This window comes from Stegastes partitus, unplaced genomic scaffold (assembly GCF_000690725.1).
Source record: "Stegastes partitus isolate 25-593 unplaced genomic scaffold, Stegastes_partitus-1.0.2 Scaffold110, whole genome shotgun sequence".
NCBI lineage: Eukaryota > Metazoa > Chordata > Actinopteri > Pomacentridae > Stegastes > Stegastes partitus.
The window spans coordinates 661,298-733,386 of record NW_007577841.1 but is presented as its reverse complement, the minus strand read 5'-3'; the positions used below and the strand labels follow the sequence as shown (position 1 = coordinate 733,386).

The 72,089-nt window shown below is 41.1% G+C and overlaps 2 protein-coding genes across 2 annotated transcripts; both read right to left on the bottom strand.

Moving 5' to 3' along the window:
• Nucleotides 1-12,984: 12,984 nt before the first annotated feature.
• Nucleotides 12,985-27,163, bottom strand: LOC103354527 (neuronal acetylcholine receptor subunit beta-2-like). The gene is made up of 8 exons (XM_008277932.1): nt 27,118-27,163; nt 20,511-20,656; nt 19,365-19,409; nt 19,167-19,276; nt 17,965-18,491; nt 14,510-15,000; nt 13,624-13,769; nt 12,985-13,343 (listed from the first exon to the last, which is right to left on the bottom strand). Exons 1-8 carry the CDS (start codon nt 27,161-27,163, stop codon nt 13,328-13,330), a joined length of 1,527 nt encoding a protein of 508 aa, XP_008276154.1. The 3' UTR covers nt 12,985-13,327.
• A 15,310-nt stretch (nt 27,164-42,473) lies between these two features.
• On the bottom strand, nt 42,474-67,821 carry LOC103354526 (E3 ubiquitin-protein ligase RNF38-like). Its single transcript, XM_008277931.1, has 13 exons — nt 67,751-67,821; nt 66,023-66,717; nt 53,559-53,620; nt 48,231-48,433; nt 47,773-48,142; nt 47,518-47,682; nt 47,048-47,218; nt 46,287-46,472; nt 46,069-46,172; nt 45,887-45,971; nt 45,630-45,751; nt 45,427-45,526; nt 42,474-45,123 (listed from the first exon to the last, which is right to left on the bottom strand). Exons 2-13 carry the CDS (start codon nt 66,627-66,629, stop codon nt 45,061-45,063), a joined length of 2,238 nt encoding a protein of 745 aa, XP_008276153.1. The 5' UTR covers nt 66,630-66,717; nt 67,751-67,821; the 3' UTR covers nt 42,474-45,060.
• Between the last annotated feature and the right edge of the window lie 4,268 nt (nt 67,822-72,089).

Below are 72,089 nucleotides of genomic sequence, written 5' to 3'. Positions count from 1 at the left end.
CTGTTTGATAGATAACTGTAAAACCAGGTTAGTGCAGATTGCTCAAAACCATAGCAGGAAAATTTTTCTAGTAGTAAATGATGATCATTTATATCAAAAGCAGCTGAGGACTCTAAAAATATCACACCAACCATATTTTTCATTTCAATTCCTCTAAGCCAATCATCAGACATGCTAGTCAGCGCCATTGCCGTGGAGTGAGCTTTTCTGTATGCATGTTGAGAGTTACAAATTATGCTATTCATGGATAAACAGTTATTAATTTGTTTGTATACAATCGTTTCCATCATTTTTCCTAACACAGGTAATAAACGACTGTTTGAGCCGGAAAAAGGCAGTTTCTTGTTTTTTGGCAGTGGGATTATTTTCACTTGTTAATGCAGGAGCATTAACCCATATCAGTAGATTGGTAGTTCCAAAACAGTGATTATTGGAAACACACAACACACAGGTACATGCATGCAAACACAGAGGAATTTAACACTGAAGGATTGTATCTGGCACACAGCTTGTTCCATGTCTTAGTTATTTGGGCGTGTAGCGTGAAAAAGGACAGATAATTGGGTTTATCACCGGCATATTTTTAGTTCTCATTTCTCCACACACAATTTACAAAAGAATGTAAAGGGCGGGGGAGTGCAAGAGCAGAAATAAATAGAGAGAGAGAGAGAGACAGAGAGAGAGAGAAAGGATGGAGGAGGAGAAAAGGAAAAAAGAAACGGAATGGAGGTTAATAAATGGAAGAGGAAGAGACAGGAAGAAGGAGAAAGAAGGAGAAAGAAGGAATGGGCCACAAAGATGGAATCTGGCATGTGTCCAGGTCTGGTGGAGTGTGTGTAAAAGGAGTGGTGGTGTTTCCACCTTCAGGCACTAGTGCGAGGAGACGGAGCAGAACAAGCCCTCTGGATGACTCCAGGGGGTCCTGACAAACCCTGCTTATTTAAGAGAGCAACCTTAGGAAACTTTCACAAATGCAGGGAGCCAGATTTTCCACCAAGATGCAGATCTCGCTTAACACTGGCAAACATCACAAGGCATAAGAATGCAAATCTGCCGGTTGCTGTGTGGTTTGGGGCATCACATCAGAAGTTAGATGGAGAAATTGTTAAAAACTCAATGCGGGAGATTATTTCTAACAAGTGGGGCTCTGATTATGAAAAAGACAGAAAATATACAGTTACAAATAGAATTAAAGCTCTTATCTGACTGAACAGCTCTTCTTAAGATTTGTGTTCAAGTTAAAATGATTGTGAAGAAACATTTGACTTTTTGGGAAATACATATTTTCTTTCTTGCTGAGTTTGAGATGAGAAGATTGAACATTAAGCTGCAGCTGGAAGATGCATAGCTCAGCATAAAGAATGGAAATGTGGAAAACATGTAGCTTGGTTCTCACTAATTATTGAAGAAACCCGCTTATTATTATGTTTTATCTGTTTTGTTCAATCTCTAAACCCAAAAAATGACATGCTATCTTAATACAGGAGGACGTGTGTCTTTAGATTTAACTAAGACAGCTGTTTCCCTAATTGTTCTCAGACTTTAGCAAAGCTAAGCTAAGCATCATCTAACTGTAGCTTCATGTTTACCACATAGAGAGGAGAAAAGTAGTTTCTCATCTCAATTTGGCAAAAAAAAATAAAACAACAACAACAAAAGTACATTCCTTAAACCAAATGTTTAGAGAAAATTACATTTTTGCACAAGTTCACTGACCACAGTTATGTAAAGCTGCATACCACAAGCCATGTTTTTCACATGTCCAATTGTCTGCATTTCCAAACTCTGAGAGTTGTGGTGAAGTTTCACGACAGTTTGCTGGACACTGACAGTTGTGGCTGTCATGGCAAATGTACTTACTCGCCACATTTACTGTCCTTAACAAATGGACAAAAGGCTCAATGTGTGTGTGTGTGTGTGCGTATGTGCGTGTGTGTGTGTGTGTTGAACAAAAAAATGCTGATCTGAAAAGCTGGGCTCACTTAAATTAACTCTGCTGTTGGCCGGCTGAGGCGAGTTATGCTGGTCGAGGTGGGATGAGGTGAGAGTTAAGGGCAGCTGGTGGAGGGTAGCATGGACTGAAGAGATGGAATCAGTTCAGTTAAAAAGCATCGTTCTGGAAAATTGGTGCTCTGTTCAAACAGCGTTGCCATTCAGAAATCAGAGCCACAGTAAGAAGTGAAGTGACAGCAGTAATATAATACATGTGGTTCATGTTGTCTTAATATTGTTATACAATAATGCAAGATCAATAATAATTATAGTCAGACATAAATAAATTGCTAATACTCTTGGAGTTACTATCTTGTTCATTATCTCAAATGTGGTTAAAATCAACTGAAACATGTTCATTTCAATGTATTTTGAACTTTTGAATTTTAAAGATTTCTAGTTACTGTTAAGACATCATGATATAAAAGCAGATGTTGTTGAAATATAAGCTGTAGCTACTCTCACTATTTCATTCCTTTTAGCTAACAGTAAACTGTTTATTAATCGTTTTAGCTTTTCATTTAAACTATTGAACATCTTTTTAGCAGTTTTAATTGTTTATTCATAATCTCAGTTTCCCAGTGTGATCATTTATGCAATGCTCTCAGCTGTTTCAATAGTTTTTCTGTTATTCAAGCTAGCTAGCTTAAGTAATGGAACCAGTATGAAGAAATCACAATCACACTATCCCCACCGTGAAGCATGGTGGTGGCAGCATCATGATGTGGTGATGCTTCTCAGCAGTGGGTTTTGGAAGGCTTTTAAAGAAAAAGGATAAAATGAATCAAGCAAAATATAGACAAATCCCAGAAGACAACCAGATGTAGTCTGTAAGAGAACTGTGACTTGGGAGAAGATTTGTTTCCCAGCAAGACAATGACCTGAAGCATACAGCCCAAGTTACATGGTTTAAAAACGACAAGGTGAATGTTCTGGAGTGGCTGACTCAGAGCCCAGACCAAAATCCAATTGAGAATTTGTGGCTGCACTTGAAAAAAGCTGTTCACTCGTGATCCATGTGCAGCCTGACAGAGCTTGAGCAGTTCTGCAAAGAAGAATGGGATAAATTGCAATGTCTGGATGTGCAGGGCTGGTTGCTGTTATCCATACAGGCTCAATGCTGTGACTGTCACCAAAGGTGCATCTACTAATACTGACTTAAAGAGGGTGAATACTTTTGCAATCACTTATTTTAATGTTGGACTTCTAATAAACTGACTGTATTTTGTTGAAATTAATGTTCTTTTTGACATGAAAGAGTCTTTTTTGTAACTATAGAGACCATGATTCAACATTGAAACGCAACAAAGGGGGAGAATTTCCAATAGAGGTCAATACTTCTTTGAGGGACCATATACACATATATGCATGACAGTAGATCATGCATGTATGTGCAAGCCTGTATCTATGTATATGCATATACATGCAAGCCCTAGGCGGAATCTCATCTCTTTGGCCACAATGACTGAAGGAATGTCTGGAGAATAAAAGCAACATTACATGAAAAGAATGCATTGCACACGGGTGAAAATATTTTTGCATGCGGGTTGTGAGGCAGCCAGTGGCACAGGGAGCACTGCAGAGTTAGAGGGAAGATTGGATTCTGCAGAATATCACCAAAGCCTAGATTCAAATGTCATGCAAGAAAGTGAAACTGAAAGGACGCTGGCTTGTACGTCGAAGCCACTATGAACTAGATGTCTGTGTAGATTCTCAGTCATCCAGGTCATGGTAGTCCTAGGAGCTTCGGTAAAAAGCAACTGGACTGCCCTTTTAGGTCCTTGAAGGCTCACTCAAAAGGCTTCTTCTTCTGAAGTTGCTTTTTATTTAGATTTAGGCTCCAAGGACCACCATAAATTACTTCAAGAAACACAACCTGAAGCTTTCAAATGACCCTCAAAGTCCCATGAATTAGTGTCAGTTACTAAATACCAGCAGTTTTCTGCTGTTTAACTCTTAGCTTATTTTGTTAAATGCCATCCATCCATCCATCTTCTCCCGCTTATCCGGAGTCGGGTCGCGGAGGCAGCAGCCTGAGCAGAGCCGCCCAGACTTCCCGATCCTCACACACCTCCTCCAGCTCTTCCGGGGGGACCCCTAGGCATTCCCAGGCCAGTCGAGAGACATAATCTCCCCAACATGTCCTGGATCTTCCCCAGGGCCTCCTCCCAGTGGGATGCGCCTGGAACACCTTCCCAGGGAGGCGTCCAGGAGGCATCCGAAGCAGATGCCCGAGCCACCTCAGCTGGCTCCTTTCGACGTGGAGGAGCAGCAGCTCTACTCCGAGCTCCTCCTGCGTGACTGAGCTCCTCACCCTATCTCTAAGGGAGCGCCCAGCCAACCTGTGGAGGAAACTCCTTTCGGCTGCTTGTATCCGCGATCTCATTCTTTCATATTTCTTCGAGGCCGACCGATAGTCCTCCTCCATGGCCTCTTCGAACTCCTCCCAGACCCGGGTTTTTGCCTCTGTGACCGAATGAGCTGCCGTGCACTTGGCCTGCCGGTACCCGTCAGCTGCTTCAGGAGTCCCACAAGCCAAAAATGACCAATAGGACTCCTTCTTCAGCTTGATGGCATCTCTTACTTCCAGCTGCCACCACTGGATTCAGGGATCGCCGCTGCGACAGGCACCAGAGACCTTGCGACCATAGCTACGAGCGGCCACAGAGACAATGGAGGAGGAGAACATGGACCACTCAGCCTACATGTCTCCAGCCTCCCTCGGAATCTGGGCGAAACTCTCCCAGAGGTGGGAGTTGAAAACTCTGCTGACAGAGGGTTCCGCCAGACATTCCCAACAGACCCTCACGATACGCTTAGGTCTGCCTGGTCTGACCAGCTTCTTCCCCTGCCAGCGAATCCAACTCACCCCCAGGTGGTGATCGGTGGACAGCTCTGCCCCTCTCTTTACCCGAGTGTCCGAGACACACAGCCGGAGGTCTGATGATACAACTACAAAGTCGATCATCGACCGCCAGCCAAGGGTTTCCTGGTGCCATGTGCACTTGTGGACATCCTTGTGCTCGAACATGGTGTTCGTGATGGACAATCTGTGGCTAGCACAGAAGTCCAGCAACAGAACACCACTTGGGTTCAGATCGGGGAGGCCGTTTCTCCCAATCACCCCTCTCCAGGTCTCACTGTCATTGCCCACATGGGTGCTGAAGTCCCCCAGTAGAACAAAGGACTCCAAGAAGGCTGGGTACTCTGCACTGCTGTTGGGCCTGTAGGCCGAGACAACAGTGAGAGACCTGTCCCCAACCCGGAGGCATAGGGACGCGACCCTCTCGTTCACTGGGGTAAACTCCAACACGTGGCGGCTAAGCTGGGGGGGCAATAAGCTAACCCACTCCAGCCCGCCGCCTCTCCCCGCGGGCAACGCCAGAGAAATGGAGCGTCCAGCCTCTCTCTAGGAGTTGGGTTCCAGAGCCCAGGCTGTGCGTGGAGGAGAGACCGGCTATATCTAGTCGATATCGCTCAACCTCCCGCACAATCTCAGGCTCCCTCCCCCCCAGTGAGGTGACGTTCCATGTCCCAATAACCAGAGGCTGTGTGCGCGGACCAGGTCGCCGAGGCAGTCCCCCCCCCGACCGCCACCCAATCCTCTCTACATCCGACTCCTATGATTCCCTCTGCGGGTGGTGGGTCTGCAGGAGGGCGGGCCCACGTCGACCTTTCGGGCTGTGCCTGGCCGGGCCCCGGCAAAGGCCCGACCACCAGGTGCTTACATACGGGCCCCAACCCCAGGCCTGGCTCCAGGGTGGGGCGCCATGCCGGGCGAAGACTCTCTCCTTGATTGTATTTTCTTCATAGAAGTTTTTGAACTGCCCTTTGTCTGTCCCGTCACTTAGAACCTGTGTGCCATGGGTGACTCTACCAGGAGCATGAAGCCCCAGACAACATAGCTCGTAGGATCATTCGGGCACACAAACTCCCCCACCACGATAAGGTGGCAGTTCGAGGTTGTTGTTAAATGTTTTATTCTCATTATACTAAAGAGGTACCTAAAATACATTACATAGTTTGTTCAGTGTTTTTCTATTCATGAGCAAAATGCCATCTGCAAATCCTGGCACACTCCATGTTGTTGCAGTTACAGCGTTTTGGAGTTCTCTTTTATTAACTAACTAAACATTACATCGCGCAATCTGATACTAGAGTATGACAGCTGGCCTGCTCCGTTCTCATCTGTCTTTTCCCCCAGATACACCAACACACATCTGTCACATTCATGCTCTAGTCAACCTCATATTGATATCACACACACACACACACACAAACACACACACACACACACACCTACACACACACACAAACCAGAGGGGGCACAGTAAATATGTGTTTTGTCGATAACTGTCCACACCAGCAGAGGCTCATAGTATTTTTGCTGATATGCTGACTTCAGGAATCAGTGCTTCACTTTTGCTGAGATAAAGGATTTGGGTCAGTTAAATCTTATCATAGTCTATTAGGTGTGTGTGTGTTCATTCATGCAACAGAACATTAAATGTAACAGTGTGCTCTGTCTTCAGAGGCTGCTGACAGTTAGATGGTGGTGTTATTTTCACCTGAAATTACCTTTTTGTTGGCAGATGGAGTTCACAAATTTGGGCACATGCACTCACAAGCACAGACACGCACACACTCAGCTGAACAAAAGTGCATTAGTGCTGTCAAGCGCATTTCCTCTTTTGTCAGGCTGAGGAAGGAGATGCATGATGATGCACAACAACCAGAATGTCCATTAACAGAGTGTGACCCTGCATGTAGATTTAACCCTTTTCCACTTGAGATAGATCCACTGGCCAGATCTCACGCTTAAAAAGGGTTTTAACTCAAGTGCATGCAAGTGTGTGCGTGTGTGTGTGTGTACTTGCGCACTAAAGAAGCCTGCATGAGATGTCACTGTGATTCATTTTATCTCATCAGTAATGCAGTAGAACAATAATCAAATTTTAAACAGAATAAATGCATGCCGTCTGAATATGTATTTTTACGGCAGAGCAACACACACGACTGCTGTCCTCTGATGCCGTTTGATCAAAACATGAAGAAACCAGATTTGGGAAAAGTTCATCCAGATAAAACATATCTCAAGTGACACATTAGTGTCACTGAACCAACTTTTGAAAAGTATAAAAATACTTGGACCACTTTCTGCCAACCTTGTCTGCCCCCTTCTGAGTACTGAGCACCTTCTTTTATGCTACACTGTCAAGATTCAGCTTTGCAGAATGTCAGTTATCCCATCCACAAAAGCAATAAAATGCTCTCTCTGTCTTGCCTCCACTCTCCTGCTATGAGAGTCGTTCTATTACATTTACCCTCAAGTGCAGAACTCCTGCTGTCAGGGTTCAGCTCAGAGACAGTCTGGACAGACACCTGAAACTTGTACTATGAAGCACAGACTTAGATATGATATGAAAGGTCTAAAAAGAAAAACTTCTTCGGCTTGACATTTGGACATATATTCACAGCTTGTGGTTGTAAATCACCTTTTTTGGAGCCTGCAGGAAAGTGTATCAAATATTTAAGTTGTCTTGTAGTAGTAAGATCATTTTGAGAGTATGTAAATGAAATTTGTGGACAAATAAACTATGTTTGCAATTTTTACCCAAGCACCAAGAAAGACAAAAGCATATTTATAACAGATTTAAATGGATGATGTGGAAGGTGGGGTGAAAAGTTGGCTTTGACAGAGGCTGCACATTTTTAGATAGTCTCCTCTGAAAGGCTTTTATATCACTGCACTCTGCTGTACGAAATGCATGAAAAGGGACAGACATAGTTGTGGAAGGAATTTAAAAAAAAGAGAGTTTGAGAGAGAATTTCAAACTCAGCCGAAAGCCCCCAAAAGCTGGACACTCACAGGATAAAGCAGGTGTGGATGCCAGGTTGTAAATTCCCAAAAGTTACAGAAATAATTGGACACAGCTAAGTGTAATTCCACGCCAGAAATGTGTGAGAGGGAGAGGTTTCTGAAGCTATTTGGCAAACATTTTTGAAGGAGCATGCTGGCGCCTTAAACACAGCCTCTTTACTAAAGGGCTGTGAACATTTTCTTATTCTTAACCAAATGCACACAGACGCAGGTTGACAGTGACTAAGGGTAGTTCATTGTAAATACCGGGGAGGAGAGGGATGACTGGTAGGGAACAGAGCTGGCAGGAGGAGAGCTGAGGTTAGCAGATGGCAGGGAACGCCGCTGGCAGAGTGTGGCGTGGAGGGTTAATGGTGACACAGGCTGAGGGGGATTGTTAGCTTGAGGGGTTAAGGGGGGGAGGTGAGGTGTGCTGATGGCTGGAAGGCAGGAGGAAGGGTGGCTGGTTGTGGCAGAGCGTGAGGGGGAATCGAGGTTGTACCGAACACTGAGGGGGCAAGCAGAGGCAGCTGGTTGGGTAGTGAATTGAGACACAGAATAACAAGGCAGGTACAAGACAAAAACATGGAGAAACAAACCAGCAAATGAAGCACAGAGGCCGTAACATTAGTGCCCCCAGGCTGACTGAACGATCTGGCAAAGAGCAGCAGAGCTCCATTAAATATAGTGCAGGTAATGAGCTGATGAATCACCGGTGTGCAGACTGATTGGGGAGAAGCCAGAGTGGACTCCTAAAGCTCAGACACACAGCAAGACAAGCAGGGGATCACAAGGGACACAAGGGCTGCAGTCAAATTGTCTTTTTTGGTTAGAAGGAGTCCAAACTGAGTGACCTAAGTGGCCGCAAAGATAAGACTTAATTGAATTCTCTAAAGGCTCAGGAAAAGGGTTCTTCAGAGCTTCCTTTCTTATCTCCTTTACACTGGTCCATCCTTTGCAAAAGGCGCAGAGATAATAAATGCACCATCCATGACAGCATCCATCAGTGCATGAATATGTAGAGTGTTAGTCAGATTCTCTTAGCGCTGCGATTTTCCTTTGCTATTGTGGAAGGGCATCTCGAACATTCAAATTTGTCAAACGAAGTTGGGCACCAGACAGGAGAATAAAAAGGTTATTCTTCAGCTGTCACTTTAAAAGATATTTTTATGAACATAGAATATAAAACCACACAAGACAGAAGAGGACCACAGTCTGTGTTTTCATGATTTAAATCAGGTTAAAAAAAACAGTCAAAATCAAACGCAGAAATATCTCCTAGACAAAAGTCCATTCACTGAACACAATCCTAACTAAAATTCAGTATCTTGATAAACAAAATCATAAGCTCCTTAAATAATTATGAAAAACTTCCAAAAAAAAGTAAGTTCAAGAAAGGATCATTTCTGTATATTTCACAACATGCCAATTTATTTTCATTTACTTGCACATTTTAGGTCTTTCAGTTTGTTTCAGTGCATTTCAGTTCAGTTTTTAAGGCGTGGGTGAGAGTATATGAGGTATGAGAGTGTTGGTGAGAAGCCAACAAAGGTAGAGGAGGCTAGTGAGGGGGATAATGCAGCCTGAGCTGAGGCAAGAGAAATGGGGAGAAGCCTGGAGATTTGGCAAGAAAAAAAGGAGACTTATCTCAACCATGGTCCAACAAAGGCCCAGGCATCCGAGCAGCAGCAGCAGAAGGTGGAATGAGGTGGATCCAGTCCTGCTCCTGGTGGTCGCTCAGAGTCACAACCAGGAAACTTTATCACCTCCAGCTTGTTCATTTACTCCAGTAAGCATGACCACAAGCTGTGTTTATCTCCTTTTCTTAAGTCTCACTTCACTCTCTGCTCTCCTCCATGCTTAATTTGTTAGCCACAGCTCAGCTCACAGGTGTGTCTGCTTTAACACCTCATTTCCTCTCAACACTTCCTGTCAGGAGGAATAAAGGGCAGTTCTGTTTGTTTGTTTGTTTGTTTGTTTGTTTGTTTGTTTGTTTGTAACTGCCCACATTATGTGTTTTTTTCCACATCTTTCCTCAAACTCATGACATTTTCCATGAAAAGTTTTTGAAGAAAACATTAGATATAATTTTTTTAAACTGTTCAACCACACATAAGGGAACATAGGGAATGAAGAAGAGCAACTGTGTGCATCATAAACATGGAGACTTTTGGTTAACCCTTGTGTGGTGTTCATATTTTTGTTATTCAGCCAGTGTTCGTGGGTCTGGTGGACCCGTTGCATGTTCAGGTTTTTAATTCAACACCATAAAACCATTTTATGTTAAAATACTCAACAGATGATTACTTCATTCCAATTACAAGCAATATAAACAGCATATATGGTTTGCCCTATACCTTTGTCAGGTCACATTTAGGAATTAAAGTGCAACTTTTTTTTTGTTTGTTTTTTATTAAAACTAAGAATATCAATTATAGTCCTGATTTGAGAAGAAAAAAAATTTACAAATTTCAAATTTACAAATGAAGCAAGGTTTTTCATAACTATTAACTTTCATTTATTTGAACTTCATTAGAAATTTAACCCATTCAGATCAGTTTACGCAACACAAGCTGAACACAAACAGTAACCATGTTAGTCTAGACTCGAGAGAACACATCCGGCCCACTGAATTATGGCTGCAGAGGCTGGGATTCTTGGAACATGTTGTCTTCTCTGGATTTGAGGTCTCACCAGTACCTTTCCAAGTTCTTTGTGAAAGAAGTGTCTCCTCTGGAGCTTCCCTTTGTTCCACTCTGGGTTCAGTGCAATCCAGATGACAAATGGATGGCGTTGTACGAGATGAGATGTCCAGTATGTCAAAGAGTATCACCAGTGGCAGGCGTAGGGTCCTTTTGCAGCTGTCGGCAGTTACTAGCTTGTCCATATTGTCCACCCCTCCTTTTGTGGCATTCATGATGATCTTGGGTTTGTGAAGCTCCTGGCTACAGATTCTCCCATCCCTGGGCAGTGTACTCATGTGTACACATTCTTTCCTTTCTTTGGCAAATAGGACACCAGGAACATGTCAGCCATGTATACACACTTGGAAGAACAGGCCTCTTCTTTGTAGTCAGCAGTTGGGGTGGGAGCTCAGGCTTGTTTTTCCATCTTTTTCCTGCCATGGTCAGTTTCTGCTTTAGTAGCTCCTCTCCCAGCTTGTGTGAGGTAAAAAAAAAAAAAAAATGACGTTGTGTCCACTGAGTCCCTGAGTCATGTCCAGGACAACTCTCATTCCTTGATTTTTCACTGGGCTCCTCCATCAGGTTTTCCTGTGTAGACGTGTAAGTTCCAAGCATAAGTGGCATCACAGGCAGCCCAGATCTTTGTACCATGCCATGTTCCACCCCCATTTTGCAGTTTGGATAGAGTATGAGACACTAAAGATTGGTCTCCACAAAGACAGAGGGTAAAATGTGCAGGAATTGTGAGAGCAAACGTCTTGAATTTTGCAACCTTGTACAGGAACGGCAGGGGCAGAAACGCAAAGGTCACAGACAGACAGACAGACACACATACACACACACACACACACACACACGCACAGCCCCAGACAGGAGGAGGACAGAGTGAAGGTACATGGAACCTACATTTTCCACACTTTTATGAGCCCCGGACATCCTGTATGTAATATAAATGTGTAGGAGGGGTGTGTCGTGTGTGATCATTGAAAATGTTTTGTGATATATGTTCTTCACAGAAAATGAGCCAAGACCAATGAGTCCCAGTTTGAAAAAATAATTTATAGTATATTTTTCTTTTGATGAAAGACTGAAAATGGGTCCCACAGACCTGAACAATTCTGTATTCGTGTTTTTATCTTTTCTTTTCTCACTGGTTTAAAGTTGAAGGTGAAAGATTTATGTTACATACCTCTGTGCACAAATCAGAAAGCACTTAAGAGCTTGTTTTCTTATTTTGTAAAGCAAATTCTCTGTATTTATTTTTTTTTATTATGCTAATATGTGACAATAATCACAGCAATAAAGAATTTACAAACATTATTTATGGTGATAGTCTTAACTGAGATCAACATAAACTCTATTTTTTTGGTCATTTTTTCTTGTCGTTATAGGAAAAGAATTGATGTTGTTAATGGCATGTGCAGTACCTGAACACTGAAACCAAATCAGAATTCATTTATCATTTATTTTATTATTCATATCTGTATTCATATCTGTATTTTTCCTACTGTGACATGTCAAAACATTTACTATGAAAAGGACCAATCTGAGTAAACACATTAGGAAAATACATGAGCAAATGATTGAGGCAACAGAACTGGTTCACAACTTTTTATTCAACATATCGTATTAGAATACAGTCAGTGTAAAACCATTGTTAATATGTAATATGGTGCTGCTACAGTTCTGTCTTAATTAATCTTCTGTCATGATATTCAACAACAGTTTAAGGCAGTTGTAAAAGTGAGGGCTGGAAATGAGCTGTTGGGCAGAGAAGCACACACACAGGTGGAATTTTCTTTTTAAATAGTATAGCACAATAATAAAATATATATATGTGTGTGTGTTTGTGTGTATACTGCAAGGAATCAGTCTGTCAAAAGTATTTTAAATCTCATCTATATTTTCCAGGCTTCTGTCCATCTTGATATTTTCCAGACTTTGTGATGTGGCACAAAAAAAAAAAAATAACAGACAGCGAGAGAATAACTAAGCAAGTGAGGGAAACACAGCGACAAGAAGCAAGAGCCGAAGACACATTCTTCAAAATAAGACAACGCATTAATGGTTGCAGCACTGCTTGGGAGGTGGATGGTGGAAATGTAGCACAAAGCTTCTGAAGCAGAACAAGAAAAAAGACAGAGAGCGAGAGAGGCTGTGCATTAATATTTTTCATAAAGCGAGGAGGTAGATGGGACTAAATGTCCTCACTTTGTCGAAATAAAACTTGGTTTGAGAAGAGTGGAGACAGAGGAGAAATTATGGTCCATTGTGTCGTGCTGCCACCAATAATTGGGTTAAACGTTCATATAATTTTCATATCAACAATGCTGCAGAGAAGAACGAACCTCAGTGGAGCTGCGGAGAGGAAGGATCCTGTGTGTCTCCATTGAGTCCGTTAAAAGTTCCTTAAGCAGTCCAAAATTGAAAACACAAACTGCAGATTACTAGTTTTCATCAGTTTTGTAATTTTGAAAATGTATATTGTTTCCAGAACTGCACACAGACACTGTCTTCATCATCTTGATAGAAAGTTACTCAAATTTAGAGCATTTAAAAGTACATCAAGATTGTCTTGCCATTGATTAGGGTGGAGACCAGGCCTGGCAAAAAACAAACAGAAGCCATGCACGAGGAAACTGTTATGATTCTGTCTTCATTTGAAGTCCACCGTTGTCAACAGAACTGCAGCCGGCTGTATTGATTATGCTGGTTATGTATCAGATTCAAACACCAGAAACAATGTAAGAGACGCTTGTTTGACTGTTTCCTTTCTTGTGTCACAGAAATCCTAGAAATCGCCATACCTGTGGAGAGAAAAATGCAGAAATATAATTCAAGACATACTATATTCTGCAAAAATGGCCTGGTGCATGAATGCAGTTTAACACTGTGTTTGAAATGAGTGTTTAAGTAGTGAGCTTTAGCAGGAATAGCAACCCTCCTTGCAGAAGAATGGTTCATTTGTCACGTAAAGAGAAAACTGCGTTCCTTCTATATTTAGACGTTTCAAATAGCAGCCTTTGCCGAGCTAAAAGGTGTGTTGCTGTGTATATTAATGTGCGTTTCGGGGCGTGCATGACTCACTCTGTGTCATCAGCAGTGGGTGTGTTGTAGCTTTGGAACAGTGGCTGCATGAAGAGTCCCAGAGTTCCCACCACACACACCAAGATGAAGATCCACAGGAACAGACGGTCTATCACCATGGCTACGTACTTCCAGTCTTCTATGATCTGGAACCAAACCAACAGGTTCAGGCTGTTGCAGGTTGTTAAGACACATCAAATCATGATTATAAAGTGCGTGTGGGAAGAGGAAGACATTCAGAGTTTCCTTGTTTTACCTCCGCAGACCAGAAGAGCATAAGCTTGTTGATTTGTCTGCTCATAATCCATCCATTTTACAACTGATTGTTTGCTAAACCTCTGCCCCAAACAGTGATTTTGGAGGGAAATGAAGCAGGGCTTAGCGCACGGTTCAAGTGCACTCTATTCAGAGAGAGTGTTAGTAATCATAATCAGACTTTTATTAACTGCTGCTGAGGCTAGAAGGGTTTTTAGGCAACAGAGTGCATATCAGGGTATATTTTTAACCTTGCTGCAGATGGTTGGAAGCAAAAAGAAGAGAGGCAAGTTGATGAAAAATCTGCTACAAGTAACTACGGCTGCAAAGCATGTAATATTTATGAAGCGTGAGAGTTTTGTGGAAGTTTAGAAGTTTAAGGCCACAAATTTGGGGTGTTGAGTTAAGTCAGTTTGTGTTGATTTGAGACTGTGGGCAGGGTTTTCCAAAGGACAGATGACAGATTGGAATAGAGTCACAGCAGAACAAAATTAAATACTAGCGAGTTTAACATCTGATCTTGACCTGATCATTTTCTCATTCCTCCTTGTTGGATCTCTTCTATTCCTTTCATTTTCAGAGCCTATTTCTTACTCTTTATCTATTTTTTAAGACAGCTTTGTCTCTGTACCCCTTCATCGTCGTCTTCCGTCTTCATGTGTTCAGCGATGTATTTCACCCCCTCCACCGCCTCCTCCAGATCCGCATCCCCCTGAACGGCTAAAGGCCTCCGGAAGTCCGAGAACCCACCACCCGCATCTGGGATGTCGCCCATTTTCCAGCAAAACTTGTGCGCCAAGTCCTCGTTCACGTAAAAGGAGTCGGCATCCGTTCGGATCCCACCGAGCCTGATGTTGGAGTAGTTCCTCTTGTCTGTGCTGCCCTGGGAATTGTTTTTACAGAAGGTGCTCTGGCTGGCGTACTTTCGGCGCAGTTTGTCGCGAACGTTGGAAGAACCCGGACGCCTCATAAGGAGGAAGGTGGGCAGGCGGACCAGGAAGAGGCGTTTGACCCAGTCGGGCATGTAGTGGGTGGACGGGGATCGATGGTGCACGTTGAGGACGCAGACCGTGGTGACGATGGAGAATGTCACCAGCACCATGGTGAACATCAAGTATTTACCTACACAGAGAGAGAAGAGATGAGCTGCCATAATGCACAAACATTGATTCCTCCTTTAATCGCACTGCTTTCCGTTTTTAAGCATTTGTTACTCAGTGTGCAAATAATGGTTGAGTTTCAAATAACAGCGAACACTCACATGAACATACACAAGCCAGTCTTTAATACAAACCCTTTGTTGCTCACTTTTTCTTTTTTTCTTGCCTCCTACGCCTCAGCTTTGGTTTTGTCTGCATTTTTTAATTTCTCTGGGATTAGTAGGACCTGATGAATACAAAAACTAAGTATTGTATTTCAACAATAAGTAGCTGGGTTATTTAATGGGTTGTAGCTTGTGAATCACTTGTTGCTGGACGGCTTTCAGTTGCTGCGAACAGACAGGACGAAGGAGAGCGGAAAGAGGAAAGGAGGGGGACTGGCAGTGTTTGTGAACGATAGATGGTGTAAGCCTGGGCACATCACTATCAAGGAAAAACTCTGCAGTAAGGACATTGAACTGTTAGCTGTTAGCATGAGACCTTACTATCTGCCGAGGGAATTCTCGCCACGCTCACTCTGCTTGTGATGTTCTACACACAGTTACAAGCAGGCAGCAGACACAACACCCACAGGCCCTTTTCCTTATTGCTGGGGACTTCAACCATGCCTCTCCATCATCCATACTACCCACATTCACACAGTATGTCACCTGCCACACCAGAGACAATAAAATATTGGACCTTTTTATGGCAGTACCAAATAGGCATGCACATCATCTCCTCTCCCACCCCTTGGGAAATCAGAACACAACTTGGTTCACCTCCTTCCTATGTACAAACCTCTGGTACACAGACAGCCAGCTGTCACCCGCACAGTCAAGAGATGGTCCAAGAAAGTGGAGGAGGCTCTCAACGACAGTTTCGACACAACTATGTGGAAAGTGTTCTGTGAGGATCACAGGGAGGGAGGACATCGACAACCTCACACACTGCATCACTGACTATATCAATTTCTGTGTGGATTACACCATGCCCAACAGGACTGTTGGGCATGGTGCTTAGCTCGGTGCTTAGCTCTGGCCCAGCAAAGAGGTGGTGCTTGCTAAGCACCAGTTTTGAGAGCCAGGAGCTGGTGCTTAGGCGGTGGAAACACAAATAACTGGTGTCAAGTCAGGCACTAGCACGGAACTAGCACCGGAACTGGTTTGGTGGAAAAGGAGTACGTGTGTCCAACACTGTGGTCTGCAGTATGGGGGCCCTGCAGGGGACTGTCCTCACACCCTTCCTTTTCTCCCTCTACATTGCAGAGTTCTCTCATCACACCACGAACTACCATCTTCAGAAGTTCTCTGACAACTCCGCCATTGCCAGCCTCATCACTGATGGAGATGAGAAGGAGTACAGAGAACTCAACTGGGACTTTGTGGACTGGTGCCTGCTGAACTGCCTCCAGATCAGTGCAATGAAAACCAAGGAACTGGTCGTGGATTCTTCAAGAAGGGTCAGAACAGACTGCACCTGCTCAGGAAACTGAGGTCCTTCGGGGTTCATGGAGCACTTCTGAGAACCTTCTATGACTCTGTGGTGGCATCAGCCATCCTGTATGGAATGGTCTGCTGGAGCAGCAGCATCACGGCTGCAGACAGGAAGAGACTAAATAAACGGATTAAGAAAACCAGCTCTGTCCTGGGCTGCCCCCTTGATCCTGTGGAGGTGGTGGGAGAAAGAAGGATGATGACAAAGCTTTTGTCCATCATGGAGGACACTTCTCACCCCCTGCAGGACAGGAGCATCTCTGGGCATCTCCTTCAGTGACAGACTGCTTCACCCGCGGTGTGTAAAGGAGAAATACCGCAGGTCCGTCCTTCCTGCTGCAATAAGACTGTTCAATCAAGCCTGCTCCCAGTAGTTCAGTTCATCCACCGTGAACAACAGTAGTGTAAATAATGTAAATAAGGATTCTGTGCAATTTCACAGAAATTTTTCTGTAAACACTTCTAAAAGGAGAAAGTAATCTGTAGCAAAGCCGAAATGTACTGAAAGCAAGGTCACAGGAGGTTAAAATGCACTTTTTCAAATGTCTAAATCCATCAGTACAACAGAATCACCAACTTGCTGTTCTTGAACATAAATAGTTTTATTTTATGGTGCAATTCCAAACTCTTCTACTTTGATGTTCTTTTGATCTCTGTTCAGATGCTGTCAATAAGTCAGCACTTAATGTGCATGTTTCTCAATTAAAGCCTCAAAGATGATTTCATTCCTCAAGGTTTTTGAAGTGAAATTTGTGCATAAAGTGTTTAGTCTGATTGATAGCAGTTCAACACCGACTGAAAAAACAACGATTGACTCATACGAACTAGTGAAAACTGTATTTTTGAGTAAGGAGAAGCTTATTGCTTTATATTATGTGATTCTGTTGTTGAGCCAGTGGAACTGGTGCTGCAAATATGTGCATGAATTTATCAAGAACACAGGAAAACACTAAGGTTGTAAACTGCATCAATAGCAAATGAAATGGGAGTCATTTAGAAAATTGGGGAGAGTCTTCATCATTTATTATAAAATATATCATACCTGTCACTTAGACAGAAGTGTTTCAAATAAAGTCTGGCTTATCTGCAGAGGATTTAAATAAAACAGCAGACCATACTTGAAAATTGGTGTTGCTTATCATGTTTTACATTAAATATAATAGATGTTTTCTGTTTTCTAATTTAGCATAAGTTAATACACATAACTACAGTTGGAAAACCTTGCAACCCTTAGCAAAAACGACAAAAGGTTATTGTTCGCTGTTGTCTTAATCTTATGTGTTTTATCAGAGCTTTAAGGAGCATAACACATTTTTGGGTTCATTTCTATCAATTTAGTCCCTTAAAAAAGCAGAAATCACCTGCAGATATGCTCAACCCAAACTGTTCACATCCCTAATTTTCTCAAGTCTGCACCCAATTGCAAGCAGAGAAGTATAAACATGACTAACCTATGAGTGGCACCGCTAGAGAGGTGGGCGGCACTATCTTTGATATCAGCAGCAGGAACACAGTGAGCGCCAGCAGCACAGAGATGCACAGCGTCATCTTCTCCCCGCAGTCCGATGGCAGGTAGAACACCAGGATGGCCAGAGACGTGATCAGCACGCAGGGGATGATCAGGTTGATGGTGTAAAACAGAGGCTTCCTCTTGATGACGAAGTCATAGGTGATGTCCAGGTAGGTGATGTCGTTGGGGTCCTCGTTTTTACGCGCCGGCAGCGAGACAATGTCCCACTCCCCGCTCGGCGTGAAGTCGTCTCGGCTGGCGAAGTCACTGGTGAGGATGAGGTCCACCTCTGTGTGGTCGTAGGTCCAGGAGCGGAATTTGAGGGTGCAGTTCTGCTGGTCGAAGGGGAAGTTCTGCACCTCGATGGCGCAGGCCGACTTGTAGATGGCAGGGGGAAGCCAGAAGATGTCCCCCGTGTTGGATACCACGGCGTTGCAATAGAAGGAAACCTCGTACACACCGTCAGCACTGGGACAGGTTTGGAAATTATTAAAGAATGCAAGAAGTGGAGGAAATCACATAAAAAAAACTAAAATCTATTGAAATGACCCCCTCTGACCCCTCCTTGTTATTATTATTTTATTATTTTTTTATTACTACTATTGTTGTTGTTTCTGTTGTTGCTGATGTTGTGTTGGTGTTGTGTTGTTTTTCTAGTACAACAATTTCCCTGAGGTTTACACCAAAGGGATCAATAAAGTTTTATTCTATTCTATTCTATTCCCTTCTGCATCAACAATCAACACTTAAAGTATTGGTTCAACAATGCAGTGAACAAGACACATGGGTCTTGTAATCATGGAGACAGCACTGACCTTTACCCTTTTTTTACAATCATGATAGTAATCAGACTCCCTTATGGTCAGCTGATGTGATAATAAACTGAGTAATCACTAATGCGTTTCACCTCAGTGAAATCAGGAAAATGAAAAGACAGAATATAGCGACTGTTAAATATAAAATCCCCATAAAAAAACAGCATTCTAATTTTAGCAGCAGATTTTCTGCTTGTAAAGCCTGTAGAATGACGTACTGTAATCCATTAATATTAGGCTACTACATGCACAGATGGCAAAAGCTGTAATGTTTTCTTCATTACACTGACAAGCAGAGTTTCCTTTTTTGTCGGATGCTCATACTCACTTGTTGTACAGCACTATGTCAGGGAGCCAGATGTGCTTGGATGGTATTCGTAGTTTTTTGATGCCTCCATATTTGTCTGGGTCCCACCTCAGCCTGTAGTCGTTCCACTCCTGCAAAAACAGCATCATCATTCCATTACTGAAAAGCTCACCAACACACAGTACATTCAGAGGATGGTATGTTTTCACTGTACTGTACCTGAAACAGCCACAGGTTGGTCGTCATTATCTGCTCTCTCTCATTCTGCAAGAAAACACTGGTCAGCTTTCACACAACTGTAATAAATTCCTCAATATTTCATTTTATGTTGTCTGTTGGCAGTGGCTTTTCCTTAAATGCACTAAAGGTTAAATCCAAATACCACAGCACACCTTCAGGGAGTGGAAGCGATAAACATTTTGAGGCAAAATAACAAACTTTCGAACAACTTAAATGTCACAAAGGTGGAACTTACAGTCACTCTGACATTATGCTGATCAGTCTGCTTTTGGAACTGGGTGGCAAAGTTGGTTTTTGATCACATTTGTGTATTCAGCGGATGCAGTTGCTGGCTTGATGTAGGATGTTTTGGATTTAGTGAGTAATGAAATGTGCTAATATTATTATTGTTTGTGACGGTTTGTATTTTGATAGTATTAGTGTTGTGATAACGTTTATTATTGTGTTTGTGGTGATAATTGAGAGAGTGGGGTCACGTGGATAGGGGCCAAGTTGATATGAGCTGTATTTTTTGGTGACCACCACGCCAAGCTACTTTATCGATAATCACTGTTTTTTAAACAATACATATAATTCGTGCACATAAAAGTTACTTCAGGTATATTTTTGGAACTCTAACCAGAGACAAAACAATCCTGATCTCAGTCTCTTGCTGACTTTTTCTTTTGTTTCCTAAAGTCACTACACTTGTGCAAGTGAGGGGAGGTGGCTAGCTTTGTAAAGACTAAAGGCAATATTTCTGCCAGTAACTCCCAAGTCTCATTATTTAATAATGGCTGTAAACAGTGTCTTCCATTTCATTGTTAAATAGAGAGAATGAGACATTTCTGTTTGTGTATGCAACTCTGAAAGCGTTTTAAGGAACCATGAGCAGTGGTTCAGTTAAGGACAGTAATGTCATAAGAAATATGACTATATCTATATATCTACAGCATAGAAATTAAATCTCAATAGCAGCTTTATGCAGAGAACTCAAAACTGGATTCAGATTCCGTTTTTATATCTGTCTGAAATCATTTTACAGTTACATCAACTACAAAAGTTGATATTTTGTTTATCAGGAGTCCAAAACCCAGAGATTATGATGCACATGTATTTGCATTGAGAGTTTCTGTATATACTCACCACGCTGATGAGCTGAGACAGAGACACCTGGATGGAGATGGTGACCTGTTGGGTCTTATTGACAGCCGGTCTGATCAGTTTGTTGTAGCGCTCAGGACCCAACAGGTAGTTCACCAGCCGCTCCTCTGCATTCTCTGCCCTGCTGCCTACAGATGAAACACACAAAGTAGAAAAGTGCTTCAAACCCTAGAATGCATCTCAACGTAAAACCTTTATAAAACGGACACACTTGCATGTAGCTTTGCCTCTCTGCACGACAAGAACACTGTCAGTCAGCCAATTATTTATGTCATAAATAAATGCCATGTGTTTGTCCCGCAGCAAATCATAAATCTCTGGTAGGAGGGGTAGCGTGTCTCCTTTTCGTTTTAACACTAAAAAAGCACACACGGAAATGTCACCGTATCCTGTGTGTGTGTTTGTGTACAAACAACTTGGCCATAAATGAAGCAAATTTACCAAAGGGCATAAAGTCTGAATCACATGTTCCCAGTAAGTGTTCGGGTGTTCGCGTCTTGCAGTCTGATGCTTTACTGCAGGGTTTTAGAGCAAAAGAACAAACAAAAATCCAGTCATGCATCCATCCCTGTGCGACGATCCCTGAAGCATTGTGTCTCCTCAGCCCTAAATTATTGGTTATGTAAAAGTGATCGTATGAATAAGTCAGAAGCAAAATGCTTTTGACCCACTCTGCTGGCTCCTGCTGCCATTAAGTCTACATTGTCAAACAAACTGACAACGGCGCAGTGAATGTTTCATATCTGGAATGTTTCTTCCTCTGTGCCACATGAATTGTCTGTTGTTGTAAGATTACATGCAGCGAAGGCTCAGTGAGCGTGTATGGCCTTTTTCTTCAGCAGCGCCCTGCTGCTTCATGTTTTCATGTCAGCGTGAACGTCAGTGGTTCCAGCCGAAGAGAGGCAAGTGAATCTATTAGAGCAAAGTGAAACATCCTTAGTTGTCAGTTTATTTTAACTTGTTAAGGATAAATGGTTTGCCACCAAGCAAGGGCTGGAAGAATCTCTGCGTGAGAGAAACATACTGGTTAAACTGAAGGTTAATCTAATTAATCACATTTATTTTTCATCTAAAATAGGCTCAGTGCAGCCCAATGGGTTACTGAACAGGGGCGAGAGCAAAGGGAACTCGGTCCAGAGATTCTATTTGAAGTAATGGCTTATTTTTCTGGATGACAAGTGAATTAAACAACTAGAAAAAAAACACAAAACTACACAAAAAAGGCGGAATACAACTGTAAAACAGCAGAAAATGGTGACAGAATCCAAAAACAGATGTAAACCAATTAAAAAGAGATGCAAAATAATCACAAATAGATGCAAAACTACTGCAAAGACAATTACTATATGTTAAAACTGACTAAAAGAGACATACATTAAACAGACGCAAATCCATTGCGAACAGAGGCAAAACGAGACACAAAAGGACCACAAAGATTCAAAACATATCAGCTTCATTTAGATTAATTCTGTGTTTCCTTCAGTCTTTGGCTTTGTTTCAGGACAGCTCTATGTAACTCTTACAGTGGTGGGCCGTTAGGGCCAGCAAGCCTTCTCTGCTGGCCTAAACTCTATCAGAATCACTGACTTGCGTTGTAATATTTTCCCATTAATCTTTAGACATTATTCCCAATAGTCTGTTCGCTTCATTTAATAGCGTGTCTCTGGGATGTGGTGCTTCCAGCAGTGTATGTTTATATTAGAGCTTCTTTTTTTTTTATCCAATCATATTTCCACCATCATGTGTTGCCAGGGTCACAGAAATCTGCCCTGAGGCCTTCAGAATCAAAAGTGCAGGCACAGGTAGCTTAAAATGCATCGCAATGAAACTGTGGCTTTAACCAATCAGATTTAGAGTTGGGGATCCCAGGGCCAGCTAGCTGGCCTACGATGACATCATCATTTTCACTTCCTCTGATTGGATGGTCAGAGAGCTTAGCCAAAGCGTTTGGTATCTGTAGCGAATTGCACAAGCTAAAACTTTATTGTGAAAGTATTGAGTTTTTTTGTTTGTTTTTTATTTTTTAAGTTGAGCAAGCGGACATTCTCAGCCTTAAAGCGAATTAAAACTTATGCCAGAAACACAACTGGACAGACCTGACTTTCAGCATTAGCCTCCATGGAGATAAAACAGGACGAATGCTGAAAGTGAAACACAGGGATTAGCTGCTCAACAGAGTGATTGAACTGTTTATGATGAAAGAAAGGAGGATGGAGTTTGTGTTCAAATCATCACGTTATGGTGAGTAAAATATATATTTTTGTCAATTTATTGGGCTGAAATTGATGCTCCTGTTAGATGTGATGTATATGGTGCAGCTGTGGCTGCAGCGAAAGGAGACTTGTTGAATTGTTTTAACTGGGTTTCTAGCTTTAGTGATGGCATTCATTCACGCTACATGAGATACTTGTCTGCGATGCAACGTCCTGCTGTACTGCCTTCCTGCATAACACTGAAGGTTTCTGTAGCCGTGGCGTCATAACGACAGTGTTAGGAGATGGTTTGATTCAGGCAGGCTGACACTGAAGGCCTAGGAGTGAAATGCACGGCCCGCCACTGAATTCTTATAATCCATTAAATGTCTCAATGACCTGTGGTAAGTGCATGAACATGTGCGGTAATGCTTTAGATTACAGCTCACAAATTACAGTGTAATTATATAGTAAACGTGGTAGCTTTACTGGAGTACATTCTGTCATATAACAGACACAGTAAGGATAGCGTTTTAATATGTCTAATATTTACAGGCCACAGTAATTATTTATTCAGTATAAAAGTCTGGAAATTTGCTACAAAGTGGCAAAAGTGTTGATATTGCAATGAAATTAGTTGTAGTAACACTTTTATATCTTATTATCAAACTCTTGTTTCTACAGTAAATAGCTTGAGTTTGCAGCCAGTTAGCTTAGCTTAGCATGAAGACTGGAAACAAAGGGAAACAGCTCGCCTGGCCCATCTAACGGTAAGGAAATCTGTCCACCAGCACCTCTAAAGCTCAGGAATTAACACATTATGTTTACTTTGTCTTACAGGGGATTATGAAGCTACTTTTTGTGCCAGGAGCCATAACTGCTTGCCTGGTAACTGATCCCAGCAAACAAACTGAAATGGCATTTATTGGATGCCTTTTTGGGATGTATGGCCATTTATAAATGGATAAATACTCAAGTGATTTAGCATCACGCTCCTGTCATCTAAGCCACACACATAGCGTCTTTTTTACTTCATGCAAACTAGCAGTTATTTGTTCAGAGATGCATGAGTGTAGCCTCAAGTGGTTAGCCAGAATCTGCGATGGTGAGCAACAAAATCGCATTTATGTAATACAGCACCCTCCTTTTATTTTTATTATTTTATTTATTATTCATCTTTAACCTTGAGGTCTTTGGATTCAGGTGGCGCTGCCTAAAATGACATAACATTAAGCTATGTATAAGATTCCACACACCAACTTTTAGAGCCACAAAAAGCTTCATACTGCTTTTTTTTCTTTTTTACACATCCTCAAGGCCTGTAAACACACTTTAATGTGTAGCGTTTCCCTTTTAAAGCTGAGGTAGGCAGTGCTTTGAGAGGAAACCAGATTTCTATATGTCCTCTTGGCTCAGTTTTCAAGCTTAGGAAATCTAGTTCATGATGGAAAACTTTGGCCAATCACAGATCTTTTTTGGGAGAGGACATTGATGCAGTTGGGTGTTTAAATGCAGATGTGCATGCATGTCCCTTTAGATAGAGAAAAGCCTGATTCAGTGGTGGGAAATCCTGCAGGAAATGTTGCAGCTCCTGCATTGGCAACAACAGCCCACACTGCAATATAAGCTCAAAAACAAGGAGAATGGACTTGTGAAAAGAAAGTTTGACAATAAGTGAAATTAAACTGTATCTCCTCCTGCACAGCTTAGTTTTTAAACTGCATTTTCTTGTAATATATCAATGTAATCTAGTAGGGGGTTGGATTGTGCAGGCTGATGATGAATGGATGTGTTCAATGTTGCTAATAGCTTAGCCACCTCCAGCTCACGGCTGCCGGCACGGCTAATTAAATTCCAGGTTTATGCTCATGTTGACAATCGAGCTTGTGTGCGTGTACATGTGTCAAAAGCTTGCATGTGTTTGTGCTCATCGGGCAGGAAGGACTGAAAACAGAAAGGCAAAAGGAGCAAGAGGAGGAGGAGGACTCAAATTCTTAGTAGATTTTCTGACTTTTGCAAATATGTGACTACAGTTTAATATGTGGGTACACTCCCTCTAAGGACATGTTGATGAAAGCTTATTAAGTTCAGAGTCTGTGGACTGTAAAATAAAGAGGTTCCTTCTCCACCTATTTTATATTCCAAGTACACCACAGCTTCCACTAATTTCCACACTGTTGGTTTCTGAATGCCATATAGAATTCGCATTTTTTTTATGTTTTACAGCAGCTTCAGTTAATACGCTGGCGTGACTGCGGACTGGTGCCAAATATCATTTCATAGTACAAGGTCCAGTCAAAGGTTCAGACCTTCTGGGAAATGCAAACACTCACAACAACATGGTGGAAGACACAGAGAAGTGCTGTGGGCCTGCTAGGTGTATTATACCCTTTAAATCATTCAAACCTCAATTCCAGGGTATCTTTGCCTTGATGGACGCTGGAAAATAATGCTCAACTATGTTTCCCGTCATAACCTATCTTTGTCAGAGTCCTGTTGGTTTTGTAGAGATAATTTTAACACTGATGGCTCAGGTTTTTTGGGTGCTTTTTTTTTAGTTTTGTGAGTTGTTTCTGCAAATCTGGCTGGAGAGCTGAAGCTTATTCCTCAAGCTAAACCAGTTTTTACAAGTAAAGGACACAAAACTCAGCATGCCACAAAACAAAACCTGAATCGAGGTCACGTTAATAAAAGGAAGCTCTTCTTTTAGGACAACGAAGCATCCAGTCCAAGTGTTTTGCCTAAAAGACGGGAGATGATGCTTTCTTGGTGGGAGGTATAAAATAGTCCTCTGTAAATTATTCAGAGGGCCCATCTGCTTTTACTTATGAGTATTTTAAGAGTACGAACACTCACGCTGCAGTAGAAGTCTCCTAAAGAGTGTTGTGGTTTCCAAACTCAGAAATGCAAACTGACATCACATCCACCTTTTCCTGTAAGGATCCTCTGAACAGCATGAGTCAGATTTTACAGGATACAAACAGAGATAAGGGAGTTTACGTAAAATAACTGCCACTGTTCCTTTTAGGAAACATGATCTAAGACTCTGGAAAGCTGATGTGCTATTTGAAGGAAAAATACAACAACAAAACAAGTAGAAAACCAAACTACAGAGAAGATTGTAGCTACTATTGAGGACAACAGAGGTCATGTCCTTGATATTTTTATAGAAGTTTGGTTGTTTCAGCAGCTTGAGGAGGAATTTAGACTCTTCAAATACATATAAATTACACCAACGATAGGTTGTTTAATTTCATTTTTATCAGGTTTGCTTATAAGCGTGACCATTTCTCCACAAATTAGATGCACACAGCTTTAAAAAAGTATTTTCTGGTTTTCTGGTATAGGTGTGAATGTGAGTGTGCTTGGTTGTCTGTCTCTAAGTGTAGCCCTGTGATAGACTGGCAACCTGCCTTCACCCTAAGTCACCTGGGATAGGCTCCAGCCGCCCCGCAACCCTAGTGAGGATTAAGCGGTGTATAGATAATGGATGGATGGATGGATGGATGGTATATGAAGAAGAGTTCTATTCTAACCAGCATTGAAGGAAGGGAATAGTTGAATAAATAATTAAAAAAAGAGGGAAAATAGAAGAAAACACAACAACTCCACTGTTTTGGTGACCAAACTATTCCTTGTTTCCCTGTATTAGCGTCAAGACTTTAGCAATGTAAAAGTTCACACCAAAGCCCTAATTTATTTGATCTAAATCGATATAAAGTTACCACGAGTTTAGTTCTTCACAGTTTTGCTATACTTGGTCAAAACATTCTTTTCTGTATCCCTCTGAACATTAAACAACACAGATAAATATTAACAAGCACCAAAAATGTTACTTGCTTAGTATAAGTAAGCAAAATCTACAGTAGCATCTGATGTTATAATGATTACATGGTGCCAAAAAAAATATCACTTTTTCTTTTATTTCTTTTTTTCTGCCTGAAGATTTCTTCCAATGAAATTTAATTAACTCCTGGAAGCAAAGCAGCATCTGGAACAGCCTGTAGCTCAGCCTTTAGTTCATTTTGGATTTTGCCTCCATTGATGTTAGCAAGTTACAGTGCATAGTTCAGAGAGATCAAATCAAATCAGCCTCCTCTTGCATACTGATAACTACTGGAGGTGTGTGTGTGTGTGTGTGTGTGTGTGTGTGTGTGTGTGTGTGTGAGAGAGAGAGAGAGAGAGAGAGAGAGAGAGAGAGAGAGAGAGAGAATTTCCAAGAGGTTTTTGCGTCATGGTAAAAGTGTGCGTATGGCAGCACCATGGACAGCGTCTGTTGTGTTATAATAAGCTGCATCTTCAAATGAATTAAAAATGACGTTGTTGTGCATCCTATGCTGCATCTCCTTCATACACATTCGCAGTTTGGTACACTCAAAGAACATAAACCCACTCACTTGTGAGAGAGAGAATGAAGAACATGAGAACAGTGTTGGTAGTCATCTCCTTTCTGCTCCCCGCGCAAACTTGCTACTTTCTTATACTGTCCCCCAAAAAGGAAGAAAAGAAAGAAGAAGAAGAAGAAGAGGTGCCTTGAATGTGATAACTGGAAATATACAACATGTATATTGCAGTTTCTTTGTTGCCACATAAACAGGTCCGGTGTCTCTTCTGAAATTTTACGCAGCGTAAAAAGAAACTTTAGTGACTATAAAGATGTATAAAGAGGTTATCTGTAGAAAATGTTTATTTGCCAGCGACAACATTTTGCTCCGTTGTTTCACTGCGTCCTACAGGAGTTGTTCTGTCCATTTTGCGGCTCCGCCTCAGCAACAAACCAGACGCTGTTCCATTTAAACCGCTGTAGATCCAAAAAGATCCAAACGAGTGCCAGGTTGTTGCCGTCCAAAAGAAGAAGAAAAAATCCACGTTAAACTTATTTCTCTGTGAAATTGAATCACCAGCGTTCACCGCAAGTTTGCTCTCCTCCTCTGACGAAGCGCAAAGAACTTACGAAATTGGCGCAGCTGCTAAAACCAGCGCGCACAGCCTGCACGCTTGTTTTTTTTTTTTCCCGCGAAGCTCCCGTGTTGCCCTGAGGAGAAGCCAGAAGGAGACGCAGGAGGTGGAGGAGGAGGAGGAGGAGGAGGTGGAGGTGGAGGCGGAGGTGGGATCGGAGAGGGGAGGTGTTAGTAATGCTCTCCTTGAGCTTCGGAGTGGAGAAGATTCACGTCACGGCACGCACGGATGTACAGCTGTCAGTCTGCTCTAGTTGGCCTCTATCTGCCAGTGGTGCTTGGATAGCCTACTTTTCCTGCCACTATATGAACCCAAACAAACAATACATGAGGGAAATAACACATAGCATATGGCTGCAGCCAGAAATAGGGACTTCTACACCTATGTAACGGAATCTGATACAAATTTAAATTAGTGGCATTTACTGTCTAAAAAAGAAAGCATCATATGTTTTACAAAGATTGCTTGGATTGCTTAAAGTGAGGTGAGCTGTAGGTCAGTTTTTTGAACCAGCAGGGACATAATTCTGCAAACACTTAAGCAATAAGGATTTTTTTTAAAAACCACACACACACACCAAGTTGCACTTTCTTTTTTAGTTATTCCAGGGTGCATAGTAGTGATGTGAACTTTCTTTAGCCTTGGATCTGGAGACCTATGCAACCTCAGCAACCACACAATATTCATATCACATTCAATATATGATGGGAAGTATTAGTAGCTAAATTTGATTCTGCGCTGAACTGACATGTTTTCGAAGTCTGCAACACAAACTGGCACATTAGTTGTGTTTGAGGGAGGATTGTGGTTCAGTACAATCAGATTCCAAATCCATGGTCAGTGTCTGGTGGGAAACATTCCTAAATCCAAGATATGCATCCTTCTATTGCTGTTATTGAGGTTTTAAAATTGTTTGTTCTGGAGTTTCACCGTTCAGAGCTACTCGTATAAACATGAAACAGTTGAATCATTTCTAGGACAATTTATTATATAGTCCTTTGTCTGTAAAGAATATATAGCAGGTGACAAATCAGAGGAAAAACCTTTGACCCTTTAACCTAGGGGTGGGCAATCCAGGTCCTCGAGGGCCACAATCCTGCATGTTTTAGATGTTTCCCTCTTCCAAACACACCTGATTCAAATGATCAGCTCATCATCAAGCTCTGCAGAAGCCTGATAACGATCCTGATCATTTGAATCAGATGTGTTGGAAGAGGGAAACATCTAAAACATGCAGGATTGTGGCCCTCGAGGACCAGGATTGCCCACCCCTGCTTTAACCCCTACAGTGAGGGGGTCTGGCACCGCTGCTGTGCTGCAGAGGGCATCTTCCTGGTTTGGTTTGAGCCCACTGGTCCCCTCAGAGAAAGACTGACCGCAAATCAATACAAGGTTGTTCTGTATCCTATCATGAAAGATTTATATCTTAATGGGAGTGGCCTCTTCACATCCTTAAGAAGAAAATTATGTGAATCATATGCAATGACCTTCACAGACACCAGATCTCCATCCAGTTGAACACTTATGAGAGATTTTGGACCAACGTTTCAGACAACGCTCTGCACCAACATCATCAACTCAATCATCATCATCATCACCTATTGAGGGAATATCTTTTGGTAGTGTGGTGTTGCATCAATCCAGCAGAGTTTAGGAAACTTGTAGAGTCAATGCGAATTCACATTGAAGCTGTTCTGGCACCATACATTTACACAACACAAGACACTTTATGTTGATTTTTCCTTTAATTTGTTACCTCTTTGTGGATTCGTGCATACATATTCCATAAAGAAGATCCATAAAGTTTGTTTTTTTTTAGTTAAGATTACCTAAATTATTTCTATTTGCTAAATGCCAAAATAATGAGAGAGAATTTTTTAGAGTTTTTTTTTTTTTATTACTTTCTTCAGTCAGAAGTTTACATATACTAAGATTACTATGCCTGCAAATGATTTGGGAAAGCCCAGATGATGATGCCATGGCTTTGGAAGCTTTTGATAGGTTAATTGACAACATTTGAGTTAATTGGAGGCCGGCCTGTGGATGTATTTTCAGGCACACCTCAAACACACTGCTTCCTCTTGTGACAGCATGGGGAAATCTAAAGACATCAGCCAAGATATCAGGAAGACATGTCCTGTGGTCTGACGAAACTAAAATTGAACTGTTTGGCCTTACAGACCATCGTTACATTTGGAGGAAAAAGGGTGAAACTTCCAAGCCTGAGAAAACCATCCCAACTGTAAAGTATGGGGGTGGCAGCATCATGTTGTGGGGGTGTTATTCTGCAGGAGGGACTGGTGCACTTCACAAAATAGATGGCATGATGAGGAAAGACATTATGTGGAAATATTGAGGCAACATCTCAAGACATCAGCCAGGAAGTTAAAGCTTAGGCACAAATGTGTCTTTCAATTTGCCAATGACCCTAAGCATGCCACCAAATTAGTTACAAAGTGGCTTCAGGACAACAAAGTCAGTGTTTTGGAGTGGCCATCTCAAAGCCCTGTTCTCAATCCTGTAGAAACTGTGTGAGCAGAGCTGAAAAGATGTGTGCAAGCAAGGCAGCCAACAAACCTGGCTCAGTTACATCAGTTCTGTCAGGAGGAATGGGCCAGAATTCATCAAATTATTGTGAGAAGTTTGTGGAAGGATATCCAAAACATTTGACCCAAGCATACAGTTTAAAGGCAATGCTACCAAATACTAAGGAAATGTATGTAAACGTCTGACTTTGAGGAAAGTAATAAAAAAATAAATCTTTCTCCCGTTATTCTGGCATTTAGCAAATATAAATAATTTTGGTAATCCTAACTGACCTGAAACAGGAAAAGTTTAGTCACATTTAATGTCAGACAGTGAGGAAAAGAAATGCTATGTCTTTTTATACGGTGTATGTAAACTTCTGTTTTCAACTGTACGTGTCAACTTTTTTTAATATATATATATATTTAAAGGAATGCTATTGACTGATTTAGATTTTTTATATTATTATTTGTCACTGTTGCCAGAAGGACCGTAAACAGAGAAATTAAAGCCGATGTCAACAAATAAACGTGGAATTTTAGCAGCATGTCCTGCCAAATGGTCACTGAGCCAAACGGTGAAATCAGTCGGCTCTACAGGCACTGGTCATGCGCAAAAGAAGGAATCTTAAATATCAACATCCCAAAAAGAATTTGATCCACTGATTTATGTGTTTATTCATTATCAGACATGGTAACAGTGCTTTTAGCTTCTGTGCTGCTCAAATATGGAGCAAATTGCCAGGAGAGCAAAGACAGTTTATCGTTGCTTTTCATTCATTTTATTTGTTTTATTTTATGTGTTTTTACTTGATTGTTTTTACGTTTTCTGAGTTTTTGCCTCTGTATTCTATAAACCACTTTGGTATGAAAAGTGCCATAAATTTGGCCTGTTTCGATGTATCAGCAGGCCCTGTATATCTCTTTTGTCTGAACAATTCGTGTTCATTTTCTATTTTCCTTCAGCAAACACATTGTTATTCCTTTTGACTTTCAAACTGAATGTGCAGGTTTTGTTTTTTAACACATGCTTCTATAGAGTAGCCAATGTCTGTGGTTCATCTTGTTTTCTTATGCACCATCTGCCTCAGATCCCCTATACATAATACTCAGTTCTGGGGCATATATGTGTGGGCTTGCTTTTATATTTGTGTGCATGATGTGAGTTTGGCTCACACAAGAGTATTTTTAACCATTGGACTGGGTGCATGTGGCTATCGCAGTAAGAGGAGAGTCATGTTGCGGACCACTCTCCTGCAGAAGTCACAGTGAAGAGACAGAAAGGCTTGGGTGTGAAAGCAATAATGCGGAGAAGACATGAACATACTGCACTTCTTTTTAGACGTTTCTGCTTGTGGCCCATGAATAAACCATTGCAGATTCAGTGGATAGCAATCACAAGCATGGATATGTCTTGGCCAGGCAGGTAGAGAGGTTTAGTTTTTTTGCTCTTTTCTTTTGTATTTTTCTTTTAAGTTACTTTTAATGCAAAAGAATGTAGATTCATGCATTCACGTCCCTCTACAGACAAGATCATCTCCGAAAACAGAAATGCTTGTGTCAAAACGTAACAAAAACTGACGGGATATTTACCACGCTGCCATTATTGATGTGGTTAGCATGTGCGTGAATCCATCACAGTCCAGGCCATATAACACATTACTCCCTTACACGGCCCAGTGGAGATTTCAATCTGCCGTAATGGAAGAGAGTGTCTGCTTCAGTCAAGTTAACTGGCACATGGGTGCCACATTTTACAGCGATTCACAACAGCCTCCCTCACTAACTCCCCTGCTCCATCACTGCCTCTGTCCCAAACCGCCGGGTTGCAGGCTGATAAATAAAAAAGTGCCAAGATCATACCTGCCATATTTATGTATTTATAGCTGGGACACAATATGTACTGTGCCATCCATAAATCAACATGTTACACAGGGGAGGAGTTTCACTGTTAGAGCTCCGTACTTGTCGCCTTTTAATCTTTATTTATTCAGGTAAGGTTGCTGAGCCTGCAACAAATAACTTTCTTCCCCATTCATAAACACACCTGAGTGAGTGTACTAATGACAGACACTGAACAGCTCCAGTGGATACCAGCTGGACTGTCAGTCATTATCACAGAATGAATCAGACACATAAACTTCCAGTCCTTGATGACATCATTTGGGGTTTAACTCAATAGATATAAATGTGAACAAGTTTTTGTGTGTAAACATAGTGTCCAGCTTAAAAGTTAAAAATATAAAGCTCATCGCCTGCAGAAGGCTGGCGTGTGCTGGATAGCAGAAAGTAAATATGCAGTCCAATCAGAGCAGCGTGTGAGTATGGCTGTAATGCATGAACCATTAGGGTTGTGATAGCAGGAGAGCAGACAGCAAAGAGGCTGTAACAACCAAGAGATGCACCAGTGTCTGAGATGTAATGATGAAGTAGTAGAAAGAGTAAAGGAGGGGGCTGAAGGCGTGAGTTTAAATGGAAAGTAACTCCAGCAGGCACGAGGTGATAGTGACTTCTTGAGTGGAAACAGTCTGCATCGCCTCAGCTTTGATTGATTGTTTTCTAAAATCAGCCCGAGAGTCTGAACAAAAGTCGCCGTGGGTTTACGAGTTGTAATGCAAAGGTTGCGTGTCTTCAAGGGAGTCACTGTGTCGTCTTGAGAGCGAATCTTAGGTTGCTTGGCTGGCATCCAACAAGGCATACAACTCAGCCTGAGGGCTGGAGGAGGGGGGCTGGGAGAGAGAAGTAGATTTGAGTGTCATAGGCATAGCTACTAATGGTAGGTGTGGGATGTTGTGATAAGGCAAAATAAACTGGAGTGAGAAGCAGATGGCGTCTAGGACTGAAGCCTGAGGAGATTCTGCGCTCTCCTCCGCAAACCTAACAAGTGTAGTCATTCAGATTGAGCACAAGATCACTAATTCATTACATCCTGCATTTTATGTTGTTTGTCAACACAAAATATGTAAAATCTGGGCATCATGTGTATTTGGTGAGTGTGAGGAAGACATCGCTGGTGTTTCACCAAACCTCTGTTTTCATCCCACATCTCCAATTTTCTGTATTTCCAATTTTTCACATCCCTGGTGTTTGAACCAACATCAAAAATAAGCAATAGACAAAAGTAGATTTTTACTAACATGTGCTTCCAAATCTGGCTTTTTAGCAAACATGTGTGCATATGTGTAATTTCCTGTGACCGTTGTTGTTGTTTGAATGCATTTGAGTATTTCTGTTATCATAAAAAGTGTGATTCCTTTGAGTCCAGGGCACTAAAAAATAACATCCAGGTTAAAACTGCCAGTGTGATATTTAATGAGGATGTAAATTTCAGCAGCGACATCAAAGCTGTAATTAAATCCGCATTCTGGCATCTTAACAACAAAATAGGAAGCGTTGTTGTCCACGCAAGTGTTAGAAAAACCCATTCATGCTGTTGTTACTTGCAGAGTGGACTACAGTAGGATGTTCATAAGACCATTAACTATTTGCAACTTATTAAAAATGCTGCTGCTAAAATACTAACAAACACCAAGAAAAGAAAATACTTAGATTCTTAGTTTCCTGCTAGCTACCAGGTAAATATAGAATTTAAGATTAGATTAGATTAGATTGACATTTACTAAAACAGGACAAACAATAAATAAGCTACAGAAAGACTAGAACAGAAAAGTAAGAAGTAATGCTGCAAATGATATTGAAGAACTGAAGTCATACTGCACATTAAATTTAAGTATTCTCCAAAATGTACCCATTTTTCAAAGTAAGCTAAAGACATTTCCCCCCCACTGCTTATAATTAATCAGTTAATTAGCACTTTAACTAAGCTTGTCCCTACTTTTAGTCACTTAATTTTAATTCATTTTTTCTACATGTTTTAATTTTTCTAACTTTTGCTGTTTTAATCAACCAGTTTTATTTAGTCTACTATATGTGTGTACATTTTATTCAACATGTCGGTAACACTTTATAATAACTATCTGTTATAACTAGTGAATAGATCATTGTAAACTGTTGATTAGTGAGTTATTAACCACTTGTTAAGTGTTTGTTAATAGTTTGTTGATGATTTATAACGACTTTTTAACGTCTTATAGATAGTTAATAAACCATTTACAAACTGTTAGTTAATGAGTTATAAATGACTTGTTAACTGTATATTAATGATTTACAGCCATACCTTATAAACCAGTCATAGATCATGAACAAGCCATTAGTGAATTACTTACTAATGACTTGTTGAGTATCAGTTAATAGTTTATATATGTTATTGGGACGTTATTCTAAAGTTGCAACTATTCCTCATTTATTAACTGCTGGTAAATGAGGAATAGTTGCAACTTTAGAATAACGTCTCAATAACATACATAAACTTTTAACTAATACTTAACTACTACATTAACTCACACTTTATAGATCACTTGTTAATAGTTTGTTAACCATCTGCTAATACCAATGAAACTTTGTAGAACAGCAAATGGGTGGAACAAGTTCAAGGTACAGAAATTTGATGTGATATTTAAAATATCACATTTTTGTACAACATGTCTTTACTTTTTTTATTAACAAAAAATAATTAAAATATACTATATTTTGTTTTTTTTATTATTCATTTATTTATTTATTTTACCTTTGCCTGTTAGGCACTTTGAATAAACTCTGTGTATGATAAACTGCTATATAAATACATTTGCTTGCTTGCTTGCCATCAGTTTTCAGACTTCCGTTGAACATTTTGTAATGATGAACAGACAGTTTCAGTTTTGATCATCAATCACATTAAAGTCTATAATTCACAAGTCTTTATATGAAACTCTGGTCTTCAGACTACTTCCCAGTTTAAAAAAAAAAATCTCTCCAAAGATGTGATTGTTTTCAACTTGACTAAGTGAGCCCACACAATATAATCTACACATCTGCAACTGATAAGGTTTACAGATATTAATTTTTTTTCTTAAAATGTATACAGCTTCTTCTTGGATCAGATGATTACATTTCCCAGTTCAGTGAAAAAAACACCATCTGGTTTATCTGAATTAGCGGCCTCTTAGTGTAAACAACACCTACCACTGATACACTTCCGGATATCATTTTAGTTAGATAATGACTCACTTAACTCATCGCTACAACTCTGTGTGTAATGACTAGTGTGTTGACTGATATACATTAGGCCAGAATATAACCTACAGGTGGAAAATCATACTCGTTTGACCACTCTTTAAATCCATTTTCTCATTCATCACCTGCTTTCAATATAGCTTTTCTAATATTAAATCTCATTAAGGAATTCAAATAGAGCCTTTCATGTCTTGCACAGATTCAAATTCTCAAACAGCTGGTAAGCTCTGGATGCTGACAGACATAATCTTGTGAGATGGAAGGGTTTGTATTCATTTGTCTCAAGTTTGAGCTCCTGGACCTGAGTCTGCATAATTACATGCAACAGAGACATTGCCGGTGTCTATCCATGGGTGAGATCTGCCAAGTTCAGGTATGTTACATTTTTCTGTTTCCTGTTCTCAGAAGTAAAAATTTTAAAAGTCCTCTTTTGCTGCATATTTACAGTTTAAAGGAAAGTCAATATGTGTGTGCATAGTAAGCTACCATGCAGAAATTTGTGTGATTTCCTCTGACCACCACCTTGAGGTTCTGGAAATCATGCGTGCTGATTTAAAACCTGCAAAACATAATGACTGTGGATCGGAGGCAGCAGCCACTGCAGGTCAGACTCTTTGTTTCTGGTCTGGTGCACCATGTTTCTGATGCTGTTCCATGCTCTGTGGTCCAGGTGTAAATGGAGATAAGATGTAGCTGCGGATTTGTGTCTTTAATCCACAGGCATAAAGGAAAAGCTTGTTTTTGATGCAACAGCATGACGGAGTAGAGGTTTAAATTTTAATAGTTAAAGTGTATAAATTGTTGTCTTTGTTCAGGGCGGCAAAGGTGATACTGGGTCTGATTTTTAATGAGCCAAGAGGTATGTGGTCTTTAAATGCAGTTGCAGAAGAATTTACTCTAAACTACCTACTTTTTCCAGGGATCTATGACTAAGACAAGGTTCGTATGTTTTTCACAGACTGCCAGACAAACAGGCACAATTACAGAGACACAGATTCTTTTGCGTCTCATCTCTAAATGCCTTGAAGGAGGTAGTTAGTCTGTTTTGATCAGCCAGTCCTTAAAGTAATGTTATTACAAGAGTCTTCCATTAAAATGCGTCTTGTGCAGCTTATTTGTCGACTGCATCACTATTATGCAATAAGGTTATCTGATATATTGGGAATTTTTAAATATTTCTTGTATTAGAAATAAAACAGGAAAGAAGGAGCTGCTTAACTATTTAACCTCTTCTTTTTTTCTAAAAAAGTGTTATAAGAAAAGCTCTCTTCTTCTAGTTGACCACAAAAATGAATGAATCAGAAAACATCCAGTCTCCATAATCAGCCATTCATCATTAATAAATGTTCACATACTGTATTGTATCATTGTCACGTTTCAATAAAACTGACTTAATTCCGACATGGTTTTGATCAAATGTCAGGAAGAAATCACTGTGAAGTTACACAACATGTACTTTTTACTAAAAAGCTAAACATGATTTATTTGTGATGTTGTATAATCCTACAGGCGCTCAGAAAAAAGTTTGAACAATGGCGAATCTATCTGCAAATGACGATAGTGTGATGCAGTCAGAAGCTCCTGAAAAGCTACTAAATTACCCTTCAGGTAACATTTTTCTTCAAATGATAAATAAGTGTTAAAATTTGAAATTAGAAAGATCCATGACTTTGCCAAGAAACAGACAAAAATATTTACTGTTTAAATTTAACAGAGATTTACCTTCAGCAGGGAATGAGCAAGAGAGTTAAAACATTTACCATACAGACTACCATACCATACAATAAACCATACACAAATATAAAATAGGGTAAAGTTCCATCCATCCATCCATCCATTATCTATACACTGCCTAATCCTCACTAGGGTCGCGGGGGGGCTGGAGCCTATCCCAGCCGACTTAGGGCGAAGGCAGGGGACACCCTGGACAGGTCTAGGGTAAAGTTGACTCCAAATAATTATTTGAAGGTTAAATTTGCAAAAAAATAAATAAAAATCCCCCAAATATGATAATAAATTAAATAATAAATGGATGACCTTTAAAACATTGATTCACTGCCCATCTTTTTTATGCTGATGATGCACAAAATAAAATACTAATTATGTTCGGTGTGACCTTACATAAATCTAACATACAAGTCTTTGACAGCAGACTTCTTTTAAAGTCAATTTGCAAAATAAAAAAATGAAAGAAATGTAAAAACAAATCAATGGAATTGAAGGATTTTTAGCTCACCAGAATTCTTTCAAAGTCGACCACGTTCTTGTTGTTGAGGCGCAGTTTTGTTCTGTTTTTTAAAGCTGAAGCTACGACACATATAGTGGTTGATTTTCTACAGTGTGCAGGGACAAGGCTTGGGCTGGAACAGATCAAGTCCAGTGTGCTTCAGTAGAAGGCAAAATTCAAATCTGGCCCTCCAGCAAACCTATTGGACCCCCTGGCATAAGACCGTAAGTTTTCTTTTTTTACAAAATGTACTTTAGAAACGAATGCAAATGCAAGGCTAATGTAAATCCCAATGAACATGAACTTCTGCCCACACTGGAGTATTGTTAAGCAACACAGACAATACAGCCATATATGAGTGTTTTTTGACGAAGAATCACATGTTCTGCTTTAAACAAACAAACAAAACACCTCTAAGATATTGTTGAGAGATCTGGCTGCATGAAATGTGACCGCAGCTCAACCCTCGGAAGCCTCAATGAGCTTAGACGTGCAAAAAAAAAAAGATAATAATCAAACAAAGGAACACAAACAAAGTTGCCAAGAACTCTGATTCAACCACAGGCAGTCGGCACCATTTGCTGAAGGCGGCAGTTGCCACAGCAGCTGTAGCTCACACTTCACCACAACATCCTGGACAACCCAGTTGCGGCAGCTGAGAGAGCTCTCGCTAACAGTAATACTACGCATCTGTCACTGTGCAAAACATCCTGTATTAACAGAACACACCCAGGCTGTGGCAGACATCCTTTTGGCATATGTGCAGCAAGATTTAAAATAGCTATGGATTGCTAAAAATCAGTCTTAACTTGAGTGTACTCTGTAAGTTTATCTTAAAGAGTAGATAGTGTGAGTTTTTCCTGTGCTCCATCTGTATAAGACAGAGGTACAGGAGGAAGGAAAGTGTGTTTTGCTTCTCTTTTGACATCTAGAAGTAGAGAGGGAGATGTTTGATTGCATGCCAGCAAACTAGTTGACAGATCATTATTAAAGGCTTTGTTCATTTGCTTTTTACATAAGGGGATTTTAATATATCGTGAGCATTGTAAAGCTTCAAATAAAAACAGACTGCATATTCTACAGTTAACAAAAGTTCCTGATGTTGGTCTGTTTTCTGTACATCTTACGACAGCTTTCCCACGAAAGGTAAGAAGCTCCTTCGGGTTGGGTGACCAGTTTAGTGTAACTATCTGATGCCAAAACATAAATTGAATTGGATTTTCATTGTTAAAAGCTAGAAGAGGCTCAGTGTTGTCTTGTGAAACTGAGTGATATTTTTGCACACATGCTCAAGTCTTTCCCAGCCATCTGAGGTACTATCTGATTCTCTAATAACTACAGCACATACACACGGCTGTTTCTGCAGCCCGTCACATACATTTACGAGACATTTGTGTCCTGAAAAGAAACAATACGCCCAAGCTGGTTATCACAAGTTAATGTTAGGTCTCCTAAGTAGGCTCTAACTTAATGTTTAACTGCATCTCTACACTTTGAAAACCTGCATCATGCCCAGGTCACAGGGCATCAGTCAGTTAGGAAACACATTTCAGCCTGGAGAAGGTGTCCCAACAAAATATTTTAAAGAAATGTACATAGAAAACATTTGACCCTCTTTAATTGAACTGATTTATGTGAAACAAACTAGCCCATGATTAAAGCTAATTGCTGACCTCTAGTGTATCGTGTTAAAAATGTTCCATGTTGCCTTTAATACTAAACAAAAAAACAACACAAAGACATACAGGAGTTCACCTGTCTATGTTGAGTCCCTCCATTTCTTCTTGTTATCTTCATAAACCAGTCCCATCATGAAACGTATCACTTTGTCTTAACACTGTTGCAGTGATCTCTGAAAGACACAAAACACATCTTTTTGATATCAGGTGTAGTAAAGTAGGTGTGCAAATCCCTACAAAACACAGGTTAAACTTACAGCTGTGGTGCCATGATGAGCAGAAGGAAAACTTCCCAAACAGGAATCCAAATTAAAATAAAACGGGCAGAGCAGGAGTTGTTTCACTGGCTGGGATTCCTGCTTTGTTGTACACTGGACACTGCCTTTGTCACACTGCAAGGGAAACACAGAGCTATTGCACACACTATTAATTACTTCTGATTCATAACTACACTAAAGGATGCAATATTAAGGTGATATGAATTCTCTGATTACATGATTGTACTGACTGCATGCTAAACTCAACATACTGAACTTAAAAATAAAATTCATACATTCAGAGGCATAAGTAAGATCCAAGATGCAATATGAGAGTACATGTTGTTTTTCTGACCTTATTAGATTCAAGCAGGCATTAACTGTGCAGAAGACATCCTCTGTGTCCATTATAACAGCCGTGTGACTGACCCCAGGCTTTGCTACCAAAATGACTAATAATCTTCCTGTAACACAAAATGTAGAGTTCAGAATCAGAATCAGAAGCTTTCTTATTACCGAGTGAGCTTGCACACACAAGGAATTTGGTGTTATGAATGAGACTGGTACACAACAATAACAAGGCAAGAATAAATATAGAAATCTAGATGGAAGAAATTCTAAATAAAACATGTAAAAGAAAATTATAAAAGTATGTCAATAAAAAGTACTATGAAAAGAGACATAAACTTGCCTAAACCAAGTAATAAATTAGGAAACCGTTTTAATTACAATACAATAGAGTCGGACATGAAGTAAAGAAACATGTTGTATAGCAGCTCCATGGGCGCTGAATACAAAACTATACAATGGCTGGATTAAAAAGTCTTACTGGAGTTTTCAGAAAAGCTAACACTATTACATCAAATTTTATATTTCCAATAAACAGATCAATTCACTCTACATGGTAAAACAAAAAGTAATAATAAATTGAGGTGATCCAGCTACAAATCCCCAAATATGGAGAAAATATATGACTTAAACTATTATGTGTAAATACTCCATTACCAGGATATTCTATAGTTTTAATGAAGCAAATTTTTAGCCCTACTGTTGCAAATATAGTTATTAATTCTAGTGCAACATGAATAATACAACTGAATCGAAAAGTTGCTTCAAAGCTAAATTGAAAACCAAGACAAGATCGACTAAAATCCCTGGTTGTTTGGAAAACTATCATTTTGGAAATGAGGATGAACTGTTGCTTTAACATGAAAACAACAGGATTCTGTCTTGAATCATACAAGGATACTAAGGGTGTGTCTGTTTGCTAAATATGTATAGTTATGCTATGTATAGTGGTGCTTCTGGAGAGGTCAGCACACTGCAGTCGTCCTGTAGATTCTAACAAGTTGTCAGCTGCAAACTGAAGGTCAAAGTGTCAGTAAAATCCTTTCAGAGCTTGAACATATCATTCTAATGTAATGGACAGTTAAGATAACACAGTATCTACACGTCACACATCACATTATTCCTACTTAAATGTATGCATTCACATTCACACCTATGCAAGTGATTATCTACATTCATCCTAATCAACCAGTCTGAACTTCTTTAAATGCAATGTGTATAAAATGCTTCAACTAATGTAACTTGCCCAGAATCACATCTGACACAACGCAAGGCAAGGTAATCAAAAAAAGCAGCTTCCTGAATACTAATTCAGTGCCCACTTTGTAGAGGTTAGACAGAGTGACGTAGGTCTCCAAAATAATACCATCAGCAACACCTCTGAGACAGTAACATGGATATAATGAAATGTCAACAATGATAAGGCTTAAAATAGCTGACCATATGGAAGTTACAGGAAAAAGCAAGGCTGCAAACCAAGCTTTAACTGAGCTTTAACTTGCAAAAATACAGCATGACACGACCTAATGACTGTTAATGTCTAAATGCCAGGGTGAAAATGGAGTAGTACGGGGGAAAAAAAGTCATATTGAGGCTCAGCTGTGATCTTTAAATGGCTATATCAAAATAAAACTTTGGTTTATAGTTGCAGATACCCTGTATTACTTATGCTAAAATTACACAAAGATTTATTCATTTTACTATCAAATAAGATAAACAAAATGAAGTTTTAAGTGTCCACACATGTGCAGCATGTCATTTCTGCAGGACAAAAAGCTGGATGGATGCACAGGGTCTATGATCACTGGTAATCACATGCATCAAGGTAGAAATCTAAACATGGGTCTGTTAATGTGCTCCCTCTAGTAAAGTAAATGCAACAACACAAACTGCCCACTGGATGGTGCTATTTAACCAGGTGTGATTTACGTACCAATTATTATAGATACACTGCCTAGTAGTGGTGTAACAGGTCAAAATAAACCCCCAGCCCAGACTGGACCTGGGTTGAACTGGGTTAGCCTGTTTTATAGCCCAGTTATTATGGCTTAGTCCAGTTTATCCAATCATATCAACCTTCAACTAATACTGAGACATATTAGCTAACCAGCAGGCTGTTGCAGTTTAAGTAAAACCAGCATCATAAATAAGGTAGCAATTACTTGAGTGTTTTCTTTTAATGCTTCTTTGTACTTCCACTTCATCTCAGAAGAAAATACTGTATTGTTTACTTTGCAAATTTAGATTTTTGCAGTGTTTGTACTATTATATAAGTAAAAAATGCAAATGTCTACCACTTGAGAACTTAATCAGATCAAATACACATATGTTGTATATAAACAGCTGCAGAAAAGGATAGGCAAAGAACCAAACTGTAATTTCATGATTGTAAACACATTATATAAAATTAATTCCAATTAAAACTGTTCATTTACCAACTCAAGAAAAGAGAAGTGATTTTTATCACAAAGTAAATAAATAAACATTGGAGTATAAAGTAGGGCTCCTTGGATAACAGAGCTACACTGCCACCAAGAGGAATAACCTGAAAACAACTCAAGTAGATGATTTCTAAGAAACCTAAATTTAAAAGCAGACACGGGAAATCATTGGTTGAGGAGAGAATAACTGGGAAGCACAATGTTTTAGAAGAGGATGTTATACATTTATTATTGAACCAGCTTTTGAAATCCAAAAGACAGGGTAAGGGATTAAAAAATCATTGCACTACTTAATAAAGTATTACTAGAAGTAACTCTCATACAAAATGTACAAATGTTTGTTAAAAATTTCATTATCATCATAACAGGCCTTCAAATGATTTTGGTTACAAATAAAATACATAATGAAACTACTATGACACCATTTTAATGATAGAGTTTCATAGAGTTTGAAGGAAAAATATTCAAACAACCCAGCGACTTGCATGGAAAAGTTTAGCAAAAATGAATTGATAAGCACTAATCATACTGGTTTGCGCCATTTTCTGAAAAGACATAAATAGTGGGACTGAGGTAATTGCTAGTGTACCAAGCAACAACAACAAAAAAAAAAAAACTGTCCAACACAAAACAATCCTAAGACACAAAATGGATGCATACAGTCACAAATATGACCCCTAAGAGAAAAGAAAAGGATGACAGGAAATATTTCCATTGATTCCCATTGGCTAATACATAATTTTATACACTGACAACACTGAAGAAGAGTTTTATAAAATGATGTTCTTCCCAGATATTGATGCACTTGCTAGTTTGCATTTTCTGGAAAACAAAAATCTGGTTTGAACAAATATGTTGGTCTGATGTGGTGACAGTGAGGAGATACAAGTTGTACTTGGAATAAAGAAATGACGTTTTATAAAAGGCATCTCAGATGTAAGACACTGCAGGTGCCTGGCTGAACTTTCCACAACACAACCTCTGTTTATGCAGTCTCTACTGTATGTGGCCTGTGTTAGGTAGTCATCTACACATAAAATACCAGTCGTGATAAATAGTGATAAATTACATCTGAAAGTTTGATCTGTGCTTGAGGTGAAGGTATTTGAGTTACATTTTGACATGCTGACATACAGTGAAGATGCATTATTAACATACACAGACCAAAAACCTTTGTAAATAAACAAGATGTGCGATGGGAATATAAAAGGGTCGACATGTTGAGATACTGAAGAACATGTATTTTTTAATGCATTCACATCTGTTCTCATACACACATTGACTGTGAAAAATGTATCAGTGGTTGGGTTCAGAATGAAAAAGAGCATCTCGGTCTCAAATCTACATATTAAAGTGCTGAAGTGTCAAATCCACCAGTGAAACAGTAGATTTATCTGTGACCTTATGAGCCTTTTCAAACTTGTTTCCTGTCAGTGATGGAGAAAAGGCTTGTTACCCGCCAACACTCACAGAAAAGGTACCACGACAGATACAGTCACATATTCAAAAAGTCTTATTCCCAAAGGAAAACTAGCAAAACTAAGCATGGACAAAGGTTTTTGTTGTTTTAATGAATCCCCATAGATCTGTAAAATTCCAACTGAATTCACATAATATGCCTTGAAAGAGCGGATATGTAGAGACGATGATAAACAACCCTTATCTGTTGTCTTTACTTTTGGAAATACTGTTTCACAAATGCCTTTCAAAAACCCTAAACCTTTACTTTTTCAGACAATAACAATGAAGATGGGAGGAGTCAGAACTGTAACGTGTGAGAAACATGACAAAAAAAATAATAATTCACTTCCCGAGAGGCGTTTCTGCTCCTAAACTTTCATTTTAATCTTTGATTTTTGAACAAAATCTTGCCGTAAAGGTCTGACGTTACCCAGTGAGGGTAAATCAATCTGGAGTGAAAAAAATATAGGAAATAAAATGGACTGTACCACATGAACTGCATAAATACCACAGGAGGAGTAACTCTCACATCCACACACTGGCGCGCACACACACACACACACACACACACACATTCGGAGAAAATAAAGTGTATCTTTTTTTCACTGTTTCAAAGTAGTTCACTCTCTGACACACAGTGTACAGTATCTTTGTCTCACCCCATACAGGCTGCTCTGATGCTGAGGAATGCAAGAATACACAAAGAAGAAATTAAAGTGACTCATTCAGTTCAAAATCATAATGAGTCTAGTGAAAAGGACAGTCTCTGCACGCCAAGATGTGAATGCTTAATTACAACCAGAACAATAACAATGAAATTATCAGAATCTTTGGACTGCCAATTTTCTCTAAATGTTTGTTAGTACAGCTATACAGAACTTTTTCAAATAAGCCTTTTTCTTCTGTTATTCGACCAGAAGACTGAACAGATCCATTTGGAAGGGCTCATGATGTTAAAAAAAAAAATACAAACATATATGTCCATCTGCACATGACACTGTGTATGTTTCGAAGGCCATTCATAGTGAGCAGTAACCATCAGCAGAAGGCAGAGTAGTAGGGCGTAATTAGTCCAGAACAGAAGGCCTATGAAGTCCAGCGATAAAGTGAACACGAGTCAGCAGAAAGTCTCCACGCTGCTAAATGCTAATTCCAGGTGAGAATTACTGTTCGGTATCTGTGGAATGAAGAGTGAAGGTTTGAGGAGCACTGGTCCCGGTAATGTGGCAGAATGTGTAAGCGGAGGCGTATGACAAAGAGGGACAGAAGTTCACTGATTGGTTGGTGCATCCAAAAGGGAGTCAGGGATTGTGGGTGTTGACATGAGGTCACTCGGAGTCCCGCTGGACCTCAGAGGCATCGGCTCGACAGATAGGACAGGTCCGGTTGGCCTAGAAGAAAGGAAAAATAAGGAGTGATAAATAATACGTCTAATGGGTATGAGAAACACACAAGAAAGGGCTCACATTTCATAATTACTGAAGCCATTTACAAGTCAGCAGATTGCAGGTTACTGCTTTACAACTGAGCTGTTTTGTGCCCATTTCTTTTTATTAGAGTTGCAGCAATCAGGAGAATGCCAAGACATAAAAACGGATTTTGCTGTGCCATTTTCCCACAGGATCGAGCTTTACTGCCACAGTGGAAAGTTCATACATTTACAGTTATCCAAAAAAAATGGTGTCTTCACTCACCTTAAGCCACTTGTCTACACATTTGGCGTGGAACTCGTGGTTACAGGGCAAAACCCTCAGGAGCTGGCGAGACTCGAAGTCGCACATACATACCACACACCTGCAACACAAAGGTTTGGAGCATTTTACACACACTCTTTCAGCAAGCTTTTGAATCATTCCAAACAACTCATAAGAACAATTCCAGATGGAAAGCTACTTACAGTGTTTGCTCAGACTGATGGTTGTTGGGGTTGAACCTGTATGACGGAAGCTGTTCTATGTCTGCCTTCGTTAGACCTCGGGGCTTGGCCTCTCCTAGACGCTCTGCAAGGTTCAGCAGGGCCTGAAGTTTCCACACAGAAGAGAAAAGTTTAAAATAAACCGTCATAGTATTAACAGCAGTTTGAAAAGTGGTCCCCCTTTCAAACATCATGTGCTAACATTATTGGCTGAATGCCGTGGCATCAATTTGTCCTACCTCATAGTTCTCCACCTCTCCATCATCCACATCCAGCTCTAGACTGATAGCAGGGGCCACATTTGGGGGCATGGGAAGCATGGACCTGTAAGTGGTTAAAAACAGAAGGTTTAGCAAATATTTACTTTGCAAATTCACCTGTGTGTTTCCAACATAAGCCTGATGAACTGAAAAATGCTTACAAGAAGTAAGGCAGGAAGCTGGGGTGGTAGGGTGATGGGGGTACAGCCTGCGGAGAGCGGTAGCGCCGGCTTGTGAATCGGCGAGGCATAAAATGGGGATAGGGCTGTGACAGACAGAGAGAAGAAAGTTAATTTACCACATCAAGGGTAAAATCTCCATGTTTCAACAATCCTACATTATAATCCAAACAAACATGCCATTTGATTAATGTACTCACCACTGTAAAAAGCTCCTGTGACAGGGGGTCATGGTGTGAAAGGAATTGGAGTGGCGTAGAGGGCGGTAGGGTGGAGGGAGGCTGGGGGTGATGGTGGTGATGGTGGTGGTGGGCATAGCTAAAGCCTCCGCCCACTGAAAGCTGCTCTCCCAGAAGCTCAACCTCATTTTCGATCCTCTGTAAGGGCTGAAATGAAACAACAAAAGCATAACAAGTGTTATGGTGGGCAAAAGATGGCTGCTGTTGTTACATTTTAGCACCAGTTAACTGCGGTACAGTCTTTAAAATCAGTAAACTCAAACTCTAGTCATGTGTTTTATTTTATTATTATTATAAACAGGCAATTTATACTGTAACTTCCTTAATTCTTCGACATTTTTTTTTTTAATGAATAGGCATGATACCCTGTTGATAGCAGAACTCTAAAGAGGGAAACAACTAGTATGGGATGATGACATTGTCCTAATTTTAGTAGCTGTTTTTACATCTTGGTAAAGAGTTTTTTGTCTTCTGATATTATCTAATTGCCCTCCTTTTAAATAAAGCAATTTCATTGCAAATATTATTTCAGGCAGTGAGCACACCCATGTTATCGCACTTGAATTGGCAGTTTCTTCAGTCTTCATAAAACCACAACAAACTGCATCTTCTTAAAAATGACTGGCTTCTAGTGCTTGTAATTACTTTAAGTAGAAAATGATGTAAGTTAAAGTATATCAAAGTTAGATGAGCTAAAAATAAAACATAATTTGTTTACGCACCGATCGTGGCTGTTGCGTCTGGAAAGGCAGGAACTGTCCGGGCGTGGGGAGGTGGGGCGGGTGGTGAGAGAGGTGAGGCGGAGGGGGAAGCAGGAACTGAGGGTCGCTGGACAGCAGTGAGGGGAAGGCATAGGGCACTGGCAAATGTTGCATTGAACACGCCTGTAGCATCTGGATGAGGGTGGAAGAGAAGAAGAAAAAGAGAAAGAAGTTTTAATTGTATGTTTTCTCTCTGCGGTAACTGTAATGTGCACAGTCTTGCCACAAGGTGGCAGCCACAACTGGGAAAACTGACAAGCATCTTCAAACAGGAAAACGTTCTGCTACAATTTTAACCAACTTTCCTCTTGTGCACTTTTCTATTTCTTTGGTTGAGCCATCGTAGACACTGTACAGCACAGAGTGTACTTTTGACTAACAAACAAACCCACACACTCCTACAAAAGAGCACACTGCTATATTCCTCTCACCGGGTGGTAGTGTTGTCCAGTGCTGAAGACCACACTGCAGGCAGGGACCTGTTGTTGTGACGAGCAGGTGGGGGGAAGATGCTGACCGCTGCACAAAGGCGCCGCGAGACCGTGAGGAGGGACGGGAGTCACTGTGTAGGAGACTGGTACACTGGCCTGCTGCAACTGGGGAGAAACCACCTCACAGTTAACATATAGCCTCATACATACCTGCAATGCCTCCTACACAAAAATTGAAAATATTTGCAGACCAACCTGTTCATGCAGGTCCATGACCATGGCTCCTTGCTGCTGCTGTGTTGCATGATGCTGTTGCTGATGATGATGGTGGTGGTGGTGAGCGGCCGGGTGCAATAGCCGTGGCGACAAGGTGGGGGGGTGGAAGGCTCGGGGCTCCTCTGAACCTGCCCCTCCGCCACCAGCCGTGGGAGGCTGACCGTAGGTACTAGGGGTGTGCGTTGGGTATGTCTGGTGTGTGGAGGGATGTGGGTTGTGGTGGTAATTTTCATCTTGGAGCTCTGATGGCGACAGGCGAGGAGCAGGGCCTGGGGTGTAGGGGTGGTGATGGGAAGGCAAGTGCCGGGATGGTCTGGAGAGGCGGCCACGCTGACGCCTTGCTGGCGGGCTGTAAGTTGGAAGAGATATGGTTTTATAGTGGGGACCCTGACTTCAATGGTTACAGTTGAAACGTAGAAATCAAGAGAGCATCTTACCTGCGTCTGTGCCGAGCAGGAGTTAAGCACCTCTCCTGGTGGTAGTGTGTGTGGGGATGAGGCTGTCTCCGACTTTGGGGTCCTGACTCCCAGGGGCGGATGGGGGGAGAAGGGGTGGATGGTGGGGGGGCAGATGAAGTTAGCTGTTCCAACACGGACTGACTGGACAGCCTTTGGCGCTTTGGACTGGGGCTTTCCTCACTCTGCATAGGGAGTGGGTGGAAAATGGAGGAGGGTGAGAGAGCGGATGGGTATTGCGGTTAGTGACCAATAGCACTCACATCAAATAAATCAATTTCACTATGCTTTACAACTCTCCCAGCCTACAACCCAGGCTATTGCATCGACACTATGTTCCTTTTGTGACTCGTGGCATTTCCTGTATGATCCAGTGTGCACGCTCATGTGTTTGTGTGCATGCGTCTGTGAAAGAGAGCGTATTACACCACCAGCACTCAGAGGCCCTGAGGGTACAAAGTCACTTCCTCTTGGCGCGAGGAAATGCAAACACAAGACAAGCACTCACAAGCCCATGTGCGAAATTACAAGTACACACCCTCAACTGGATGGCTTGACAAATACTTTCTCGTACAGTCAAATTAAAAAAAAGTCAGGGATATACACGAAAACAGTGACATAGCTGAACAGCTCAGGTTTAGACTGACTCAGGAGTTATCATATACCGTTTCAATCCTATCGACTCATTTGTGACTCACTTCACTTACTGTCAAACAGTGACTCTCACGCTTGGCTCTTGGTGAGGCAAGAACACACACATACGCCCATGTGTCAGTTCTTAGTCATTCCCCCTTACGAGGACCTTCGCTGTGCTCACAAGAACACACAGGTTCTCTCTCTCACACACACACACACACACACACTTTTTTCCCCCCCCTTCTACTTACTTGATCCCTGCTTCCACCTCCCCTCTTCGTGGGAGAGACACATTGTTAAAGTGTGATAAAAAATGACTCAGCGGCTGTGACTTTTTAGCACACACACAGGCACACACATCCACAGCTCAGCAACCTTGAGAGCAGTGTGATAGCTAACAGGAAACAGCTGGAGAGCAGACTGCAGAAACACACACACACACACACATACACATACAGAGTTATGGAAACGCCTGCAGACATGCGCAAATTCACATTCACACATGGGCAGCTGCCACTGTTTGAGTTCTACAGCCTATAAAGAACAATACCTTCTGAAGCTCTTTAAAGGCAAGCTCTACTGTTTTAACAAAACAGAACAAAATGTATTTTGACTGTAGGGCCAAACAGACTGTACACTAATGGCTCGCTCCCAGTACTGGATGTGACCTGAGCTTGACCAGTTTATAGGAAAGACAAACAATAACAATGACTTCACTTAGTCTTGACCAGAGTGAACTGAATGATAGGAAAGCACTGGGAAGAAGGAAGAAATAGAACTCGACAGGTGAAGTCTGGTTAAAGCTTTATAGCCCACAAGATTCTAAATAAAAGAACAAATATAGATAGTAGTAGTGAGACTTCTGTTTAATTTTTATATGCTACGTAATGCAGAATACACCTGAACATGTGCGTCCAAGATGAGGGCAGCATCAACAGGCCCGCCACATCCTTTCCTGCCTAATCCACTGCTTTGTTCCATAACTGTTTTACTGGTTTTATCTGACAGGTAGAAGTGGACATTAGGGTTCAATTGATTATTGGTCTGGCCAATTAGTTAATTGAATATTCAGCATTTTTCCAATGTAAATATAATTGTTTTTTGTTTACAGTTTTCTCAATAAGGGCTGCAATGTGGTTCGGTGGTTAGCACCGTCGCCTCGCAGCAAGAAGGTTGCCGGTTCGCGTCCCGGTGAGGAGATCCGTGGAGTTTGCATGTTCTCCCTGTGCAGCATGGGTTCTCTCTGGGTTCTCTGGCTTCCTCCCACAGTCCAAAAACATGTTGAGGTTAATTGGTGATTCTAAATTGTCCGTAGGTGTGAATGCGAGTGTGCTTGGTTGTCTGTCCTTAAGTGTAGCCCTGCGATAGACTGGTGACCTGTCCAGGGTGTCCCCTGCCTTTGTCCTAAGTCAGCTGGGATAGACTCCAGCTCCCCTGCGATCCTTGTGAGGATTAAGCAGTGGATGGATGGATGGATGGATGGATGGATGGATGGATGGATGGATGGATGGATGGATGGATGGATGGATGGATGGATGGATGCCCAATAAAATAAATCATCTTTAAAAATGCACTACTTTGGTTGTGATGCCATCTCTATCTATAATCACTTTGGGGCCTTAGGCAACATCTCACTCACAGCACAGTCTGATTGGTTACAAGCCAAATGTAATACCCTATTGACACTGAAGGACAAACAGTGAAAAGTTATTTTAATAATATGTAAAACATAAGTAAACAAAGCCATGTCAACAAAGTTTTGTGTTAGAGTTACTCTAGCTACTCTAAATTTTGATTTAAATTTTTACTGAGAATGTACATCGGTAACACATATTCGTTATTGGTCTACTCATTATCTGTACTGGCCCTGAAAAAACCACATCGATCTACCCTTAGTTGACATGCAGTAAGAAATGGTTTTGAATGACCTAAATGTTTCAGACAAGATGCATTTAAATGGCTGCTGTTTTTTTGTTAAAATGTTATCTTGAGGTCACAATTTTTACCCATTCGGTTAAACAAATCTGATATTCAAGGCTGTTAATGGTTGAATTTTGAAAAAAAATATTCTTCATAATAAGAAAACTCTTTTGTCAAACAAGGGCACTTGAACACATCTTGACATGCAAAAATGTAGACATGCTGTGCTAATGAGTTTGACTTAAATGACCTTAAATATTAAACACAAAGGACAAGAAAGCCTTGACATTAGGAGTAGACTATGAGAAGGACGAGTCCTCCTAATCATATATGTTTTATTCAAGGTATTCAAACAGCGGGGCAACTTGAGAGCTCTCTAAGGCTACTTAAACAACATTTAAGACAAACGTGCTTTGTCTGACTCAGCTCTGTAATGTTTCTGACACAATGAGGTCCTCTTGCTTTTTGTAGGACTTTCCTTTTTAAAATTCACATTAAAAATTATTTTGGTGAATTAAATAAAAACACCACATGGTGAAAGTTCATTATCAAGTCACACAGATAAGATTAAGTGTGCAAAGTATCAGTTTGTTTAAAAACAAAAAACAACATAGAACAATACACTATCTACTGTATGCCCGTAATAGCACTGGATGGAGGGCATTGGCGATCCACCCCCACTCAAGATTCCTCTCGACAATGAGCCCCTCTCTTCCGACCCAACACCCCACAACCCCTCTACCAGCCTCAACCCAACCCCAAAACCCTAGGGACATCTACTGTGCCCATTTTCATATCTAAGCCAGCCTCTTCCACCACCACCACCACATTCTCCCCACCCTCCTCAACAACCTCCTCCCATCCCCCCTTTCCTTCCATCAGATAAGCTAAACCCATCTATAGTCCCCTTTTCCTCTTGCACCCTTTCCCTTTCCCCCTTGTCCGTCTGCCCTGTCTGAGACCCCAGCTTAAAATCTGAGGGGACAGGGCAGGTTCTGAGGTAGGACAAACACACATGCAGTTGGTCTTAACACATGCACACTATTGCCCATTAGTATGAAAGTTTGATGGGCCTGTCTACCCACGTTAGAGGGAGGGGAGCACTGTCAGACAAAGGAGTGTATGTGTCCTCAAGCAATATGCTATAACATAGCCGTATGTTATAATTGAGGGCTTGGTGCGAACATATAGACAGACTTGGATGCCTGGTCCGATTTAGACAAATCTATAAATCTATTTTATTTTTTTAAATAGCCAACACACACAAACAAACAGATACAGTGACTCCCAGCACAGCCTGGAAAAATTATGCTCTATGGCTGATACTGAAGCACATTCTGCAGTGCTTGCAGTGTGGAGACCGCACACACATCCTCCCATTCCTTTTCACTATGTCCACATTCAGTGTGTGCACAGACCAGACTGGACAGATATCCTGAGGCAGAAGTACAGACACACCCTGACACGTTCTATTTCACTATGTCCACATTTGGGGTATGCATGCATCTACTCACACACACAGTAACTCTGGCCAACAGCTGTTGTGGCTTTGATGTCAATGCTAAGAACCAAAATAAAGAGAGGCCAACATAGTGCATGCAAATGCACACCTAAGAAATACAACTGGGTTTCCTTTTCTCAACCCTAGATTTTGTTCATGAACATACATGCTGAGCAAATACGGTCATTTGCTTTTACAGATTCATTAATATTTGCAGACATGCTTCCACTAACACTCAAACACTTCTCCCTCCCCCACTTATTTTCTTTCCATCAACAAGATTTCAAAGCCCATTTTGTTTCCTCTGCCACTGTTCCTCCCTTCCTTCCCCTCCCTTACCCCTTCCCCTCCTTTTGCTTCTCTCACTCCAACCAAGTTCCACAGCTGGAGGTGAAATCATTAGCAATACCCCCTCCCCGTTTTTGGCCTCGCCTCCCTCCCTCCCTTCCCTCTCTCCCTCCAAGCTTTCAGCAACACCTTCCTCAGCATCCTGCCTCCCCTCTTCCCCTTCTTCACTGTTTTTCACTTCATCTGCTTGCTTTTAGCACAGACCTTCGCTTGTGATGATGACTATCATTGACTGAAGTACACTTGTCTACTCCATTGCTAAAATGACTAGTAATACTATGTTAAAAATAAACACATATATATTTTTCTTGTTAAATATAAGTGTGTAGTTTCTAAAAAAGAAAAAAAAAAAAGGATACCTCAAGAGAAAAAGAAAACTATATGTGTAGTGAATACACTGTAAATATCGAGGGGTGCATGGATACATCATGTAGTAATCGGCTTATTAGCTGTAAACAGAAAGTTTTCACAACTGGCCATTAGCGGTTTATTGAAAAGAATCGACTGCTCCTACTTTGCCCTTTCAGTCACTTTTAAATGAACAAAAAAGTGGAGCAACGTCAGTACAACTGTCCATAAAGATTGTCCTTAAATTAACAAACATGCACAGTACATTTCTCTCTGCTCGGAGGGCAAGTCTCTCTAAACTTGTATCCTAAATAGTAACATACCATGTATAAGCATACTTTAGGCTTTGCAAAATGTAAAGCAGAGTAGCAATGTGACTTTCTTTGGCATTACTGTTCAAAATTTCTACACAACAAACATGATTAACTGCCTCAGAGCCTGTTACAGTCAACAACATCAAGCACTTCTCAAAGCTTTAGGCCCATCACTGAAAAAAGGGAAAGTAAAATGTTGTTATTTCTGCTATTTAGAAGTTTTTCATTTTGTGTGTGGCTTACCTTATCACTCTCCTCTCCATATGCGTGGTCTGGGTGGCAGTGGTAGGATCCACCAGAGGCTCCTGCACAGAGAAGGAAAGAGGAGAACAGGTCAGACGCTGAGCCATAACGAGCTTTAAAGCATCAGATTTTTTTCAAATTTTTCAATTTCTAATTACTTTACATTTGTGATCCGAAAATAGAGCAACAGCTCATTTCCATGAAATTCGAAAATACAATGAGGCATCCAGGACTGGCCTTGAGTTGTGATGTTACCACCACGGCCTTGAGCTACTTCACCAGTTAAAATATGCCACTGAATTTTTGATTTTGCTTTAAGTGTACTATCAGCCAAATAATTTTTGCCATATTTACAGATGGAACTTCTCACGCTCAAAAAGGTGGGTTTGAGTGTATTTCACAAGCACATGCTACTGTATTGTGTTGTGTATTATTTTACAATAAGATGCACAAAACATGCCGGTAATACCTTTTGTGGAAACTGAGAGCACCGTAATACCCAGTCATTGTGCTGGAGACCCCTGTTTATCTACGTACAGTGCATTTAATCCTTTCGTTGTTATTGTTCTAACACAACTTGGATTTAATACTCAACGGCAAAAAACAATGACAACATGTTTGTGAGAAGGGGCCACAAAAGTGACTGAAACACATATGTTGCACTCTTGTCTCAGATCAGAGGCAGTAGATGTTGGTGCGTGCACACACACACACACACAAACACACACACAAATGCACACACACAAAAAAATAAACACAGTAATCCTGGATTAGAGAAGCTTTCTGATGATACCGCCGCTTGCATCACAGCTAAGACTTTTACTCTTTTGTTTTTCCACAATCCTTTCATCTTTTTATTGTCTTTCTATTTATTCTGGCTTTTGTTATCCCTTTGTCATGGGGACGTCTTTGGTTGGGGACGTCCTCACCACAGATGGTGGCAGTGGTATACACACCAAGGGTAAGCACTCCCAAGGGCACTCCAGACAAGGCTACCTTTACAATGGAGATGAAGAATGCTAAACTGGAAGGGAATAGATGCAAAAAAGGCTTTTAAAAGAGCATTTTTCACCTATCGGCTGTTTGTTTGTGGGATTCTTCCTGCTCACAGCCTCCTTCTTTGAAGTAAAGCTATGACTGACAACAAAGAAGAGAGAGGGGAGAGAAAGAGGAAGAAGAAGCAGACAGAGTGAGGTTTTCACAACTGAATTCCTCAATCCTTAAAAAAGCCTTTCCTCTCATACTCCAATCCCTAGAGCAAGCAAAATAAATGGATTGAAAAGGTTGAGGTAAGTAAAGCTTATATTAGTGTAGTAAAAAAACGACTAAAAGGCTATTTCCACTGAGGTGATTTGCGACGGAGTACCGGTGAAGCATTCATGGGACTCGCCGGCTGCACGGCACTTTTCTGTACGACACTCATTCACTGATCACAATAGGCAAAAATCCAGCTCCCTCCCTGAATGTGGTCTCACTTGCACATTGTCAGAATCCTGTAAATTGAGTCAGAGACGAGTCATTCAGTCCGAGTCACTCTATGGAGGCCAACACAGAAGCTACAGAACGGGTTTAAAATGTTTCAATGACATCATGTCCACTGTTGGACTAACAGACTGAATACAATTTATTTTCTGCAGTTAGGGGCCTCAAGGAAAGTTGAATGGTGGGATTGCAATATGAATTGCAATGTGTAGGGAACTCTTTCACCTTTATCTCAGAATTTTTAAACAACAATAATAGGGAAGATTGAAATAACTATAGCAATAGGAAATATTTTCTAATGTGAAACTTCATTAGCAGACCAGACATTCTGCATAACAACAGGGTCCTCTTAAATCACCTATCTCCTGCTGGGACAGGGTCAGTGTTGACATGTACAGTATATGTAGTGTTGTTTGTGTAGTCTTAGTGTAACTCTTGAGTAAACAGAAGAAAAGTGACAGCTGGACCTGGAGACAGCAGCACAGCTCAAGAGATTTAAAGACAAGAACCACAACAGGACTGTCAGCATGAACACACTGCGACTGATAGCTCAGTACAGATCGCATTCAGGAAGAAACTGGCAACTCACACCCATAATACAGACACTCACAGCAGACAGAGTTGATGTCAGTGTTGTAAATGTTGGCGGGAAAGTGGTGAAAATAATTCAACATGAGGGGATGGGTGAAGAAGAGAATCTGGAAATATTTAACTGTTTAAACACTAATAATAATAATAATAATAATAATAATAATAATAATAATAATAGTAAATTCATGCTTTCCAACTAGGTTGTGTAGATTTTAAAAAGTCCTAATTTTTCAGAAGTTTTAATCATGGTTCAACAAGAAACGTTTTGAAGGTGTGTACATAAACTACTTTGACAACAGCAGTCTGCCAAGTTGCAACTTTCTAAACTGAAATTTGGGATGCAATAGCATCCAACATGGGGCAGCTTTCCACTGCAGGAACTCTGGTGTGCAAAATGGTGCGAATGTTTACAGGAACCCCATGATTGGGCTTTCAGCCTTTTGGTTTCCATTGCAACATAGCAACAAACAGCTTGAACCACGACGCTAACGCTGAGTACCAAAACGATGACAAATACTAACCACTGGGGCTAACTTCAGTCCTCTGAGTATGTAGGAAATAGAACAACTAAGGTTTGTTATGTTAGCCTATATGATGAATGTTGTGTCGTTGCCATGTTAGAGAGGAGTCTACTACTCCAGGAGTACATCAGAGGGCAGAAAAATGGTTGTTGTTCTCTCCGAGGTGAACCAATAAGGATCAAGCCCTGCACAGCAGTATTTCAGGGTCACTCAGATGCATCTAAACCTGAGTAGATACTTTTTCTCCCCCCAAAAAGGTTCAGGCTGCCCTAAAACTGCCTGAAAGTTCCTGCAGTGGAAAATGGCTTACAGAGAGGGGTGTGGTTGTGTGGTCAAGAAGTGGCCATAGTTGCTAAGAAATTGTGTTGCTTTTTGAATGACTACATAATACTACAATTCGTGCAAGCATAATAGGGTCAACGGATTTTTTGGGGATTTATTTATTTTAAATATAACAATTCAATCTCTTTTCTGCAATATAAAGCTGACAATATCAAATAGTAAAAAATGCTACGTTAGGAGGAGCACAGAAGTCACTGCACAAACTCTAAATATTAATATAGCTAAAAAAAATAACTTGGAAAAAAAAAAGAATGTAAATGATTTTATAAAATTTATAAAAGTGTGTTATACAAGTGTAGGAAAAGAATGTCTGCCATCAAGGCTGGCTTTGAGGACAATGTACAGAGTGAACAGTTTGCAGACCACATAAAACCATCCAATTTTCACAGTCAACCACACCTTCCCAATGGCTGCAGAAAATTGCCATTGACTTCAGTTGTTTGCTCGCTCTGGAAAACCAGCGCAGCGGTGATGGGGAGGAGAGGATGAAGAGCGAGTGTGAAGGAGAGAAATGCGGGTGACGAGAAAAGGGCAAAGTGGAGGTACAGAAGAAGAGGACAGGCCTGGAGATGCACATGAAAGGGTGAGAGCACTGAGGAGGAAAGGGAGACGGGAGCAGACATGGAGTGGAGGGAAAAACATAAGGAAACGACTAGAGGGAGAGAGCAGTGGAGGGTGAGAGAACAGCCAGAGAGAGGGAGCAGGGTGGGGGTTGTGGCTTCCCCTCTTGACTGCTATTGATTTTCTGTAAGCCTCAGAGTGCATCAGCTATTTCTATCCATTTCCTCCACCTCTCCCTCCCTTTCTCATCCCTCCCCCCTGCACTCAGCTCAGACACCCTCCTTACACATCCTCCTCCTCACACTCTCCATCACTTCATCACCATCCCTCCCAGCCACCGATCTATTTCCCTATCTGCCGGCCTGTCTCTCTCCCATATATTCCTGCAGCTTTATCGCACAGCATCCACGTTTCCTTTCCTTGCCCTATCGCACCATCTCTGTCCACCATCTCCATCACCCTCTCTCTTGCAGTCTTTCTCCTTTAAACTGCCTCTTCCTCGCTCATGTCTAAACAGGAAAACACAGTAGAGTGTGGGTGAATATAAAGGGTGGTTGAACAGATAAGATGAATGATAAGTGACTTAACAAATAAGCAGCTTGACAAACAGCAAAATAGACAGAAACCGCAACAACTGCTGCAGAACTTGTACCTATTCACGTGGCAAACACAGAAAGTCAAAATATTTTGGGGGGAAATTTAACATACATGTAACACAAACACACAGACACACACACACACACACACATATATATGTATATATATATGCACCTCTCACATCACCCCGCCTCCTGAACACATGTCACAGCACGCTTCACACCCTAGCGCAAAGCAGTCAAGTAACAAGCTGATATCCAGGCTTAAAATAGGCGGGCATGTAGCGCTTGCCCAGCCATTACCTGCTTCGCATGTGCTTGACGGCAAAAGAGTGTTTGTGAGCGTGCGTATAGAAATGGGAATGATTCTACCTCTCCTCTCCCACTTCATTGTCCTCCTACCTCTCCCTTCTCATTATCTTTCTCATTATCTTCTTTTCTGTTGTTACTGATGAAGTGCTTGAGGTTACTCCTCCATCCTGCGCTTCTTCTCAAGACTGAGAATTTGCATGCCACAGTTTTGTGTTTGTATGCAACATACTTGAAGAGGAGGTAGTTTGCGTATAGGCAGCAGCACTGCTTTGGCCAAAATGAGAACATGCACAAGGAACATGAAGAGGAAAAGAAAACTGAAATGTACATGTCAATAAATTCATAAGCTTATGTGCTAACCACAAACCCCCTCAGCATAACCCTAAAGAAGAACATTTCTATTGTATAATATCTAGAATATAAGCTTGGTATCTTTTGCTATGTGGTTAAGAACAGGTCTTTATGGGCCATTACTTCTCATCAAGTTAATATCAGTAATATCAGTTAATTTGATACACATCACTGATTTGTTTGGTTTTTACACAAAGCTCCTACCAGCAAAAAAAGAAAAAAGACCTCATTTAAAAAAGTCACTGCTTCAAAATATTAATTTCTCCCTGCACTCAAATGTATGCATATGCAAATATTGATGCTAGAAGTTTTTTCTTTGAACGGGGACATTTCTCTGTGTTCAACTCAAATCGGAGTACACAGAAGCAGGATTTTGCGACAGGTAGTTCCTAAAACAATCTAAAAATAACCTTTAAAATGACAGTTTTGACTTAGAAAAGACCTTTCAAAGTAGCTTAAAGCATGCCATAACAGGCCCCCAGCGCTCAAATGCACTCGCAGCTCAAGGACAATACCCGCCTGAGTGCACTGTCAGTCCTGTCCAGTTTCACCGGCATTAACAGCTCCATGGAGGATATTCTGTTAGTCAATAAGAGCATTTCCAGTTGATTGTTTAGTGAAATGTTTCATCTAAACATGTTAATTAATGTGCCATCTACCATTGCTCTCTTGTTTCTTTTTGCTTCTGTCAACTTCTTCTCAGCACATGCGAATGTTTTGACAGTGACATCATTTTGTCTGTATCCATATGTTTTCTGACAGTCCCCTCCCTGCTCCCAGCCCACCCAGGGAGCAAGTAAACAAGGCATATGTACTTACACACAGTCAGTAGGAAAGTAAGTTCCTAAATAACACAGAATACGCACAGCTAACCACTATTTTCACTTTCTCGCGCTCCCTTCTGTCTTCACAATCTCCCTGTCACCCCAGTTCCCCAATGAAAGCCAGAAACCATCTGAGAGGCAGTATTAGGGGAGAGAAAGTAATGTGCAGAAAAGGAGAGACAGATGACAGTCTTAATTCTCTTCTTCCATCATAAATCTCGACACTGTTGCCACAAACTGAGCTTTAAACTCACTTCAGCTACATTCAGAGGCACTAATTGGAAAAAAAAAAGATTGCAGAAATTAACTTGTTCTGTGTCTTTGAAGCAACAAACGCACAATTTATAAGTCAAGAATCAATGTCACCATATCTGCATGAAACGTCAAATGTCTGAATTAAAATCCTGTAATTACTTGTGAATTTTCTTTAATTTTGTTTCCGTGACAGCAGCAACTCAACCAGATGGTTATATGATGCTAAAAATAAAAAGGTAAATGTCACTTTATTTACACGACGGAAATACCACAGTAAAGACACACACAAGCGCACACAGGTATAATAATGCTTTTGTTCAACAGGTGCCAATATATGCATACTATCTGAAAAGGTCCGCCCTAACTAATACATTGAATAATAGGTTTGGAATGATTTATGTCCAGCAACAATCTTCATGACAAAAAAGCATGTATGCTCATATTAAAAGTAGTTTCCAACAACAATGCCCACAGAAGTTTCAAACACATCAGTTTTGCCTCATGAATGTGCAAATGCTGCAGCAAGGCAAAGTTTTCACAATGTATTGTTACTAAACAAAAATCTGTTTTTGTTTAATTAAGGCAATTAGGTCGTCGCTTTGCCAACTACAAACATGGCGTCAATTACAATGTTAGCTAAAGGCGTTAAAGCATTTTCTGGGAAATCTGTATCACCTTTTTACTGGGTAACTGTATATAAAAGCGAGCTCCAGAATCTAATCACATCTTCTAATCAATGTAGAGAACCTGTGGTGTGCGTCCAAAGATTCTTTCTTTCTGCTGTTCTCGACTTATCACATTAAGAAAAATCTGTCCATACAGTCACAGATTCCACAATGACAACATACAGTATATCCCGCTTACCATGTTCCACTGTGGTAGGACGGTAAAACAAAAAAGACTGATTCTGTTCCAAGTTATGCACACCAACACACTGAATCAACAGATGTAGACTGTGGGTATAAGCCATGTGGCATTCACCTTCCCTTCCGCTATCTACATGTTACGGTTTTCAAAATCCTCTTTGCTCTAGGAAACAACAACCTCAAAGGATTCTTCAAATGGCAAGTTTTACTCAAATCTGAATGCTGCAACAAGAATGGCTTGTTCAGTTCTTTCTGTGAATGGTTGTTAAAACTACACATATGTTTATGCCATTTTCTGTCTGGCGGGTGTGTTTTTTTTTCACATTTGCCCATCATTATGGCAAAAGTTTAATTTTCAATTTCAAAGCTTGTCCTCCAAAACAAGTTCCCTTCACAACACTATTTTAGAGGGTATCATCCCTGCATCCTGGGCTAAAAGATGTCCGTGACAACTGTGATTGGTTTAAAGAATTACAAACAAGCCACTGTGTTTTTTTCCCTCTTTCCCAAAATGATCATGGGTGCAGCCACACCATTCTCCAGCACTGACACATCTGTAAGGAGAGGCCAGCAACTAAGCTCCACAGTCAACAGCTTATATCAGATATAAAAGCCCAAAAGCACATGATAAATTCAAATGCTACAAATTGTGAGTCACCTAGTCCAAACACACCTCCCTTGAGTAAATAAAAAATAAAAATAAATGAATAAATTAATGAATTAACTAAAGTCTTTGCATTCTGTCCAATAAAATATACACATGTCCAATTAAAACAAGGATTTAATTAAATCCAAAAGTATAACCTGAATTCCAAATACCCTCAAACCCCTGTGGGCTTGAAAGGTGGCAAAAAAAAAAAAACTCAGATCAAAACAGTCACAGAAACCTGTCATTCACTTCCCCACCATCCCTGCAGCATGTTCCAGCTCTCTGCTGCACTGTATCTGTATACACTGTATATTTAAACAGTCCTTGTTTTGCCAAAATACAACTCTGTGAAGCCCTGAATCTTCAATGAGTGTAGCATATTTAGCCATATGTTGGCAAATTGAAAAACACTCAGCATATGTGTTGACAGCAGAGGAGTGAATTATGTTGCAATACAGATTTGAGAATAAAAATGTTTTCGTAAAATGTAACTTTACAAAACACCCAAAACAAACTATCTCAATCTACACCTATGTAGACTTGCAGTAAGATACTCAGGCCATGTATATGAAGAGCAATGCCTTTTAAAACCGAAAAAGGACGAGAAGGGGTGGAAATAGGGAAGGACACAGTGAGGGGTTATGTTGAAACGACAAGCAACACTGAGGATGCTAAACGATTGAGACATAGAATTTCTACAGAAGCAACTGGAGGGTAAAAAAAAAAAAAAGAATGAAGACTCAGGAAAAGGTAGAGGTGGTGACATCCATTTCATGAGAACTGGTTCGGCTTGAAACTGGATTTGAAGGGGTTAAAGACAGTCCCACCTTACCTACAGCGTTCATTTTGACAAAAAAAATGTTTCCATACATTCATTGAGTTACAAAACCAGGTAGTGAAATTTACAAATTTACAAAGAACCCACACCTATCTGAAGACATACTGCTTTTGAACTACATCCAGTGGACAGCGGTACTACAAGTTTGCTCCCATGACATAATCAAGGTACATCCCCTGAACATACCCAGTTATATCAACAGGGACAAAAGGCTAACATGCAAAACAGCAGGAGCAAACAACACCTCCCTCTCTTCCTTCTAACAACATTCATGCCATTCTGACATATACCTTTACCTACACTTACAAACTCACTGCTGGTCTTGACTTCAATCATGTCCTCTGCCCTCTCCATGTCGCCATCTGCTCCCAGCTAATAATTTTTGATCTCTCTCTTTCTAGTCACAGTATCCACACCTCCTCCCAGGTTGCACACTCAACTGCTCTCTAAAAGCATGCTTCCGCTCTGTGCTTTGCTTACAGTAAAACTAATGACATGCTATGTCTCCTCCACAGTCAGCCCTATTCCATGAAATTTGTTCACATCCTCCTTTTGCTATTACTCCCTGGCCTCAGCCTAATTATCTCTCCCTTTCCTTCCTCATCCCCTCACTGCGCTTGACCTTCCTAAAACTCATGTGCTGCACTTCCTCGCTGCGCTCCTATAACTGCACTGACTTCTTTTTAAACACACTCCTCTCTTTTCCAGCTCTGTTTTTGCACTCTTCCTGGCCTCTTTCGCCTCTCCTTTTACTGACCTTTCTTAAGGCTTTTAGTGACCTCTGGAATTCCCTCTTCCACTCCCTCTTAGAAGTACTTTTTTCAGAGCCCTTCCCTTAGATTCTGAGCTAATTTAAGGTCACTCTCTACTATTCCAAAGATCTTCTCTTGCTGACCAAAACGACTGCTTTGTTGTTTATTTGGAGTGACAGAGGAGCAGGGAACCCCTGCTACTTGGTCAATCCAAGTGAAAGAGTTTCTCTTCAAACTGGAGGGGGTTGCCTGGGCGACAAGACAAAGGAAAGTAAAAAAAACAGAGTGCATGTTTCCACTTCTGTTACAGACAGAAGGATGGAGAGGATAGGAGTGGAGTGGAGGGGTAGAGGTAGAGTGGCAGTAGTGTCCGCCTCTCTGCTGCTTTGGGCAATCCATTAAAACGATCCTTCCATTAGACAAATGTGAGGGAGGAGGCCAAAGAAAATGGACCAGAGGGGTACAGAAAGGGTGGACTGATCCAGAGGGGAGGGAGAAATGAATGTGACTAGGAGAGGACAGGCTGTGACAGAGGTTGGTCAGAATCGGGGTAGGATATCAACTGCTACAGAGGATGTTTTTAATCCATTTGGACCAGTTCAGCAGCAGTTTTAAGCATTTTTGAACCACATTTTCTGTGCTTCCCTTTTGCTCTTTGAGTCTCAATTTTGCGGACATGAGCTCGCAACACATTTACCTCATAACGCATGATGATTTCCTAAGCTTGCAAGCAAACTCATTTCAACAGTATATGAGACAGAATGTCAAAAGCAGAAAAGGAAAAAAAGAGTGCACTACAGACAGTATGTAGCAAGCATGAAAGACGAAGGCCCAAAGGGGGAAATGGGACCAAAAGAATTACAACAGATTCCATGAAAGGAAGGAGAAGGAGAGCCTGAAGAGTACGGATATCATTATCTTTCATGCCCAACGCAGGTGACTAGCATGGGAAGAATAGATTAAGTATCTCTCCTTCTCTTGCACTCTCCCCAACAAGCAAGGCCCATTCTGGGAATGGAAAGAGGGTCTAATAAAAGGTGTGTAGTGTTGGGGAAAGGTCCAGCTAGCCAGCTGCTTCATTCTTGAAAGAGAATATTCAACTATAAATTAGTCCCAATGCGTCCTCTGGCTAAGTTAACAATGGAAGTAACACTCAAAGATAAAACAAATACAGAATTTTTATTTTCATTAAAACAAAGCTTGCATTACTATTGAGCTACTGCAGCTACTATAACAAGAATATGCCAACAAAGTTGCAACTGTCAGACTTATCTTATCTCACTTGAACAAATATAGTAAAGCAAAACACAAATGTGTGCACATTCACCTGTATTTTTTTTCCAAATTACTGTTCTTTTGTTTGCTGTAGGTTTAAAAATAGTCTTGATAACGAGTCAGTGAGTATCTAGAATAGCGAAGCGGTGCCTTCTCCTCTAGCTCAAAATCAATTCGGATGGAAATACAATAGAGCCATTCTATCTATTGATTTGAGCTATCCTATACATGTCATAGCCAAGATACTATGACAGAGTACAGGTCGCAGATCACAGCAGACCAATGAACTCTGATGATGACTAGAGCTTCTTTAGTAATGCAGTGTCAAATTGAAATAGGACAAAAATAGATGAATCACTTGTCTCAGTTCTTTATTGCCTTTCTTTTTAACACAAACATGCAAATGCAGACCTTGGGTTTCCTTTAACCCTGCAAGTCACCCCAAACATGGACATACAACACATATTGCTTAGACAGTCTATAGGCTGGGAGTCCAGAAGGGGCCTTTGTTTGTTTATGTGTGTTCAGCTGTTTTGTTTTTTTCTTTCGTACTCTCACTCTCCCAGACAGGTAATTCCAGTCTCCATACGCAGTTGCTAAGCTTTCTGTGTACGCGGGTATGCGGACACCTTCTGTTTAAAGTTGTCTGTTTTTCACTAAAGCCATAGACTTCCTGTGCTTTATGTGTGGGGATTTGGCCTGGTAGAAAATAGTTTTAAGCTTTTTATACAAACTAGCTTTATTTGACTGTGCAGTTGAATATGGTGCCCAAGATAAACAATACCTAGTAGTGACAGAGCTAACCCACGGTTTACTACATCATCCATCATACATGAATTGTTCAGTGAGAGGAGTGTTAGTCTGTGGATTGCATGTTAAGCTTTTCCTGCATGTAGAATTAGTATAAGTAGTTAGTCAGGTCAAGACAGTGCAAAACTCTCTTTTTATTTGTTCCTTATAGTTTGATTGTCAATGATTCAAATTAATCTGAAATGTGATTTAGTTCTTTTTTTATTTTAAATCAATCTACATTAGGAGTGCTTGGTACAAATATGCATCAGTTTTTTGTTTAGAACTATACAATGTTTCTTAAAAAATGATTACTGATGTAATATTCCCCAGAACACCCCTGGAGACAGCGACCATGTACAGAAGCATTTCTTAACTTGAGAAGCCTGTTTGGTGTGCTATTAGCTTTAGTGAAAGAAAAGCTTTCCCATAGCCTCAGTGAATGTGAAACTCTAGCTGTGCTGTTTCAATGTTATGTGGTTCACTACACTGCATTCGCTGTGTGAGAGTGCCCTCACATGTATTGTACACCCAGCAACAGTCCACACACACCCTCGACAAGTTTTGCTTTGCTCTGAAGCAAAGACATCAGAGCATATGTTTACCAGGTAGTTTGTGGTAAAGAACGCCTCTATCTGAAACGGAATATGCTCATACAGCTGACAGAAGCTGTAAATCTGTTAGCGTAGAGGCCATGGTAAACCTTATAACACGAAACATCCTATTTTGGTGAGCTGGTAGTCTTTTTTGAATATGTGTATGCAAAAAAAAAAATGTATCTACAATATGACCATCTAACTATGAAGCTACACAATACCATATTTAAAATGAACTAGTGTCAGTACAGAAATAACCTATATGATAGGTGCCTATTTTCTTTTTCATTTCTTGAGCTTCACCTTTGCAGCCCACAAAGCCAACCCTGTGGGTTATCTACCCACCATATTTACTCCAAGTACCCATTACTGTCTTTTAAAGAGAGTAGACCATGCCTAGTTTAGACAAAGATTAGCCTGTACGCATTGTAAGGCTTGTTACCTAGCTACATCAATATTTGTGTAATTGACTCAAAGTAGACATGCCACAGTGCCTTAAGAAATGCAGTCTGGTTAAGTTGAACTGGCTCGAAGCTACCCCAGTCCACACCACAGACTGCTGTTGTTCATTTACCTACTGTATGTGCTAACTGTGCACCACATCCACACTACAGCTCAGTGGCAAGCACGTAAAACACCCCATCTAATTACATCAAATGTGTTCACACATGCACAGACAACACTGTCATGCCAACCCCAGGGCAGTCCCCTACTTCTTAATTTGCTTCTGAAAAGATATTAAAACACCTCCATCCCTTCAACTCGGAGACTGTGTGAAAATAAAAGTCGTTTAAAAAAATAAAAAATGTATGACTCGATCCTATACAAGCACATACACGGTCTGTAATAAGTGTGAAGATTTACCTGCTGCCGGGATGCGGTGCGCTCCGGGGACCGAGGACAGCCTCTGAATGCCGGGAGAGGCGTTACTTCCCGGGGCTCGCTGCTGGTTCTCCGAGTGGTTGCTGTGAGCTCCAAGTGGCGAGCAGCCGGCACCGTGCTGCTGCTGTGGATGTAGCTGCTGCTGCTGATGGTGGTGATGGTGGTGGTGGTGGTGATGGTGGTTAGATACCATAACTCCGCTGCCGGTTATTCCATTGCCATTGCCAACACTGTACTGCTGGTAATAACCAGACCGAGAGCGCGATCGAGTCCTTGGGGGCTCCATGGCCATTTGGTGGGGGTGAAGGGGATGGAAGAGGAAAGAGGAGGACGCGGCTGGGGACTGCGGCGGAGAGCCGTTGGTAGATCCAGGCTGTACAAAGCCCCTCGCCCCGCTCTGGCTGTAACTATAGCCCCCGAGTCCTCTGCCCCCCTCCGCGCCCCCGTACTCTGTTCGCTCCGCCGACTCCGCCGCCCCCGCCTCGTCGAATAAATCAGCCCCTTTAGGGACAGGCTCCGGGGTGGAGGGCAGCCGGGGGCAAACTCTAGGCTCCTGAGTCGTTGGCTGTCCAGCGGCTGCGATTGGCATTTCCTTTCGGGCTATTTCCTCTGTTTCTCCCCTTTTTTTTCTGCGTTTTTTCCTCTCGTTTCCTCTCACAGAAGAAGCTTTTCACAGACTGTTCAGAAACACAAAGTTGGAGACTTAAAGCAGAGCAGCGATGTTTCCTCCTCCTCTCTAAAGCAAAAAAAAAAACCAACAAACAAAAAAAAAACATAGACCAAATCAAAGTATTTACACCAACTACACCCTTGTTTGTTTTGACAAACACGTGTGCTGTAATTTGGGTTTAGCTTGTAGTTAAACTTCCCTCAAGTTTGTCTGAGTAACGTTACTAAAAACAGCGTGATTCCCCCAAACTGGTTCGACAACTAAACAACGCTGCCTGGTCAAGATACCATCTCGTGTTTTTAACTAAACACGGCGGTGGGAAGGTTAAACACTGGTTCTCCTTTCGTATGAGATTCATCTCACGGGTTACCAGCGACGTTCACTCCACAACAACCGAGCGAGTACGGCCATGGCTCGCTAGCTCACGGGAGGCTAACGTCGGGGAGGGGGGGGCATGCTAACATTAGAGCGCATAGCACACTGTGGTGGTAAACGCGTTATTGTGCCTATTCTAACCGTACGATAATTGTGTTAGCATACCCTAGCGTTTTCTTATAACCGTATTCAACCCCGGAGTGAGTTTAAAGCAACTTTATCTACTTTAAACCGCATTTAAACTTGTTTAGCCAGTCTGCGTAACGTCGCTCGCTAGCTTGGCAAGCCATACCAACCCCTCCTCCTCCACCGACCAACACAGAGAAAAATCCCGTAGCTAGCCACCCACGCCTCGAATCCCTTTAAAATGCTTGGTTAATAGTGACAAAAAGAGGTTTCGAGTGAAAAAGAAAAAAAAAACTTATTCGGGTTGATTTCACTAGTGAGCCGGTAGTGTTTCCCCTCCTCAGCTGTAAAGAGGCAAGCGGTGAAAGCGTAGAGAGAGAGATAAAAAAAAAAAAAAAGTGGTCAACCTAAAATTACAAAGAAAGAACCACGGCTAAAATTAACACGATCTTAAAGAATGACCCCGCCTCTGAGTCTACAGCTGAAAACCGGTTTAATTTCTCTATCCGGAGTAGTTTTTATTCAATACAACAACTTACCTTCAACGTGCTTCGACTCGACTGTACTCCTGACTCGGATCTGTCGATAATATTGTGAGCCCTGCGTGTGAGTGTATGTGAATGTGAGTGTATGAGCCCAGTGTTCGCTTGGTGTCAGCGTGAAATGTGACAGACCGTCAACGCTCAAGTCGGATTTCACCAGGCGCGACCAATCAATACCGGAAAACACGCCGCGTTTGTAGTTACTTTCGGCACAACCCCTACCTTATTCTTTCACCGAGAACAAAAGAAAACGACGGGATATTTAAAAAGCGTTAAATCTGGCTCGCTTTTTGCTCGTTTCACCTGGTAACTTCGACTTTTACCGGCTACGCGAACCGGTTCGCCGATCGGTGCTCGATTAGCAGGCCCTGTTAAATCAGAAGCTGTGGATAGCAGAGAGGCAGGCTAAAAGGGGCTTTAAATTATTTATTTACAAATACCAAGCCTACCCATTGCAGCTGTTTCCTTCTGGAGCCGAAAGTTCGCTTTAAAAATAAGTATTCGCTGTGTTTGCAAAAGTTGCACAGGCGGCCGGTTCACAGCAGCTACAAAACGGAGAAGGGGTTTATTTAGACCCCTAATCTGAAATAAATTAGCTTAATGGAAGCTACATCACCAGGATGAATGAAGTGAGTGGGATCTAAGCCAAAGTTCTCACTGACTGAGCAGGTTTGTGCATGTTTTCGTGGGTTTTGGCAATCTTTTTATCTAGCAACTGGTGAAGCTAAAGAGAGTGTAACACATTTTTAGTGGGAACATTTAAGGGCTTGTTGTGTCAAAGGTCAAGGATGTGGCCTGTATGGAACACTTATGAGAGACTATTGCAAATAATGTGTCATGTTGATATTCTAGGAGTGTGTGTGTGCGGTGGCAGGAGGGTGTGATGGTGTGATAGGAAGCCATGTGAGGAGGGGAAAACATGTATGTGATTTCTGTCTGTCCTCTCTTTCACACCATCTCGCCTACTATACCCTATTCCCTCGGTCTTGTTCTCTCATTTCACACACACTCAACCCCAACCCATCAACACCACTCCTAATACACACACACCCAGCACACACACATTCTCTCCTCATTACACTCCCTTTCCCTACTTTGATGATATGCAAATATCCCTCCCACCCTCCTTCCTCTCACTCCTCCCTTCCTCCCTCCCTACCTCCCTCCCACAAGCAGCAAGCCTCCACACACACACACACACACACACACACACACACACATCACACACAGGCTAATGCGCTGTGGCAGCGTCCACAGACAGGCGGGGAGGATCAATTTTTCACCCAGTGTGCTACCGATATTCATAAGATAAGGCCACCGAAGATCGAGGAGAAGGGAGAGAGGGGAGAAAGGTGGGGGGAAAGAAAGGGGAACAGCGAGGAAAATGGCGAGTGGGTGTAATGAAGGGGGAGGGAGTGCAGAATAAAGGGTGTCCAGGAATAAGGGGTGAGTGGGAAGAAGGAGATTGAGAGGAGGACTAGGGAGCAGTTACTAGGGAGGATGAGCACGGGTGAGAAAGTGGAGAGGGGTGGGGAAGTCTCGTGGGTGTGTGTGGGGAGGCAGGGAGGGTGGAGGCAGGATGAGTAAGTGGGTTAGGGGTGGTAGGGAAAGGGGGATGGGGGTGTAGAGAGGGCTCTGGGGGATGGGATTGGGAATGGATAGGGTGGTAAGGGAAAACGAGGGATGGTGTGTGTCTATGTGCGGATGGAGGTGGGGGGGTTATTTTGCTGACGTGCTCTCTTATTGGCTTGTTCAAACGCGGGGGGGAGGGGCAGCCACAAACCATACTCTCGCCAGCTGTAGGGAAGAGCAGAGAAACAAAGAGAGAGAGGAGAGCGAGAGAGGGAGGGGGCCCAGATATGTGTTTTAATGTTGATATTCTGGTCTAATTAGATTCCTGTCTTGAGTGGCGGAATGAATGGAGCTGATCATATAGAAATGGGTGCAGTAGAAGAGGAAGCAGGCTTTGTTTGAGGATTCTTAGTGCACACAAGGGGTTCCTGATGTATAGTGGAGACACAGAGGCAAGCAAATTGGCAACACTGTCTCTTTCTGGATCCATCCAAACTCACATTTACTATGTTGAAAAGGAGTGTCTTCCCAGGAGCAAATGAATTTTAGATGACATGTCATCGCTTTAATACTTGCAGCGCTACCTAAGCATTATGCAATATGTTCTTGAAGACGACATGTCAAAATTTCAAATAACCCAAGTGTTTGAAACTTCAGAAAGTTTATTAAAAAAAATACACACATGGCTGTTTACAGTACAGTGGGATATTTGTGCCACCCGTTTGTGTAAATGTTTTTTTTTTAATTGTAAAATTAAAAGAGGATTAAATAGAACGCTTTAACAGCATAGAAAAAGAAAATACCATTCCAGCACACACAAGAAGGCAGATTGAGTGCCATGTGTTTGTGGAGCCCAGCTGAACTCCGCCTGCTAAACCAGTCCGCTGGCTGTGACAGACTGTCAGGCAGGGAAATAGAGAGGGTGGTGCGTATGTGTGTGTGTGTGTGTGTGTGTGCGTGTGTGTGTGTGTGTGTGTGTGTGTGTGTGTGTGTGTGTGTGTGTTAGAACAGAACAAGATGAAAAAAAATTAAACAAAAGAGGCAGATTGACCAATGCGACCAAAACACACACAAAAATCCAACAGAAAGAAAAATGACAAACAAGAGCGACATAGAGAAACATACAACGAGAAAAAGAAAAAGGGGTGCATACTGTAGTCATACATGGAGAATGAAGGAGAGAGAGAGAGAGAGAGAGAGAGAAAGAGAGAGAGGAGAGAGTAGAGGAGGCCAAGCTTTCTGTGGCTTAGCCAGACTGGAGCGGTGGGACTTGGCTGGCTGTGGACCCTTGGCTTCACTATTAAAGCAAGGGAGAAAAAAAATCACAGTCAAAAAATGAAAAGGGCAACAAGCTATGCCAAGAATGCACAGGCAAGAAGCAACACATTAGGTTCTTTCCTTCTGCCTGCCTTTCTGTTTCCCCAAGCAGATCTAAACAATAGGTGGGAGCAGCCCTGAGAACCGAGCACTGTACAGTTTACGGCTCAGTTACTCGGCTAACTCTGGAAGTTTGAAACCGTGTATAATGATACGTCACCCTCTAATATACAGTTGCCTCTTATGTTTTATTATAAGGAGCTTTGAAGTTGTTAAAATCAGCTTATTCCACGTGGCCTGACAGTATCATAGATATTTTGTATCTGTAAGCTGTAGGATGTGTTTTAGTGGAATATTCAAACCCAAGATGGACATATTTTTCGTGTTTGCATCATGAAATGAAATGGAAATTTGATTTAAATGTGGTGTGTGTTATTTTATATGCATTTCCCCAAAAATCAGGCTTTAGCATCTTTAATACCTTGCAGTCTTTGCAATCTGACTAGAATTTAAACTAAATCCTGTGACTTTAAGCACTTTTAAGCTCGGCTGCACAGTATTAGCCCATCAGTAGGGTTTAGTATCTTAGTTGTGTTGCTAATAAAGTAAAATTGTCAGATGATTTATCAGAGTTTGGAAATATCCTCTTGTATGTTCTGTTAAAGCAAGACAAAGAGTCAGCAGCCATGCCAGCAACTCTGTCAGGTTTAAATGTTGAAAGTTATTATTAAATACAGAGCACAGCTGCGTTTATGGAGATGTTGCTATCATTTTGCATGTATTCAGTCAAGAACCAAAGTTGGGGACACATAAAAACTGACCATGGGAATAGAGAATAATGTAGATCAGGGGGACAGGGAGAATTTGGCTCCTCTTAATAAGACATGTGATAACCTGAAACACTGATTTGTGACATTTTGGGAGGCTCTCTCAAATAGAGACACTATTTTTTGCCTTGCATTTCTATTTTTCTGTCTCTTAACCATCGACCATGTGTGAATTTTGGGCTTTTATTGATGTATTATTCATGCATGCAGGCGTTTCATCACTAATTCACTTTAACAAAGATACCGACATGCATGCTTGTCTTGCCATCACGCATCGAAGTGTGCACAATATTATAAACTCACCTTATCTCAAAGATCAGAAAAAAAACTTCCTTACAACAGAAGCACAAACCTAACCGTGTGGTGTTGACAACAGGCAGAAGCAGCTATTTTTCTTTTCTGTTTTTTAAATTCTTATTATTCATATTACCATTAATATCAATTATAATAAATAAAAATAGAAATTAGGTGCTTTGTAAATGTTGTATGTCATTTCTCATCACCAAAATGGGAAAAATCTCACTAAATCTCACCAAATAAGACAAAACCTAGATGAAAAGTATCACATTTCATGGCAAGCCATTCAAAACTCCATACACAATGTTTTAGTAAAGCCATGG

Excerpts from the sequence above, each read along its gene's own strand:
- LOC103354527 (XM_008277932.1), bottom strand. The coding sequence starts at position 27,163 with ATGACTACCAACACTGTTCTCATGTTCTTCATTCTCTCTCTCACAA. Across the intron at positions 20,657-27,117 it reads CTTCATTCTCTCTCTCACAA|GCAGCAGGGCAGAGAATGCA; the intron begins GTGAGTGGGTTT and ends TTTCATCTGTAG. Across the intron at positions 19,277-19,364 it reads CCAACCTGTGGCTGTTTCAG|GAGTGGAACGACTACAGGCT; the intron begins GTACAGTACAGT and ends CTGTTTTTGCAG.
- LOC103354526 (XM_008277931.1), bottom strand. The coding sequence starts at position 66,629 with ATGCCAATCGCAGCCGCTGGACAGCCAACGACTCAGGAGCCTAGAGTT. Across the intron at positions 53,621-66,022 it reads GCACCGCATCCCGGCAGCAG|GAGCCTCTGGTGGATCCTAC; the intron begins GTAAATCTTCAC and ends TTCTCTGTGCAG. Across the intron at positions 48,143-48,230 it reads CCTGCTCGGCACAGACGCAG|CCCGCCAGCAAGGCGTCAGC; the intron begins GTAAGATGCTCT and ends TCCAACTTACAG.